Here is a 72089-nt window from a genome sequence, read left to right as displayed (position 1 = left end):
GCTGGACACCTAGGAGACAGTCTTTGGGCCACTGGGGGAGATAATTGATAGCGAGGGCTTCAAACTGATGGAAGGTGTCAAGGTTGTAGAGCCTGACACCTTCCATCAGTTTGAAGCCCTCACTATCAATTAACTCCCCTGGAGGTCCTGGCGCTCCAATTTCTGTATTCTCGTATAGAAGCCTTAAGTGAACAATTGGGCCAAATCTGGGGTGTCGGCGGTCGAAGGGGCCCTTTTTTTGGCAAAAAAGCATTTTATGATTCTTCTTCTTCCTCGTGTCCGGCCGTCCTCTATATCAAGTCTTTCCAGTGGTTGGCGCAGGCGAGTGCAGCGGCATTTGGCTTGGCCAGGTCATCTCCAGTGCATTTTGGAGCATAGCTACATCTCATGATGTGTTCCATTGTTTGTGGTTCGCCGCACACACATGCATCAGAACATGTTATTGTCCATTTTTCCATGGCTGCCTTGCAGCGTCCTTCGCCGACCCGCAGACGGTTCAGTGTTTTCCAGACGGCCCAAGGTTGGTCATGGCCGGTCGCTAGGCATTCGTCTGGGGTGATGCCTCTCTCTGTCCATTGGGTTGTCTGGCTGCCCAGGCTGTTCCACTGGTTATGCCACTCTGTAGTCCTGGCAGCAGATGGTGTGGTCTCCAGTTCTACAGTGGCATCCAGGAAGCTGCTTCTGGACCTGAGCCGTTTCTGGGGGGCAGAGTGTTGGTGGAGTGAGTGCCGGTTGTCATGGGCCTGCTTTTTGCGCTCGGCTTTGGCGGTGACTGCTCTGCGGATGTCAGGGGGGGCGATGCCAGAGAGGGCGTAAAGGCAGGGTACGGGGGTTGTTTTAATGCACCCAGTCACTATCCTGCAGGTCTCGTTGAGGATAGGGTCTATTTTGCGTGCATGGCTTGATTTATACCATGCTGGGCAGGCATATTCGGCGGTGGAAAAGCACAGGGCTAATGCCGTTGTGCGCAGCGTACTTGGGTGAGCTCCCCACTTTGAGTTGGTAAGTTGACGCAGAAGGCTGTTCCTGGTGGACACCTTAGCTCTCGTCTTCTGGATGTGTTCCTTGTAGCTGAGGGTACGGTCTAAGGTTACTCCCAGGTAGACTGGGTGCTGGTGGTTTTCAAGCCTTATTCCGTCCCAGGTTACGTTGAGCTCCCGTTTAGCCTCCTTGTTTTTGAGGTGGAAGCTACAGATTTGGGTCTTCCCAGGGTTTGGACGTAGGTGGTTTTCCAGATAGTATGAGGACATATCTGTCAGTCCTTGTTCCAGGGTTGACTCGACTTCTGGGAAGGTATGCTGCTGCGTTGTCATGGCTAGGTCATCTGCGTAGATAAACCTGCTGCATCCTTCTGGTAGGGGCTGGTCGTTGGTATAGACATTGAAGAGGAGAGGTGCCAAGACACTGCCCTGCGGCAGCCCGTTGTTCTGGTGGAACCATCTGCTTTTTTTATTGTTGAGTGTGACATAGAACATCCGGTTGCTCAGAAGACATCTTATTATGTTGCACAGTTTGGCATCCGCTGTCATGTCGAAAAGTTTTTTGGTCAGCAGCCTGTGTTGGACGGTGTCATAAGCTGCCGAAAGATCTACAAAGGCAACGCCTGTTATCAGCTTCTTCTGGTAGCCGTCCTCGATGTACTGGGTGAGGTTTAGCAGTTGGCCTGTGCATGATTTTCCCTGTGCATTTTATGATGATGAGATTCCTCACGAAAGTGCTTTCTCACTATTATACAGGCTCCTGAAGGCACAACGACCCCAGATTTTGCACAGTTGATCAGTAAGCATGCCTGAACTACTGTGCAAAATCTGGGTTCATTCCGTCGAGCGAGGCCAATATAGGGGCCAAAAAGCTGTTTTGGCCTCACTTTGTCTAAAGACAAAACATTGCTTTTTTAAGATAATACGGGCCAGCAAAGGCGAAAAGAGCCCAATTTTTGCACATGTGATTGGAATGCAGGTCTAAACTAGTGTGTAAAGGCTGGGGTCATTCCGTCCAGTGGGGGCAATGCTATCACTGAAAAGCTCTTTTTGGGCCTCGCTCGATCACAAAAAAATGCTTTTTGGGGATAATACGGCCCCGTGAAGACAGAAAGACCCCAGGTTTTGCACAGGCGATGGGAGGCCATCATTGAACTAGTGTGCAAAGTCTGGCGTCATTCCGTCTAGCGGGGCCAGTTTAGGGGCCAAAAAGCTGTTTTTCATCAAGTTTTGGCAGAATTGACCACATTTAATGGGCGTGCGGACCAACTTCCTGTAAGCATAACTTCACCAGATGTGGCTCACAGCTAGCGCACATTCCAAAGCCTACTGTCAGCAAATTCTAGCCAAATCGAAGCTACGCTCAGAGAGATAGCCCCCGGCACAGCTGACCAAGTCACAGAATCTATGTGAAATCCTGAGTTTTACAAAAACTTTACGCTGCTGGGTACCTAAGACGGCTCTGGACACAATTCACAGGATCCATTCTCGCTACAGGCTAACTACAGCACCTACTCTAGACTCTCAAACAGTGTTTTCGGCCGTCGCTTCAACGATGGATTTTTCCAGAATTTCCTTATACGACACACATGCCAAATCCAGTGCGCAAATGTAATGTTTATGGGCATGCAGACCGACTTCCTGTAAGCGTAACTTCACTAAATTTGGTGAATTCACAGCTAGGGCACCTTCCAAATCCTATGGCCCATTTCCACCGCAGGTAGTAGCGCGATCCCGCTCCGCTCGACTCGATATTTGGTCTCATTCCACCACTAAAAACTATCCCAGCCCGGGTTGTATTGGGGTCGAGTCGTGCTACTTTTAGTACCTGCCTCGTCGTGGTTCTATTCTGTGAACCCGGGTTCATACGGTGACGTGAAAACATTGTTGACGACTGATTGGTCAGGCAGAATCGTGTTTACTCTGTCTACTGACTGTCATATGCAATGCTGGCGGCTGCATACCAGTTTAGTGGGCTTACCTTCTCTTCTGTTATCTATATTTCCATCAGTCTTTTGTGTTGCTGCCTTCGCCTCCGGTGAAATAAAATCGTGGCGGGTGTTCAATTGTCTGAAAATTCCACTGAAATTTGGGGGCGTTTCCTCCATTCCCCTAGGAGTTATGAGCAACCCTAATTTCAACATTTTTAAACGATTACTCCTCCCCCTTGCCTAGGGGGAGGGGACCCCCGGTCCCATTTTCACAGGGTGTACTCTCCTATAGGGGGGCTACAAGCTCCAACCGAAATTGGAGCGCCAGGACCTCCAGGGGAGTTAATTGTCAGGCTCTACAACCTTGACACCTTCCATCAGTTTGAAGCCCTCGCTATCAATTAACTCCCCTGGAGGTCCTGGCGCTCCAATTTCTGTATTCTCGTATAGAAGCCTTAAGTGAACAATTGGGCCAAATCTGGGGTGTCGGCGGTCGAAGGGGCCCTTTTTTTGGCAAAAAAGCATTTTATGATGATGAGATTCCTCACGAAAGTGCTTTCTCACTATTATACAGGCTCCTGAAGGCACAACGACCCCAGATTTTGCACAGTTGATCAGTAAGCATACCTGAACTACTGTGCAAAATCTGGGTTCATTCCGTCGAGCGAGGCCAATATAGGGGCCAAAAAGCTGTTTTGGCCTCACTTTGTCTAAAGACAAAACATTGCTTTTTTAAGATAATACGGGCCAGCAAAGGCGAAAAGAGCCCAATTTTTGCACATGTGATTGGAATGCAGGTCTAAACTAGTGTGTAAAGGCTGGGGTCATTCCGTCCAGTGGGGGCAATGCTATCACTGAAAAGCTCTTTTTGGGCCTCGCTCGATCACAAAAAAATGCTTTTTGGGGATAATACGGCCCCGTGAAGACAGAAAGACCCCAGGTTTTGCACAGGCGATGGGAGGCCATCATTGAACTAGTGTGCAAAGTCTGGCGTCATTCCGTCTAGCGGGGCCAGTTTAGGGGCCAAAAAGCTGTTTTTCATCAAGTTTTGGCAGAATTGACCACATTTAATGGGCGTGCGGACCAACTTCCTGTAAGCATAACTTCACCAGATGTGGCTCACAGCTAGCGCACATTCCAAAGCCTACTGTCAGCAAATTCTAGCCAAATCGAAGCTACGCTCAGAGAGATAGCCCCCGGCAAAGCTGACCAAGTCACAGAATCTATGTGAAATCCTGAGTTTTACAAAAACTTTACGCTGCTGGGTGCCTAAGACGGCTCTGGACACAATTCACAGGATCCATTCTCGCTACAGGCTAACTACAGCACCTACTCTAGACTCTCAAACAGTGTTTTCGGCCGTCGCTTCAACGATGGATTTTTCCAGAATTTCCTTATACGACACACATGCCAAATCCAGTGCGCAAATGTAATGTTTATGGGCATGCAGACCGACTTCCTGTAAGCGTAACTTCACTAAATTTGGTGAATTCACAGCTAGGGCACCTTCCAAATCCTATGGCCCATTTCCACCGCAGGTAGTAGCGCGATCCCGCTCCGCTCGACTCGATATTTGGTCTCATTCCACCACTAAAAACTATCCCAGCCCGGGTTGTATTGGGGTCGAGTCGTGCTACTTTTAGTACCTGCCTCGTCGTGGTTCTATTCTGTGAACCCGGGTTCATACGGTGACGTGAAAACATTGTTGACGACTGATTGGTCAGGCAGAATCGTGTTTACTCTGTCTACTGACTGTCATATGCAATGCTGGCGGCTGCATACCAGTTTAGTGGGCTTACCTTCTCTTCTGTTATCTATATTTCCATCAGTCTTTTGTGTTGCTGCCTTCGCCTCCGGTGAAATAAAATCGTGGCGGGTGTTCAATTGTCTGAAAATTCCGCTGCTCAGGAAGCTCTGTAGCTGAGTGCAGGCTGCAGCGCTCCGCTAGGCCGCAGCGAGTGTTTGGTGAAGCCGCGGTCTTGCCTGGTGAAGTGGTTAGGGTTAGGTATTGCATAATCTGATTGTATAAATTTGCATATTTATGTAACATTGATTTATATTACCAACCTCTATCAATGTTTTTAGAAATAATAACATTGAGACTTTATCAACTTTTATGAAAAATATAAAACGTGGGGAATAGTAGCCTACTTACTATTGGGGGATGGAGGGGTGGAGCCAATTACAAATACAGTATTCGAAAAGCACAAATAGTGGGTTCTTCAGAATAAAAATATTAATATTTTAACAAAAAAAAGGGGAAGAAAAACAACATATTAAATAACTGCAGTTCGGGATTCGTAGTATAGCGTGGTTACATCTTTGTCTCTGTCTCTCTCCTCTGCACTGCTGTCATGGATGTAATGGCTGCAGTCTGTCTGGTGGAGCTGATCTTTGGTGGTCAGTGTAGTCATCCATAGTCTAGGAGGGAATCCTCCATTGTGAAATAGTTTATTGAATGACACATCATAAAATTAGAAGTATGAAAAGGATCATTATGCCTATTTCAACTTTTATTGGAAAATATCCCAATTACACATTGAAATGTACAATACTACACTGGCTACTGTGTTTTTATACAGTAGTCTCTTTCTACTATGATTTTTCACAGTAGTGATTTGACTATACTGTGATTTTCCACACTGTTGAAATGGCTACTGTGATTTTACACAGTAGTGCTTAAGCTACTGTGATTTTCCACAGTAATGCTTGGACTACTGTGATTTTCTACAGTAGCCCTTTACTAATGTGATGGTCTACAGTAGTGATTGGACTACTGTGATTTTACACAGTAGTGTTTAAACTACTGTGATTTTCTACAGTGATGCTTTAACTACTGTGATTTTCTACAGTAATGCTTTAACTACTGTGCTTTTCTCCATTAATGCTTTGACTACTGTGACGTTCTACAGTAGTGATTGGACTACTGTGATTATACACAGTAGTGGTTAGACTGCTGTAATTTTCTACAGTAATGCTTTAACTACTGTGGTGTTCTACAGTAGTGATTGGACTACTGTGAGTTTACACAGTAGTGGTTAGACTGCTGTGATTTTCTACACTAATGCTTTAACTACTGTGATTGTCTACAGTAATGCTTTAACTACTGTGATTTTCTACAGTAATGCTTTGACTACTGTAATGTTCTACAGTAGTGATTGGACTACTGTGATTTTATACAGTAGTGGTTAGACTGCTGTGATGTTATACAGTAATGCTTTAACTACTGTGATTTTCTACAGTAGTCCTTTACTATTGTAATTTTACACAGTAGTTATTGGACTACTGTGATGTTACACAGTAGTGCTTAAAACTACTGTGATTTTCTACAGTAATGCTTTGACTACTGTGACTTTCTACAGTATCCATTTACTACTGTGATGTTCTACAGTAGTGATTGGACTACTGTGATTTCACACAGTAGTGCTTACACTGCTGTGATTTTCTACAGTAATGCTTACACTACTGTGATTTTCTACAGTAGTCCTTTACTACTGTGATTTTACACAGTAGTGATTGGATTGCTGTGATTTTACACAGTAGTGTTTAAATTACTGTGATTTCCTACAGTAAGGATTGGACTACTGTGATTTTCTACAGTAGTCCTTTACTACTGTGATTTTCTACAGTAAAATATTTTTTACTGTTGAATATACAGTATACTACTGTACAAACTATGTACAGTAATAAACTGTGCATAACACAGTAAATTACTGTGGATTTCACAGTGATTTTTTACAGTGCGCATAGAACTTGCTCTCTCTCTCTCTCTCTCTCTCTCTCTCTCTCACACACACACACACACACACACACACACACACACACATTCGCACACACACACTCGCACACGCACACGCACACACACACACACACACACACACACAAAGGCAGTAAAGCTACACTATCAGTCATTGTCATTGTTTTAGTAACATGGCTTAAGTGATCAAATTAACTCATTACTACAAAGAAAGGTCCACCAGAAACCAAACAGTAACACACAAATAAATAGCTGGTGTCTATAATGTCTGATTGAATTGTAAAAACATTTAAAGAAACTATTGGAAACGGTGTTTCCTCTCCAAAGGATTAAGCTTGAAGAGAAAAACAAAGACATTTGAGTCCTGAAACCTGCACTGCCTGGATCTCACCAGCGCTGGATTTTAAGGCAGCAACTACATCCCTCACCTTTAGAAAAGATGGTGAAGTGTCAGAGGGTTCTGAGGGTTCACCAGCCAGCCAGCATAGCCACTCACAAACACTTACCAATACTCAGGGCTGGCTCTAGGCACAGGCCATAAATAGACCACATATAGACCATATAGGCATGGCCATTTTCAAAGAGGTCCCTACTCCCTTGGCCTCTCAGCTCAAGATATCTGAATGAGAATGGGTTACAGACATGCCCACTTTATGCTAATTTTATGCAGTGTTTGGCCCCCAAAAAATGCACACAGTCCAAATATGTTATTTTCGCCTATTCTATTGTAATATTTCTACTTACTGGGGTCCCTAAACAGTGCATGAATTGGATCTCACTGGAAAGCTGAGTCTCTTGTTGATTCAATGAGCCCAGTGTATACATGTGTGATGCTCATAGACTGTATATAGTAGGGGGAGGGGGGGGGGGGGGGGGGATCGATACACCATAGTATCGCGATATTTTGCCTGACGATATTGTATCGATATTTGGACGCCAAGTATCGATATTGCAAAAAATAATAATAATATTTGCAGGCCATGCCAGGCCACCGGGCTACTATACACTTTAGTTCCAAGGCCAGCAGTAAACAAACAGTAGCATATTTTCATTTTGTTTTAACAGTAACAGTTTTGTCATAACAATAATTTACAAATTCTCCAGTTACTGAATGGGCTGCACAAGATCTTTTGTGCAAGTGAAGTGAAGTTGCATTGTTCAAAAACTACCTACAGTAGTCCACACACACATCCAGTCTGTAAGTGGACTGTAAGTAGACTGTAACAACCAGTTCAGTTTGTCAGGTGCATGCAACTATGACATGACTTTATGAAAGTTGTTGGTCTGTCTACTTGACAATGTTGCTGCAATAAAATGGTTGAAGTCAGATGTACAGACTGGAAAATTGTTCTTAAACCAGATGTTGACAAAGTTTTCCTTTGGGGACATCATTTGCAGTTGAAAAAGTAAGAAATCGCAAAATATATCAAAATATTGTAATATTCAATATATCGCAATATTCAATATATCGCAATATCGGCGATATCGCAATACTATCGTATCGTGACTCAAGTATCGTTTTAGTATCGTATTGTAGGCATCTGGGGCAGTGGTGGCCCAATGGTTAGAGAAGCGAGCTTGTCACCAGAAGGTCGTCGGTTCAATCCCCGGGACCGGCAGGATAAATCTGGGTGGGGAAAGTGAAAAGGCAGCGCTTGCCCCACCCTTGAGCAAGGCCCTTAACCCCAAATGCTCCAGTGGAGCTGCTCAGTGGCCAGCAGATCAGACTGTGGTTGTACTGGTCAGCTTCCAGGTATGAATGTGTGTGTGAATGTGAACAGGGCGCTCCTGAAAAAGAGAGCGTTGCTCTCAGTGACACTCCCCCTGTATAGATAAAGGTTAAAAAAAAATCTGGTGATTCCCACCCCTAGTATATAGTGATGTTAGTGAGACAATTATCCGAAAGTTGACCTCACTGTATAAAATGACCTATTGTGACCTCTAGGATATTCACAGCCTCATGAAACTTTAGAATCACATATGGCTTTCCTATGTATATTGGCAATAAGGGGGTTTCTGAGCAATTTCCAGAAGAGAAGTGCTTGATAACAATCGCTGAAAAATGAAATTCTTACAGAAATCTCCAAATGTCATTCTTTTTAATACCAAATCACTGCATGCATTTTTTTTATTGTGTTTCTCGAGGTCTTGTGTCTTAAAGTGGTATTTTGGAGAGATTTTGCAAAAAAAAAAAAAAAAAAAAAAACCCACCCACCATTTTCTTTTATCAATTCTTGAGTTGTCAAAAATGCTTAAATCTTGCAGCAAATCTGTGTAACAACAAAAGGTATCAACTCAAACATCGCTGCAAAAAGTGATGAGACAATTGATCATGGGGATGACATAAGTTCTATCACAATGTTCTAAGCTCAAAACACTGGAAACGTTCAACATTTGAATAGACGCCAAACCAACACAATGTTTATTACACATTTATGACTCGAAGAACTTGACACGTGTGCTGAGCTGCAACTCAAATGAGGTCTTCAGGTTCCCAGCTTTTAGATGAAGTGTACCACTTCCATGTGGCATAAAGTATTGAGCTGCTATCTGACCCTAAACATCTCCTGCCCCCCTAAAAGAGACAAACAGTCTGGTAGGCAGGGGATAAAGAGAGGGAGGGGGAGGTGGTGGCGCCAAATCAAATCTCGCCTATAGGCCATCAAACTGGCTAGAGCCATTTGCCAATACTGCCAATACTGTTGACTATTACTGTTTCAGTGCACTGATGTCATTTTGGACAATAAAGTTTGTTGTTAAACTGTAAAATATCCTGCCTACATTACATATCTCAAGTCACGTCAAATCATATCTTTGTGTTTGATTTGAGGGATAATTGAAATTTAAAAAAAATATGTGTATATGAGAATATCGCTGATATATCGATATCAGTCTTTTTTTTGCTCCCTAATATTGGTATCGGCATCGGGCTCAAAAATCCAGTAAGCACTGTGGTGCATCGGCAAGAATGCAGGGAGGCGGGGATATCTCCAATAGTGTTTATTACACAACAGGTGTACAGATCCTTTCCAAAAAATTTGAATATCATGGTAAGTTCGTTTTTTTCTATAATTCCTTTCAAAAAGTGAAACTTTCATAGATTATAGATTCATTCACAAAGCACCTTTTTTATAACTTTATTTTTTTCAAAATGTGAAATAGTCAAAGATAATAACAAAGATAATAATAATGACAATGATAATAATAATAATAATAACAGCAAAAACTACAACAATAATAGTACAGTAATTAAGACCTGACAAATATCAAAAAGAAAAGGATATCAACACTTGGGTAGGGAGAGAACACACACCCATGCATACTGTCACCCCTCCCTCCCTCACACAACCTCACACATACATTCACTCGCTCAGCCTCCCTCCCTCCCACCCACCCAAAACACACCCACACCCACCCACCCACCCAAACACACACACACACACACACACACACACACACACACACACACACACACACACACACACACACACACACACAACCCCCCCCCCCTGTTTCAAGAAAAGAAAAAGAAAAAAAACGTTAAAAAAAATATACTAATCAAATAAGATTCCCACCCCCTCCCTTTCCTCCTTTAAGAAAACAAAGACTAAAACAAACAAACGAAAGTGCTCCCCTATTGGTTGTTGACTAATCTGTTTATCCAATAGCCATCCATTGACAATCTATTGAATTCTGAATGTTAGATATCTTTTATTAATTTTGGTTTCTAATTTATCATAGTATCAAGTAATTTTATACATTTTATATATTCTTGTGTATTTCTATTCCTATATATTTTATTTTTTCCCTGTCCCATTTCCATGGATAATCCTTTTTTTTTTTTTTTTTAACTCTATTGGGATGGGTCCCCTATACTGATCGATTCACATTTTTGTGTATTCAACCCTGATATGGTGCTATATTCTTTGATATTGTTCATTAATAATTAATTAATAATTCCTTTCAAAAAGTGACTTTCATAGATTATAGATTCATTACACACAAAGTGAAATATTTCTAGCCTTTATTTGTTTCATTTTTCATAAGTTTGGCCTACAGCTCCAGAAAACCCCCAAAACAGTATTTCAAGAAATTATTATAGTGTGAAGAAAATCAGCAGTTACCTCTCAGTTATGACTGACTCCAGCCTCAGTCCACTCCCTCTGAATCTCCGCCAAATTTTTGAATCGTCTTTGCTTGTCAATCCACTGAAGCTGCACGGTCATCCATGCTATTTCCATGATTTTTTTTTTGGAAAGGATCTGTATGTGTGTGTGGTTCTGTAAGCACAGAAAATAAAAGACAATGAATATCGATAATATGGATGGAGTAGGCCTACCCTATATACATATAGCTATTTACACACCGCTACACAGCCTACAATATAATATAATATAGCGTTAATAGTAGCAGCACTACATACATACTTTCCACATAAGAATGATATTACTAAATTTAGGTAGCCTACAGAATATCCTGCATCCCACCGTCTAGTCCAAATCACGCAGCAAAGTGATTTAAATCAAATGGGGGTCTGGGGACCCCCAGGGGTCCGTGGCACTTTGCCAGGGGGTCCGCGAAAAGTTTTCAGGAAAAAAGATATATATATATATATATATATATATATATTTAGAACACGGCTCTCTCGAATACTCGATTCTGATTGGTCAATCAACAATATTCACCGGTCATTATTTCTCGACAACCGACCGCTGCTCTGCCACACCTGGATCAATCAGTTGGTAAGAGCATTTTGTCCGCAGACGCTACTAATTAGGCCAACCAGTTGCAGCTGTGGTGTCTTGTGTGCCAATTACGAATGAAACCGCTTTGTGTTGAAAACGCTATTAAAAAATCTATTTGAATAATTATTTTTGTCAGATTATTGAATGATTTAGTTGTAGGCCGTGTTCTAAGCGGGATAATGTATACTGAGCCGGTGATTACTGTGGAAATAATGACCGACAGGTGAATGATTTAGCCCGACTCGCAGCGGAGGGCTTAATATTCACCTGAAGGTCCCACATTGGCCCCTATCGTTGCATCGGCGCAGTTTCTAGGCCGAGCGGCAGGCGCAGATCAAAGCAGTGGGCGTGGACAGGCGCACTTGATATCGTCGTGCTGGCGCTAGATGCAGCCCAAAGCATTACAACCACGCCTTTTAGGCGTAAAATTATGCACCGTCATGCTCATTGGATAAGTGCAATAAACGAATCGCACGCTTGCCTTTTTAGCTCCAATTCCAGTGATCCCGCAAAACCAGACGAAAGCCAAACGCTCTGCCCCCCCCCCCCCTCCCTTCATCCAGCCTGTCTGTCTGCATTATAGGCTATTATTCCATATTATTATGCTTCTCAAACCAATCTAACTGCAGTTTCAATACTGCAAGCATGTAAATACGCTACACTATAGCAAGATCAAAGTGAAAATAATGTTCTATGCATCAGCTAGAAAAATATAGCCTATTAGATTGGTGAAAGTTTGTCCAGAAAGATATCATTTTCTCTCGCCTGCTGCAGGAAGGATGATGCACATAAATATACCCTACATTATGTCAAGTCATTGCATAAATGTGTTTTTATTGTAAAACTAAATGTGAAATAGGGCCAAGTTATTGGAGGGACATCACAGTATAGCAGATGCCATTAGAAGCGCATTCCGAAGCGCGTTCCGCTGTTACTTCTCTAAATCACGTTAACTCGACAAGGGGTATATATAGGCCCAGGAGGACATATATGTTTCACATAGGGTGGTGTTTTCATTTCGATGTTTTATTTGGTCCAATATTGAAATGTTGACAATGGCAGGCTGTGTTACCATTACACATTAATTTAGAACTACCTTTTATATCTATTTTGGCTCATTTGGTGGCTATTTAGTAGCGAAATGAAGAAACACAATGCATGCTGGGAACTCAGAGAGAGAGAGAGAGAAGGGTGACAGAGAAGAAGCAGTGAAGGCAGAGAATAGGCCTGCTTTTCAAAAGCGCAAAGCGCTAAATGTAGGCCAGGTCCCAAGATATCACTAGGCTGGTATTTAGCGCCGACACGCCCACTTTGGGACTGCGCCACGCCCATTCGGCCTAAAGCGCATTTGGCAGCCTAAAGCCTATTGCTATCTTGCCGAAACAGGCGCAAGGCACGTTTTTTTGCGGTTAAGGCCCGTAATAGCGCCGATGGCCTGTGGGAGAATAGAGCCCGTAGGCCCCTATCTTTGCATCGGCGCAGTTTCTAGGCCGAGCGGCAGGCGCAGATCAAAGCAGTGGGCGTGGACAGGCGCACTTGATATCGTCGTGCTGGCGCTAGATGCAGCCCAAAGCATTACAACCACGCCTTTTAGGCGTAAAATTATGCACCGTCATGCTCATTGGATAAGTGCAATAAACGAATCGCACGCTTGCCTTTTTAGCTCCAATTCCAGTGATCCCGCAAAACCAGACGAAAGCCAAACGCTCTGCCCCCCCCCCCCCCCCCCTCCCTTCATCCAGCCTGTCTGTCTGCATTATAGGCTATTATTCCATATTATTATGCTTCTCAAACCAATCTAACTGCAGTTTCAATACTGCAAGCATGTAAATACGCTACACTATAGCAAGATCAAAGTGAAAATAATGTTCTATGCATCAGCTAGAAAAATATAGCCTATTAGATTGGTGAAAGTTTGTCCAGAAATATATCATTTTCTCTCGCCTGCTGCAGGAAGGATGATGCACATAAATATACCCTACATTATGTCAAGTCATTGCATAAATGTGTTTTTATTGTAAAACTAAATGTGAAATAGGGCCAAGTTATTGGAGGGACATCACAGTATAGCAGATGCCATTAGAAGCGCGTTCCGAAGCGCGTTCCGCTGTTACTTCTCTAAATCACGTTAACTCGACAAGGGGTATATATAGGCCCAGGAGGACATATATGTTTCACATAGGGTGGTGTTTTCATTTCAATGTTTTATTTGGTCCAATATTGAAATGTTGACAATGGCAGGCTGTGTTACCATTACACATTAATTTAGAACTACCTTTTATATCTATTTTGGCTCATTTGGTGGCTATTTAGTAGCGAAATGAAGAAACACAATGCATGCTGGGAACTCAGAGAGAGAGAGAGAGAAGGGTGACAGAGAAGAAGCAGTGAAGGCAGAGAATAGGCCTGCTTTTCAAAAGCGCAAAGCGCTAAATGTAGGCCAGGTCCCAAGATATCACTAGGCTGGTATTTAGCGCCGACACGCCCACTTTGGGACTGCGCCACGCCCATTCGGCCTAAAGCGCATTTGGCAGCCTAAAGCCTATTGCTATCTTGCCGAAACAGGCGCAAGGCACGTTTTTTTTCGGTTAAGGCCCGTAATAGCGCCGATGGCCTGTGGGAGAATAGAGCCCATTATCCCTTACATACATATATATATATATATATATATATATATATATATATATATATATATATATATATATATATATATATATATATATATATATATTTTACAAAAGCTTCATAGTTCAACAGGAATATTTTATGCTTTAAATCTAAAATGGTTCATGGATTACATTCTAATCTAACAAACCTATCAATTTAAAAGTCAAGCACGTTACCGGGGAAACAATTAAGCTTAGCCCAAAATCACAAATCAGAATGAGGGGGTCCCCAGTATATTTTCTATCTTGTAAGCCTTACAATGTAAGGGGTCCTTGGCTGAAAAACATTTGAGAACCTCTGTTCTAGCAGACTCGACAGACTGTCTGCATGAAGCTCCCTGCAGCAACTGATGCCTGCACGGATTGACAGTCTAGAGAACATTCTTAACCAATAGAAAACCAGAGGAGGCGGGACTTAGCATTAGACGGGCAAATGAATAGAACTAAAATAAATAGATACTCAACCAATATAAAACTGAGGTAGACGATATGATCTTTATATCGCCACAAGCATGGCCTGCCAAGTCCTTCATCACAGTAGCAGTATTGATGAACGGAAGTTGGCAGACAGCTAACATAATGAAAAAAAGAATCAACACAGCGATGACAAGGCACGGATGTAATTATGGCATATAACTTGTTTTTATTTCAAACGTGGGTGTCAAGTCTTTGTGGATTGGGCATTACTGTGACATCTAAACAAACTTGTATGTAGGTTTACCAAGTTATGGACCATAATGCGAAATGGTCTGTTATAGCACCACCGATATGGGTCATTTTTGTTTCTGAGTAGTGAGCTATTTATACAGTCTAAGGTAGTGAGACACATTTCCAACCTATGTGCCAAGTCTAGCTACTCACGCACCCACACCACTAAAATGACCATAACATGTATTTATGTATTTTAGTGGACCACTAAAATGACCATAACATGTATTTAAGTATTTTAGTGGACCACTAAAATGACCATAACATGTATTTATGTCTTTTAGTGTGTAGGCTACCACTAAAATTACCATAACATGTATTTAAGTATTTTAGTGGACCACTAAAATGACCATAACATGTATTTATGTATTTTAGTGGTAGGCTACCACTAAAATGACCATAACATGTATTTATGTATTTTAGTGTATAGGCTACCACTAAAATGACCATAACATGTATTTATGTATTTTAGTGTATAGGCTACCACTAAAATGACCATAACATGTATTTATGTATTTTAGTGTATAGGCTACCACTAAAATGACCGTAACATGTATTTATGTATTTTAGTGTATAGGCTACCACTAAAATGACCATAACATGTATTTATGTATTTTAGTGTATAGGCTACCACTAAAATGACCATAACATGTATTTATGTATTTTAGTGTGTAGGCTACCACTAAAATGACCATAACATGTATTTAAGTATTTTAGTGGACCACTAAAATGACCATAACATGTATTTAAGTATTTTAGTGGACCACTAAAATGACCATAACATGTATTTATGTATTTTAGTGTATAGGCTACCACTAAAATGACCATAACATGTATTTAAGTATTTTAGTGGACCACTAAAATGACCATAACATGTATTTATGTATTTTAGTGTATAGGCTACCACTAAAATGACCATAACATGTATTTATGTATTGTAGTGTATAGGCTACCACTAAAATGACCATAACATGTATTTATGTATTTTAGTGTATAGGCTACCACTAAAATGACCATAACATGTATTTATGTATTTTAGTGTATAGGCTACCACTAAAATTACCATAACATGTATTTATGTATTTTAGTGGTAGGCTACCACTAAAATGACCATAACATGTATTTATGTATTTTAGGGTATAGGCTACCACTAAAATGACCATAACATGTATTTATGTATTTTAGTGGTAGGCTACTAAAATGACCATAACATGTATTTATGTATTTTAGTGGTAGCCTACCACTAAAATGACCATAACATGTATTTATAATAAGCATTAACATCTGTCGTTTATCCAAATTGTATTTTCAACAAGTAAACATTCCATTTGGGTTTTCACTGCTGGTTTGCACATAGTTGACACTTGGATTTGAGTCATGGCAGGCAGCACGTGAGCCAGCAAGCAACAGGTTGTGAGGTCTCTAGACCATATTTCAAGCAGAAGGCCATTCGTGCATAATCTAATCCGATCACCCCTGACGTCAATCAAGTTCTAGCATGACGTGGTCAGTCAAAGTCTTAGTATGACGTCCGTAATGACGTCAGATATGACGTCAGTTAATTCTCATATATATAGCAAGGGTTCTACGTCTCTCTCTCTGGCCGATCATAACAGCAGCAGCTTCGCGGCAGTCCATCTCCCTTGAGCCGTCCTCCGGAGCGTTGTTTTGCCCCACCCACCTCCCCAGTCCGCCACCAACGAGTCGTGACTCCTGATCCCCCACGGGGGGGGGGGGATCTCCTAGCCTAAGCAGATGCCCTCCTCTTGCCTCAAGAGCAGCGCCACTGGCTAATGGAGTCATGCGCCAAAGTATTTGCCATGCATGCCGATTGCTAAATAAAGTTTGTTAAATCCTACCAACTGGCCTCTCATGATTGAAATGGTTTTGTTCATTTTAAATTAGATTCAATTCGATTTTGGGCCTTGATTATGCCATATAGGCCCGCATATCAATTGATGAAAGGAGTGTCAAGTGAATAGCCTATAAACTATAACTCCTTTGATGTCCAATGCGGTGCACAGCGAGATGAAAGCATCTGCCTATCACCAGCACAATTTTGATATATAGGCCTATTGAAATAGGAATTAAATGTTCACACATCTCCATCTATTAAATTAGCGAATATTATTTTGTGATGTGTAGGCTAGCCTATAGGCTACGTGATGAATGAATGAATTTGCAATTAGGAAGCGCAGATGCATGCGCCTCTCGTCACCTCACAACAACATGGGAATAACATTTGCTTTTATGGAAGAAAAATGTAAGAAATAGCGTATTGTGTACGTCAATCACGATATTATGGCAATTTAAACTAATTAAATGCATCAAGAATTGAAGAGAGGAATTTGAAACATGCACGGATGTCTGCCAATGCTGCCAATCTGGCATGCAGTGCACCATGCAGTCGGCAATAAATATATATATTTTTAATTCTATTTTTTTCCATCTGACAATAGGCTATATAGGCCTAAAACTGTAGGACATTCATTGTGTTTATAGGTGTTGCCCCCATATGCACGTGAGTCTAATTTATTATAGAGTTAATATAATGTAGGCTATAACTAGTCTACTTAACTTTTCAATAAAAATAAAAATAAATAGCTTAAACCTATTCCTTGTGTTATTTAGCCTATTTAGGCTATAGCTGTTTTCAGGGGAGCTGTGTGGACAAAGGGAAGGATTAGTGCTTAAGGATTAGAACACTTCAATTAATATATTCTGCCCGTTTTCTGGAAAACGACGACTAACCCCGGACTCTATAGCTCAAAGACGTCAGACTTGACTTGGACTTGCAAAAAATGACTTGTGAGCATCTCTGGTATAGGTCTTGACTCTTGAGACACTTACAATTAGGGGAGGAACAACATCCCTCAAAGTGTTACACAAGTCAAGTGCCTCTAAGCCACTTGTTGGAAACCTCAAACCTCTCTCTTCCATTATGATCGAACATAAATCAAAAACATCAGTGTCAATTAGATTTAGGAAGTCACAGCCTTCTTTGCAGGTAGACAAGTCAGCCTCATTCACAGGAACAAGCAGGTCTTCAGATCCCCACAAGTGAGGTGCCACATAGGCCTATAAGTATTCCGGTACATTTGTGTTCGGGGCGAATGCGATGGGCGTTCCAGGTATTGCTGATATCATTTAAATCCTCCTAAAAAGGGGATATATTGGAGAAAAAAGGACACAGAAAAGAAAGGAAATATTAATATTCACCATGCCTAAAGTAGTCCATTGCATTTGCTAAGTACATTGTGACAGTTGTCATGTATAACAGTAGACTACAGTAGCACTCTACTAAAATATATTAAAAAGTATTTTCATCGTTATGGCTTGGGCTCAGCCCAGAAAATATAAATTGTTTATTTTGCTTTTTGCCTATACTGTTTTTATTAAAAAAAATAAAAAAAAATAAAGTTGATATTATCTTGTTTCTCAACATTGGTTTGCGTTTGTTTCTTATTGTGCACATGAACCTTTTGCTTGGAGCAGGTGTGTTTCTCATGTCGGACAGCTGAAGCCAACGGCCCCTATCGTTGCATCGGCGCAGTTTCTAGGCCGAGCGGCAGGCGCAGATCAAAGCAGTGGGCGTGGAAAGGCGCACTTGATATCGTCGTGCTGGCGCTAGATGCAGCCCAAAGCATTACAACCACGCCTTTTAGGCGTAAAATTATGCACCGTCATGCTCATTGGATAAGTGCAATAAACGAATCGCACGCTTGCCTTTTTAGCTCCAATTCCAGTGATCCCGCAAAACCAGACGAAAGCCAAACGCTCTGCCCCCCCCCCCCTCTCTTCATCCAGCCTGTCTGTCTGCATTATAGGCTATTATTCCATATTATTATGCTTCTCAAACCAATCTAACTGCAGTTTCAATACTGCAAGCATGTAAATACGCTACACTATAGCAAGATCAAAGTGAAAATAATGTACTAAACGCATCAGCTAGAAAAATATAGCCTATTAGATTGGTGAAAGTTTGTCCAGAAAGATATCGTTTTCTCTCCCCTGCTGCAGGTAGAATGATGCACATAAATATACCCTACATTATGTAAAGTCATTGCATAAATGTGTTTTTATTGTAAAACTAAATGTGGAGTAGGGCGAAGTTATTGGAGCGCACATCACAGTATAGCAGATGACAGTAGAAGCTTCCGAAGCGCGTTCCGCTGTCACTTACCTAAATCACGTTAAATCCACACAGGGTATATATAGGCTCAAGAGGACATATATGTTTCACATAGGGTGGTGTTTCATTTCATGTTTTATTTGGTCCAATATTGAAATGTTCGACAATTGCAGGTTGTCTTACCATTACACATTATTTTAGATCTACCTTTTATATCTATTTCGGCTCTATTTAGTAGCGAAATGGAGGACCCAATTGCATGCTGGGAGTGGACATTCACAGGCAGTAAACTTACAACTGCTATTTCCTATGGGAAGCTGGGTGCTGCGTGGCTGCTATGTGTTGTGTCTGTTTGAGCGAGGGAGTCAGAGAGAGAGAGAGAAGGGTGACTCAGAGGCAGAAGAGCACTGGCGCACTGAATACGCCTGGTTTCAGAGAGAGACAGAGAAGGGTGACAGGGGAGAGGCACAAGTGCACTGGCGCAGTGAATAGGCCTGGTTTTCAAAGGCGCAAAGCGCTAAATTTAAGGCAGGTGCCAAGATATCAGTACGCCGAGATTTAAGGCCGACACGCCCACTTTGGCCCATTCTGGGGCTGCGCCACGCCCATTCGGCCTAAAGCGCATTTGGCAGCCTAAAGCCATATTGATATCGTCCCAAAACAGGCGCAAGGCACGTTTTTTTGCGTTTAAGGCCCGTTTTAGCGCCGAAGGCTTGTGGGAGAATAGGGCCCAACAGCTATATAGGCGGCCTAGCCTATAGGCTATATGAATTAGTTCACATTTGAGCATTTTTTATGACATAAGTGGACTTTTCCTTCATTTTATTTGTTAAGTTAATTTAGCCAAGTGTTTGGACCATTTGAGTTTTATAGGCTACATTGTTTTGTTGAAAGAGAAAAAAGACTCACTTCAGCTTGTTGAGCCAGTGGTTTGAGCATGAATTAACAGGTCTGTCTGAACACAATTTTGTAATGGACCTATTATTTATTACGAACTTAGTTTGCATATTGTTTAGATTTTAGTGGAGCTTGAGGCAATGAATGAATGAATGAATGAATGAATGAATGAATGAGAGTGTATTTCGGACATTAAAAAAAGGAAATATACATGTATACACGTTAGCCTATAGCATAATTGCCTAAGTCATTTTTTAAGGTTTTCGGGAAACAAGAAAAAACACATTATTTCAGCAAGCACATAAAAACTTTTTATTTTTACTGTAACAGTAACTTAACACAGATGTGTGAACACGTATTCCACAAAAAGAAAGACAAAAAACGATTGCATCATAACCAAAAGTGACAGGCAAATATTGCATTGACTTAGGCAATTTATGCCTTACAGTGACGGAAGCATGTGTCTTTATGTGCGCGCCAAGGGGAAAATGCCGGGCTAAATTGGCGGGATTCGATGTTAATAGAACCAAATAGAAAATAGCCGATTAATAAAATGTGTGCTGGTGGAACGAAATTCAACTTCAAATAGAGCAGCATCACTCATCGCCGGCTCTCAGTACCTGCGCAATTACACATGCAGCTGAGATGCAAGAGAGCCCCAAAAGGAGAGGTTTGGGCAGCAGCCCTTTTTCAGCATGTGAAATGGCAATAATACACAGGTGATTCACAGGTGGGCATGAGCACGTTATTTGATTTCTATGACAGCCTCACATCTCTCTCTCTCTCCCCATCTAGGCTATATTTTCTCTGTCCCTCTTTCTCTCTCTCACTCTCCCTCTGAGTGAGGAGGAAGCTGCTGACGTGACGCTGTGGTTTTATGGGCAGGACCACACCTCCACAATGCTTTTGGGCATAAACACACCTATACAGAGATTTGCGCCAAGATGACGTGAAGCGCAGCGGGCTGAAACGCCCACAATTAGGGCTTTGCACGGCGCGATTCCAGCGCAAAACGGGCGCTAAAGCAAGTCGGGAAGATAGAGCCCTTAATATTTTTCACGTGAGAACGTAACATATATGTCACCAGTTTATCAGAATAACGCCTATTTGGAAATATTTAACGAGCAGCGAGAGCTGGCTGTGCTGACACTGGTCGGACTAGCTATCTGTCAAAACCTACTGTACAGCCAGTACGGTACAGCCATCGGCTCCTCGCAGCAGTAACGCTATGAACATGTAACTGAAGTTGGCCGCAGTGTAGCTTAATTCTGAATGTTGCCAAACTTCATTCATTATTATAGTGACGTTTTGTTTTGAAATTGGCCGCCAACTAGCGCTGAACCGGAAGAACAAATACAATTGCGTGTAACGCAGAAGAGAGAAAAAGTGGGCGTGGTAAATAAGGCGAATACCAAGGCCCAAACAATGAATAGCATAGAATACATGTTTGAGGGGTGTGTGTGTGTGTGTGTGTGTGTGTGTGTGTGTGTGACACTCCCCCTGTATAAATAAAGGTAAAGAAAGGGAGGGAGTCTGAGCTTTGTTTCTCCTCTAAAGCCAGGAGAGAGAGAGGGAGGGGAGGAGATGAAGTGGGAGGAGAAACAGGTAGAGCACACACACATACACACGCGCGCAAAGTGGGAAGCGAAACTGGTAGAGCACACACACACACACACACACACACACACACACACACACACACACACACACACACACACATGCAAAGTGGGAGGAGAAACAGGTAGAGCAGGCTGGTGTGTGTGGGTGAGCGGGGGGAGAGTACATCCACACCCTGTAGGTCTCTCCTCCAGTCTGCTGTCAGGAGGGCTCATCAGCACTCAGAGGGTTAACATTAGGGTTAGTCAGCACTGAGGGGGTTAACATCACTCAGCACAGAGAGAGAAGGCTCCCAGTCTGTCAGCACAGAGAGGGTTAGAGACAAGAGTCAGAAGAACCAGAGGAAAAGAAAAGAAAAGATGGCTGTGAACAAATGCATCAAATACCTTCTCTTCTTCTTCAACTTCCTTTTCTGGGTGAGTAGGTGATGTGTCGTGTTTACACTAACCCTAAAGGCGCTAAGATGTTACAGAGGCTATCCACCATTTTATTTTATTCACGTTTTTTTAGGAATAGTTTTTCGTCAAGCAGGTGTATAGCATTAGGTTACACTCCATTACTTAACATTACATTATATCACATTCCATTATATCCTATTATAATACATTATATCACATTACAATACATTAAGTCATTTATCAGAGGCTTGTGTCCAAAGCAACTTAGATATGTGACACACAGTATATGTGAATGTTTTCAGCAGTGCCACCATGACAAACCTTTCCCACTTTGGCACTTTTAGTGATGATTTAAACCTTGTAAGTGATGAAGTGATAACTAAAACCTTGTAAGTGATGAAGTGATTAGAACTCAAACCTTGTAAGTGATAAGTGATTAAAACCAAAACCTTATAAGTGATAAAGTCATTCGAACTAAAACCTTGTAAGTGATGAAGTGATTAGAACTAAAACATCTCGAAAAATACATCAACTGCCGTCTCATCAAACTTCAGCATGAAGCCCCGGGCTTTACCTACATCGACCCTATGTGCAGTCTGTTGCTCCACATCCACAGCCTTTTTCCGGTCCATCTCGGCTAACTCTTTCTGAAGCACCCGGTCCTTCTCGGCTTCAACGCGGTCCGGTCCCTATCTTCTTTCTCCCTCTGCCATTTTCTATCTCTATCCTCCCTCTCTTGCTGCCAGCGTTCTATCCCGCTCCTCTGTTTCACGCTTTCAGGCAGCTTCCCGCACCTCCTTTTCACTATCAATTTTATGCAGCTTCATACCGAAGCTCCTTTAAATCTAACTCTGCTGCTATCCGAATTTGTATTTCCTTCTTCGACAGTCCAGGCTCCAGGGCAACTTCCTCTAGCCCAGCCACAGCTTTCAACTCCTCCAGTTACGAACTACTGAACTGGTCCTTCGTCATCTCACGCACATCCTCCATGCTGGCAGCCACTTGAAGTGTGTTTTGTGTGCAATGGAAGCGCTTTCGACATGATTTCCAAAGTGTTCAGACATGTCCTGTATGAACGCAGCCTTAGGCTGATCATCATTGAAGACAGCATGCGACTGATGATATGCTGCTCTGGTAGTCAGCTCTCCTCAGGGCTGGCAGGTGAGGCCCCGTTCCTGGGCCAGCTCAGACAGTGAATGTGAGAGAGAGTGCACGGTTCCCACACTGGTCAATGGGTAACATTAACATGGGACATTATCATACATAAAATATAAAAAGTATCCAAAAAGGGGCACAAACAGATCCCTGCTGTTGGCTACATTGTGTTCATGGCAGCCATGTTCTCCGGACTGGGAGAGTGAGCGCCCGGTGGCGCGCTTCCATATATGGACATATCAGCCGCCTCCACACAAACACAGCGGCTGCACACAGATACATAGGCTTCATGCAATGATAAACCAGCCAGAAAACATATAAATAAACATCATCATATCTGAGCTAAATAATGCCCACTCTCCTCTAAGAGACCGTGACACTGCGTTTAGATATTGACTACCAGTCAAGTTAAACGGTGGTCTGTGGGACGTCCTGATGTCACCGTGTTAGGACCTTCCTCCGATTTTTTTTAATACGCCATTTCCTACATATACTTCCACTTATCCTTACATATAGTTTATAGTATATAGTATAGCATTTGGTTTGTATAGTAAAGTTAGTATACTGTAGTAACGTTGTAACCTTTGATGCTAGCATCCGATGCTACTGTATAAGAACCCAGTTCATTTAAAGAGATGCTGTAACACAAGAGAGCTGTCTGCAAAGGTGTCATTTATCTTTTGGAAACTAAGATAATTCACAGTCTACGCTGCACAAAACGACAAATGAGCAAGTTTCATGAAAACTAAATTATTTTTAATATCATATTATTATCATATATCATCATTATCAATATCATTTTATATTCTCTATCCTACAGGCGGAGCCTCAAACTTTGTGTCAATCAGTCTTTAAACCATTTTATTATTACACTTCCCACCCAATTCACCCATCTTGTGTCTAAAAGGCAGGAAGTAAACGAGGTCCAAGGAGAACACTACTGAGGGTTTTCAACTTCCAATTTAGGTGTTTGAGTGCTGCAGGGGCTTTATCAATGTCTTGCTTCCACCTGTTTTACTTCCTAACTTTTAGAAAATTGGTGAATTGGGTGGGAACGGCTAATACGAGTTAAATGTTGTTGCTTAACAATATGAGCCAAAAGTCTCTTTGTTTTGTTAGACAGACCCCAGGCTAAAGATAACTATCTTTGATGTTATTTATTCCTTTGTTTTGAGTATGTATAACTGAGGCCGAGAGAGCTCCAAATACTTAATAATAAGTGAAGGCACTGGAAAACTCTTCTTCAGCAGTTTGAGTGTCCTGCTCAAGGGCAACCCAGAGGTCATTTTCGAGTCAGGCCAGAACATTACTCATCTCAATTTACAGCCAATCCAGAGATGTCTCGCATCCAGGCAAGCAATTTTTTCGGGCTGTTCTCATTCACTGTTCCTACTAAAAAGTGAAGGACTTAAATGTGTCAACCCGTAATATGCTAGTCCAATAGACGTCCAGAGAACTTCCACAACATCTAAAATCAACCCCACCGTAGTTTGACATTCAAATCAGTCGAGGAGCGCTAAGGCTACGTTCACGCAGGGCACCCAAGCCTTGCCTACGCCTTGCCTTTACCCACGCTTTTAAATAGGTGTCCTTTTTAGTCAATGAGGCTGTGTACACAGGGCGCCTCAACGTGAACCTTGCATGTACCCACGCTTTGCCTGAGCTGCGCCGATTTTCTCGTTTAGGCGTGAGTTCTATTTTCAAGCCGACTAGGCGCGTGAAGGCAGACTTCTTCTGTCAAGCCATGAAGGAAAAACGTGACAATATCTGTTGGAAATGGCAAAGTCAACTGAATTTCAAAATAAAATGGTGTTACTACAACAGTGTTGAGCAGAGAGAGAGAGAGAGAGAGAGAGAGAGAGAGAGTGATTGGCGGGTAGCTATCACGTGGGGCTTTCTCCCCGTTGTTAAACAAATCTTCAGGAGAGAGAATAGCGACCGAAGAAGCAAGATGGACAATGAAAAGTTAATCCACGTTGTACAACAGCATCCAGTTCTCTATGACAGCAGTCACCCAAGAAGGAGACCTGGTTATACATATCCAGCATCAATAGCACATTAAATATATCTGATTTATTTTACCTACCCATGATAATTCGGGACCACACGTGACAAAAAAAAACACTCGGGAGAGAGGAGAGGCGCTTGTAACTCGGCTCAGGTTCAGCGTGGAATAGGCGTGCAGTGTGATCGCAAAAGCGTGTGATAGGTTCACACGCAGCTCAAGGTCTGTAGGCATACGCGTGGGTTGAGGCAAGGCAAGGCGTAGGTGCCCTGTGTGAATGTAGCGTAAGGGTGACTTTGCCGGGGTGGTGGATACGTAAAACGCTTGCCTTTCACAGACCCAAGTTCGGGTCCCGGTGTGTTCAAAGTCTACATTTGATGTTTTATTGTACTTGGCTAAACATACCCATTACAAACAACTTTTGGGACGTTTTTGAATTGGTCGTGTTGTAGGTGTGTGTGTGTGTGTCTGTGTGTGTGTGTGTGTGTGTGTGTGTGTGTGTGTGTGTGTGTGTGTGTGTGTGTGCGTGTGTGTGTGTGTGTGTGTGTGTGTGTACTGACCAGATTAATCGTTTCATGAGAACACATTGATTTTTTTAGACTGGTGCCCAATCTAAATGCATTGTTGTGTCTTTAACTGTGTTGGGATCTGTTTCCCACATGTAAATAGGGCAAACACAACGGTAAATATATATTCCAAACATATTCCACATTCTGGCTCTGGAGCTAAATAAATATCCACACTGCAGTGAGCTAAAGTCAGCAGTCTGGGTCTCCTCTCTATCTCTCATGCATGCTGTCAACTATCAAGTCATCTAAATAAATAAAAACACCAACTTTAGCTCCCCATGCCCAACACATTTGATTGTAACATGAAATCCGAGCAGCATCTCTGCTTGCTCTTATTTCTATCTTCCATATTCCAGGCAGTAAGTGATGGTAAATCAATGTTAAGTTAATTCAAACCACTCAGTGTTGACCTCATGTTGAGGGAGGATTTATCTGGAAAGCCTCCAGTTTCTCCCTCCGACCCTCAGTGTTAAATGCTATGCTAGCTGTAATGCTATGCTAGCTGTAACTACAGGGATGAGCAAGTACACTTATATCTGTATCAACTAAACTATATGTATCTTACTCAAAAGGGGCGTGACTTAAATCCAAAGTTGGCGGTGTTTAGCCTGAAAGTGAGTGTGGCTTAAGTTTTTATGTGGCTGCTGTTGGCAGTTCAGCATGCCGAGATGCCACTAAAACGTTCAAAGTATGGCCAAAAAGGTATCTGTACCGGATACTCGTTTCATCCGAGTACTAGGGTCGTCCCTTCTAACAGTTTTTAGTGTTTAAGCACCTTTTAGTTAAAAAAAAATTAAATAATTGTTTTTTTATTATGAACAACAACAACAATAATAATAATAATAATAATAATAATAATAATAATAAAGGTAATAATAATAATAATAATAATAATAATAATAATAAATATAGCCGCAAGCGGCGATGACGGGGTCCAAGCATGGTCAGTAAGTGTGTAGTGGTCAGTAAGGGTGATGGGGTCAGTCAGGGTGTTGTGGTCACATAAGTAAGTAAGTAAGTACTTGTGTAAGTACTTGTGACTTGAAGTAGTACTTGGATAGAAAGCAGTTTTTGTGTACAATATCCCTTTAAGTATCTGGACAGAAAGTGGTATTTGGGTAGAACATATTGTCAATACGACAAGTAGTTCTCTGGCTCTGCAGATACATATAAAATGGTCTACAAAATTAAATACAACAGTCTGGATAGCTCACTTGGTAAAGCTCATGACTTATGCTAACTAAAGACCATTGCGGCTCAAAGTTCAAACCCCACGTGGGATGAGCAACTTTCAACTTCAGACAGTTAAGTCAGTAACATTAATTAAAACCCCACATGTTGCCTCCTTATTTTGCGGTGTTTCATGAACTTTTTCAATATCTTGGAAATGTTAGCTGGAGATTGCGTGGCTGTGTTCAAGAACGTGTTTTGCAACAGGAGAGGTTAGTTCTTGTCTCATGATGGAGCTTTTGTGTTCTGAAATCAGAATTTTCAGTTGTCATTGTGTCTTTCCCACACACACATCAAACCATAGGGCGTAGTGGCGTCCACTACAGAAGGTTGATGGGTTTTATCCCTGAAATTGCTTTTGGTGACTATAGCCAGCACCCTGCATGGCAGCTTGTTATGCAGTCCATTTACCATTAAGGACATTTTTGTATTACACACATAATGCACCACTTTACATTAAAAGTCTGCCCTGAATGGAGGTGTTTGAACTAATTGGTGTGGGTTGTGCTGTTACAATGAGCACATGAGTGACAAGGATAATTCAGATTGAATTCTCTTTTTGGACCTTTCCCATCTGAAGACACAATAATGTATTGGAATGTTTTTCCTCTCATATATCTGAAAGAAGGCTCCCAGCAAACACAATTACATCATGATGATGTTCTGATATCATCTTTCAGTGACGTCCAGGACTAGGCCAAATCACAGCCGATTTGGGGATCATTTAGACATCTACACAGGAATGTCAAGATGACGTCGAAATATGACGTTACCATGAATAGGCATATTCAGTTTTTTCTGCTATGTACACAGTGTGTATTCAGCAGCGTTATACATACAGTAGTAGTAGTAGTGTTGGTAGTAGTGGGAGTGGTAGCAGTAGTAGCAGCAGTAGTTGTAATTGACCGGTTAATGAGTTGTGGGCAATTTAGGGTTGGCGTGTGTTTCATTAAAAGTTTCGAGATTTATCATTTAAAAATGGTTTCACGTATCCAAAATCCTTTAATAACTTCAGGTCGGGGTAGTCCATAGATGACCCAGAAAAAGTTTTGTGTGATTTGGACAAACGGTCTAGGAGGAGCTCGCAAAAGTAGGTTTTTGATCAAATTCAAAATGGCGGAAAATCTACCAGACAGAAATGGGCGTGGCCTAGTAGGTTAGATGCATGATGCTCCAGGGAAACCAGTAGATGTGGAATTTTGATTCTACAGCTCGTGGTTCAGAAGTTATGGACTGACAAACGTGAAATTGGCTGTTATAGCACCACCATCTGGTGGATTGGTGTAATTTTTTTACTCTGAGTAGTGGGTGATGTCGTGAACCTGTGTGGAAAGTTTGGGTGATGGGGGGTGTATGGTTTCTGAGATCCACACACTTTTAGGGCAGGAAAAGAACAAAAGTAAATACACAAAAGTTTAGACATTTATAATTTCAAAACGGTTACACGTATCCAAAATCCTTTAATAACTTTAGGTCGGGTTAGTCCATAGATGTCCCAGAAGAATTTCCGTGTGATTTGGCCAAACGGTCTAGGAGGAGTTCGCAAAAGTAGGTTTTTGATAAAATTCAAAATGGCGGAAAATCTAGGCACACGCAAATGGGCGTGGCCTATATGGATAGATGCGTATTGATCCAGGAAATACAGCCGAAGTAGAATTTTGATTCTACGCCTCACGGTTCAGAAGATATGGACCATAACGCGAAATGGTCTGTTATAGCGCCACCATCTGGCCGATATGGGTAATTTTTTTTTTCTGAGTAGTGAGGCACATTTACAATCTATGTGCCCAGTCTGGCTACACTGAGCATTACAGTTTCTGCTGTACATACAGTTTTACCGGAGAAGAAGAATAAAAAAATAAAATAAAAAAATAATCAGAACAGATACAATAGGGATCCACGCACTTCATGCTTGGACCCCTAAATATAGCCGCAAGCGGCGATGCAGGGTTCAAGCTTCCGGTGACTTGGGGGGTATATGTCAGATAATATAGACACTGAATAGTGCACATTTATTCAGAGTTGGTATGTGCACAAGTAAACAAAGTTTGGTTGATATCCGGTGACCTGATGGTTTCCAAGCAGTAGTAGTAGTACTAGTAGTAGCAGTAGTAGTAGTAGTAGTAGTGTTGGTAGTAGTGGGAGTGGTAGCAGTAGTAGCAGCGCTAGTTGTAATTGACCGGTTAATGAGTTGTGGGCAATTTAGTGTCGGGGTGTGTTTCATTAAAAGTTTAGAGATTTATCATTTCAAAACCGTTTCACGTATCCAAAATCCTTTGATAAGTTTAGGTCAGGGTAGTCCGTAGATGACCCAGAACATTTTTTGTGTGATTTGGCCAAACGGTCTAGGAGGAGTTCGCAAAAGTAGGTTTTTGATCAAATTCAAAATGGCGAAAAATCTACCAGACAGAAATGGGCATGGCCTAGTAGGTTAGATGCATGATGCTCCAGGGAAACCAGTAGATGTGGAATTTTTATTCTACGCCTTGTGGTTCAGAAGTTATGGACCGAAAAATGTGAAATTGGCTGTTATAGCGCCACCATCTGGTGGATTGGTGTAATCTTTTTTACTCTGAGTAGTGGGTGATGTCGTGAACCTGTGTGGAAAGTTTTGGTGATGGGGGGTGTAAGGTTTCTGAGATCCACACACTTTTAGGGCAGGAAAAGAACAAAAGCAAATACACAAAAGTTTAGACATTTATAATTTCAAAACGGTTTCATGTATCCAAAATCCTTTAATAACTTTAGGTCGGGGTAGTCCATAGATGACCCAGAAGAATTTCCGTGTGATTTGGCCAAACGGTCTAGGAGGAGTTCGCAAAAGTAGGTTTTTGATAAAATTCAAAATGGCGGAAAATCTAGGCACACGCAAATGGGCGTGGCCTATATGGACAGATGCGTATTGATCCAAGGAATCCAGGAGAAGTGACATTTTGAGTATAGGACACACGGTTCAGAAGATATGGACCATAACGCGAAATTGTCTGTTATAGCGCCACCATCTGGCCGATATGGGTATTTTTTTGTTTCTGAGTAGTGAGGCACATTTACAATGTGCCCAGTCTGGCTACGCTGAGCATTACAGTTTCTGCTGTACATACAGTTTTACCGGAGAAGAAGAAAAACAATAATCGGAACAATTTCAATAGGGATCCACGCACTTCGTGCTTGGACCCCTAATAATAATAATTTAATAATAGTAATAATAATTTAATAATAATAATGATAATGATAATGATGATAAAAAATATTTGGTCATCTTCCAACAACAGAAGGAGCCAAACCCAACTTCTCCTGCGAGCTTCTCTCTGTGTTGGATCAAACTGCAGATTGGTAGAAACAATCTGATGGTATAATCAAATAACGCTCTGAAGAGAACTTGATCTTAACTTTAATTCACAGTATTTAGTTACATCACTAGGCAGTCATCTTGTAAAACAGCAGTCATTTAGAACCACTGATGAGAAATGATCAATGAGCCCATCAGCTGTACTGTGGTTATGGCTGAACACTTTAGGCCAATATAGCAAGAAGTGGTCCTGTGTGAATAATAGATGGCCTGCATGGTCAGGAACAAGTGTGTGTGTGTGTGTGTGTGTGTGTGTGTGCGTGTGTGTGTGTGTGTGTGTGTGTGTGTGTGTGTGTGTGTGTGTGTGTGTGTGTGTGCGTGCGCGCGCGCGTTTGTGCGTGTGTGTGTGTTCGTGCATGCGTGCATGCGTGCGTGTGTTAGCATCACACAGAGTGACACGAGTCGTGATGCATCACTGAGGAATCCACCCAAACCACTACAACTGGTTTACGTATGTGCACACACACACACACACACACACACACACACACACACACACACACACACACACACACACACACACACACACACACACACACACACACAACTCACTTCCCTTCTTGCTTCTATGGAACCACACCTGTGACACACCTTTAGATAACTCTTGTTAGGATTTGGGTTAGGGTATAGTGTTAGTATATAACTATAAGATTGAGTTATAGTGTTATTAGTATATAAATATAAGGAGCCTATTTAAGATTTGGGTTAGTGTGTTAGTATATAAATATAAGTGTATTAGTATACCATAAAACTTATAATAATAGCCGAGTCCCCAATTACCGCCGTGTCTCATTTAACCACTGGAGGGGTCTGAGTCAATTTAGCATAATAAGCAATGGTCTCCAATCAATTCTGGGGTGGTTTATTAGAAGAAATACAGTATTTATTTATTTTTTCATTACGGTATGTTTTTGTGTTGACTGAATTCAGTCACCTACGGTAATGACGTGTGTTTTGGTGGAAGTCAGGCACCTTGTTACTTTCTACCCCGTCAGACAATTGTATGCTTTGTTTATACATAATGGACATGTTTCAAGTATGCATACATGGCCGTAGCATTGTTTGATGCTACGGATTGTACGGCGGGAGTACAGAAATAGTCAACGTCTTATACTGGAGACGCTGTCTGGACACTTGAGCGGTGGGCAAGTTATGTTAACGTTAATATGAGGGATCAGCCGAGCAGCATTTTGGTAAACAAACCGCGTCACTGGGTGGAAATGGCAATGGGACCCTATGGAGCATGAGCTCGAGTGTCTGATTCTAGCTGGCTGACCCTGTTTACATTTTAAAAACTGCGACAGTTCACACAACTTTAACACGAGATGCATATATTATACATCAAACTATTGAGCTAATTCTGCTGTCACTCAGAATGTCAAAATATAAGCGATGTGATGTATAGTTTTTGAGATATTAATGTGTGTTTGGCACAACTCATACTAGTTAACTGCCACGGGGTTCTGCTTTTCTGAGTCTTTTATTTCAATGCTATTGTTGTGGGAAATATCTTACTGCTTTGATTGATTTATTAGTGTGAAGCAAGATGCACTCTGATTTCTATCCTGGTTGATTGTACTCACCTGACTTGTTTTCGCTCTGCCAATTGGTGGAGAGATGTGACCTATTTATATGAGTGCTCTGGCAATTCCTGCTTCATTCTTAAAGGGACACTGCCGATTTTCAATGCTGATTTATGTTGCACATAATCTCACACATAATACGAAAACTGTAAACCGTTTTGCAGACATTACTTTAGTTTGACAGTTGTTGAGAGTTGATTTGGGTTAAGTTGTGGACCAGTGATGTAATTTGTGCATGAATCTCATATCACTGGTCCACAACTTAACTCAAATCATCTCTCAATAACTGTCAAACTAAATGAATGTCTGCAAAACTGTTTACAAATTTCCTGTGTGTGTGAGATTATGTGCAAAATCAGCATTGTTTTTCAGTGGAGTGTCCCTTTAAGAAGGTCGTGAGACCGAAACATAAATAAATCTACTACTGGGAGATATATCTAAGCAGTGTGCGGACTCTACTTTATATTTGTGATTGCTGTGTTGAGTGCATGTGCGCGCTCTACTTTGTATCTGCCCAAAGAGTATTGAAGGCAAGAGGCAAAGCTCTTGTGTTTTTAGATAACAGCGCTGCAGCCATGATGGTGCAGTAGAACAACCTATTAGCCTTTGGTTCTTATCAATGTGAGTTATTTGGCTCAGAATCGTCAAAGTTCTCCTGCTACTGTGATTGGTCAAAGCGTTTGATGATTGACAACAGACAGCAACCAATCAGTTGGGGTGGAAAAATAGGTATACGTCACCGAATCAGTGGCGGGCAGCCTTGCGTCCAGCCTTCGATACCAGGCTACAGATTCTTTGCTCTACACTGTGTAGATCATACTGTATCATACTGTAGAGCAGAGGAGGTTTTTCCAGTGAGGCATAGGAGGATGGTCCTCCTCTATTAGATTGGGGATTTTATATAAAATATATATATATATATATTTTTTTTTTCATTTTTCATATTTTTTTTATAATAAAATATCAATCAAATGTGTTTTTCTTATGTGCAGACGCTCATTTTTTCATTCATTATAGCTCCATGCAGACGAGTGACTCTGGCCCTGGTCCCACCTTGGAGTAGGAGATTAAAAAAACATTCGCCCTGTGGGCGTTTATTTATTTGGGAATTTATCTAATGAAAAAATAAGATTGGTTGAAAAAGACAGACAGACACAGAGAACACGTGAGATTGATGTGTTTTTACTGTTTTCCCACCAATCAGGTTGAGCTGGGAGGCAGCCCTCCCTTACCCTGGTTAAACCAGGTGAAACCTAATTGGTTGTGTGTTGGATAGATTGCTTGACATTGATTGACATTCTGTATTGTCCAATGCTGAATACGTCTGAAAATCGGCAACGTTGTTCCACTGCCTGGTCTGTGGTCTCTCACGCTGAATCAAGGAGGTGAAATCCACTGCTTGACCTGACAGGAAGGATTTACTGAGACAGTAGCAGCATATCATATTTCCCTCTTATTTTTATTTACTTTTTTATCAATCAGTAAGTGTTCACAAGCCAGACAGTCGTTGATATTGGATTACCACCAAAACGAGTTTCGAGTTGCGGGGAGACTTGAGCTGCGCGATACGGGCTTTTTGCAATGTCAGAAAACTGGAATATTTGCAACGTCTCGACTGCAGCGTTTCCCCTACAGACAGCACGGATATTCAAGTAAGTCAATTGATTTCAAGTTATCCGAACCTTCTATTAAATTCGGCGTGGAAATGGTTCACCGAGCAGCGCTATTTTTGTCGTATTGAAGTTTCATCCTGTAATTTCTTATACTAAAACCCGCGAACCTTAAATTCACACATTTTTTAACTGAATTTGGCCTGTAAATCGATAGCTGACAGCGGGCTCAATTTTAAAGCTTGAGTGGTGATCTTTATATCATATGAAAGTAGAAGAAATAAGGAATCGATTGGGATGAAGCATGTCAACCTAGGATGTCGGGAAGGGGGGGGTAAATAACACTCCAAAGTTGATAACTAAATCAGTAGTGCAGCACTGTGCACAGGAAGACACACTCTCGTTCCAGACGCAATTAAGTGTAATTTAACGCTATTTGACAACAGTTTCGGCCATAGACTTTGTCAAGTATCATACAAACAGTGCAAGACAGCCATTATAAAGACAGGTTAGCTGATTGAATGGACAACACCTGTCTTGTGAAAGCACACCTGAGTGTGAGACATCATAGGATGAATCAAAACATTGATGTCACAGGTAGGCTGTATACCATAATATATCATGAATCTATGTGAATAAATAGATTTATATAAATAGTAATCACAGCCTAATGCATAGAGATAAATCCTGAAACCTTCTCGCAACAGTTCTAGCCTAAGCCAGTGGTTTTCAAAGTGGGGTCCCCAGCAAAAAGGGGGGATAATCTATTTTCACTATAATTCCATGCCATCCATAAGTAACACAATCTAAGATAGTGTAGAAGTGAGTAACTAGGCTAATTATAACCATAACAGCACAAATAATTGACAAAAATCTCGAAATAAATATACAGTATTTACTCTGAGAAATGAAATAATGAGAAAAGGAACAATTATTGATGGTTAAAACTGAATAATGACATCACAACAGTCTAATCCTAATGCTAATTTAAAATGAGATTTGGGCGTTTTGGGCAAAAACTGCTTGTGGGTGAGAGTATCAGCAGCAGAGCACGCGTCATATTTTCCCTGGGACCGCCTCAGGTGCCAGGTGCTGTTCCGTCCTGTAGTCCTCTCACTGGGTGCTAATGCAATGCTCCTCACTGGGTGGAAAGCTAAGAGGCTTGACAGCATGGGAAACATGGCAAATACACACACACACATGCGCACGCGCGCGCACACACGTGAAAAAAAAAAGCCCTTCGGTCGCCGCACTAGCTTCCTCCCCTGTTTCCAAGCTCACCAGCCACCACTGCTGTAGAGTCTAGACTCTACAGTATGATACTGTTATTGTTACTATTGTTCTTTAATGTGTCCACACACTCTATACTTTGGTAAAGTTGACAGTCTCTCTTTCCTCAGTAATCTCGTGGCTTTCCACTGAATGAGTGGATCAATGGATCTTCTCTCTTCAGACACTCTCCCTCTGACTCACTCTGTCTCTCTCCCTCTCTCCCTCGCTGTCTCTCTCTCTCTCTCTCTCTCTCTCTCTCTCTCTCTTTCTCTCTCTCTGTTCAGTTCTGTTCTGTTTATAGCCCTTTAGTACACAAGCATGTCTCAAAGGGCTTTACATAGCATCAGTCATATACTACATCATATACACACAACATAGGTTATATACATACTACACATTTTACTATTATGATACTACACACAACATAGGTTACACACATCATATGCATAGTACATTTTACTAGATTACATTACGATACTACACACAACATTACACAGATCATATACATACTACACATTTTACTAGATTACTTTAGGATAATACACACAGCATAGGTATTAGGATACTACACACAACATAGATTACAGTGTAATCTATGTTTACTCTATGTTGTGTGTAGTATCCTAATACACACATCATATACAGTGCCAGTGTTGGGGAAGCTACTTTGAAAGCATAACATAGGAAGCTACCAACTACTTCACCATGGAAGTAGTTTGAACTACGGCAAAGCTACCATGGGTGAAATGTAGCTTAGGAAACTACAAGCTACCCAGAAAGAGTAGTTCAAACTACTTAAAAAAGCAGTACACTGCAGTAGTGTGATTTATGAAATAAAATATAATACCCTACAAAAAAGTCACATGCCAGCCAAAAATATGCTTCTCAATTGGGTTTATTGCAATAGTTGACACCCAATATATTCCATGTTATATGTTTGTTGTTGTAAACAAATCTGGGTTCTTGTGGGTTTTGTTTTATCAGACAAATAAACAGTAAATACTTGAGCATGTTGTAAAAGAGGGATCTGTTGTCTTACTCATCAGTTTTGTATCATCTGATGTCAATCTTCACAAAAAAATCCCAACTAAAACAGACTATTCTTCAAACATTTGTTCTTATTTAGACAGTACAGTATGAAGAGCTTGTCGAGCTTAGCTTGGTCTACACGGAACTGCCTTCGGCTTGCATAGCTCACATGTAGGAGCAAAGCTTCTGCACAGCTGCAAATGACAGGTGTGTCGGAGGAGGGAAAACCGACTAAATCCAAAGAAAATAACTCCCGCACACTGTCTCCAAATGCAAAAGGTTTATTAACAGAAAGAATAACGTTTCGGTCCAAAGACATTCATCAGATTCTTGTAGGTCACATGTACAGTAAACTTTTGTCTGTAGAGCTAGTCAATGCCATGTATTTACTTAAATATGGCCATGGTGCATCATCGGGAGGTTTGTCCATGGTGACGCTGTCACGTGTGGTCGTGTTTATGGTTAAGGTTAGGGTAAGAATCTCAGGGTAAGCCAAACAGAGGCAGCATAGGCTGTGTCTTGCCCTATGGTTTGGTTAGGGTAAGAATATCAAGGCAAGCCAAACAGGGGCAGCGTAGGCTGTCTTCGGTTTATGCTGCCTTCAAAGCGATCAGGATGGAAGAAAAAGGGGCAGTCTTGTCAAAGGGGGTTCTGGTTCAACAGTAATGGTAAAATAAAATAAAATAAATATATATTAATTTCATTTTATTGCCCAAAATTGTAGTTTGTCGCTTGAGTCGTTAAACTACAAAAAAATGCCCAAAAAGTTGAACTCCTTTTTTCCCCCCAGATTTTTAATCCCATTTTTATCCCCCATGAGTGCTAATGCCGATCTGGGGAGAGCCGAAACTGGCTCCATGCTTCCTCCGAGACATGGGCAGTAGCCAGCTGCTTCTTTTTACCTGACAGGGGACATAGCACGTTGGAGGATCACACTATTCCAACGAGTTCCCCTCCCTCTGAACAGGCACCCCTAACGACCAGAGGAGGCACCACTTCAGCAAACAGGATATTGCATGTTTTGGTGTGGGGTTCCTATATGAAGGAAACCCCCAGGGGGCACGGGGAGAACATGCAAACTCCACACAGAAAGGCCCTTTTTGACGACCCCACGCGGGCGATGGGCACTCGAGGACATGCGGACGGGCACGCACTCCTTCAGCGCTCACAGCGTCCCAGGTGCGAATCGAACCCAGGACCTTCTAGCTGTGAAGCGACAGCGCTTACCACTGTGCCACCATGCCCCCTAAAAAGTTTAACTCCTTGACTCAGCACGTGAATATAAATGTAGTTGAACTAGTACAGTATATCTGTATTATATACTTTGTCTGCCCTTTGGTCTGGACCGAGGTTTTCCTTTGTGCGTTAATACAATGATACATTGTAGCTCTTTCTTGTGATATAAATGTGCTGCTGAGAGTGAAGGCAGTCACTCGCCACACTGCACTTTGCTACTATGCACTTTATATCTCTACTGTGCACTTTAGATCGTTGCTACTGTTGTCATTTGCACTTTAACTGTTGTGTTGCACTTTAAACTGCTGCTCTAGACTGTTTTTATAATGTCTTTATTGTCTTATTTGTTTTTATGTATGTACTTTGTACTACGCTTTTTGCAACCCAATTTGCCCTTTTGGGACACACAATAAATCTTGAATCTTGAATCTACCAGCAAGCGACTGCAAAATAGGTAAACTACATAGTTCAGATTACATTAGGACACTACACAAACAGCATGTCTTTCGACTGTGGGAGGAAACCCAGGCAAACAGGGGGAGAACATGCAAACTCCACACAGAAACAACTGGCATGGAGATTCAAGGTAACACTTTACAATAACGTACACAAATACTATAGTAGTTACTAGTAAACTAACCATTAACTAATAGCCAGTTAATGAGTAGCTAATGAAAAATTTGGCATTAGTCAATGAGTCAATGATACTTAGTCTCTGACTCTACAGACCTATAGTATGGCTCTACCAAACAACAGGCTGGTTAGCTCAGATGGTAGAGAACCAGATTTACAATTTAACAATCTTGGGGTTCAGGGTTCGAATCTCACCTGGAAGGGAGAGTTTATTTGATAAGGATATCTTTCACTTTATATTAGGGTGCGAAAAGAGTAACAAATGGACAGGTAATGATTCAGTACTCATAAACTACAGAGTATGATGCACCACTTTACAATAGGGTACACAAAAAGAGTAACTAATGGACAGGTAATAATTAAGTAATTAAGTAATGAATAACTAATAATTAACTATATACTCCCAAACTGACCATTGACTAACCATTAAATAATGAGTAATTACTCTACTAAGGAACTAACAACTAATCATGAACTAATGATTAACTACTATACTCACAATGTATGATTAACTAATGATTAACTAATACATTCACACACTGACATTTTGGAATCATTAAGTAATGATTAACTACTCTATTAACGAGCTGACATTTAGTAATCATTAGGTAATGATTAACTACTCTACTCAGGAAATTAGATACTAATCATTAACTAATGACTACCTACTCATTAACTATGATTAACTAGTGATTGACTAATGCCAAATTAATCATTAGCTACTCATTAACTGGCTATTAGTTAATGGTTAGTTTACTAGTAACTACTATAGTATTTGTGTACGTTATTGTAAAGTGTTACCAGATTCAAACCCACAACTTGCTGTGAGCAGACAGTGCTAACCACTGAGCTCTCTCTCTCGGGGTCGCTGTCCCCCTCTCTGTGTCTCTCTCTCTCGCCCCCTCTCTAGTTTGATTTCCATCCAAATGTATCACACATTTTTCCACTCAGGTTTTTTAATGTGCAAATTGAAAATGTGCGCATTGAACAGGTGGATTCTCTCTCTCCCTCTCACTTTCTCCCCTCTGTCTCCCTGTCTCTCTGTCTCTCGGTCCCTCTCTCGTCTCTCACTCTGTCTCTCCCTCACTCTCTCCCTCTGACTCAGTGGCTGGGAATGTTGTGCTTGCCTTGCTCAACTTCAACAAATGTGTTAAAGCCTCTATAACATTAACAGATCCACACTCCAGGTCATTTACCAACACCCATACCAATTCTCTCTCAACCCAACTCAACATAACCCCTAACCCATTTAGTGCATGTCCAGACGACTGAGCAGGCACACTGGTATGGAAACCAGCTACTCAGGTTGATGGTTAGATTCCTTGAGGTGGTTGTTGGTGTCCTGAGACCAAAATCCCTCCCCTCTCCCTCCCCCTATCTCTCATGTAAAGTGCTATAACCCTAAAGTCAAACTCAGTCCCTGCTCTGTGCAGTTGGTTAATGTGAGTCCGTAGCTCTCTGTCTGTCTCCAGCATGTTGAGGGTTAACCAGAGTCATCCTGTATTTGTTCTGCACTCCCATTCTTTACCTCAACGTCTCTTCCTGCTTCAGCGGTGCTGTAATCTGATTGGTTCAGCGCCGCTGTAATCTGATCTCACGGTTTATTCTATATGGTTTTATTATCTCTGCTTTTCAATTAAACTGAATGAGATAAGGCCTATGTTTCTCTCCCCTCTCTGGTCTTTGAGCGGAATAGGAGCCCAAAGCCTCCAAGAGAATAATATCACCCTAACCAAGTGAATCTATTTGAACAGGAATGTTGGGTTAAATCACGTAGAGACGTCCGCCTCCCTCCTTTGTCAAATAATGAGTGTTTCACCCTGGATCATGACAGCCTATCAGCTAACACTCAGCTAACTACAGCTATTTGTAACTGTTTTGTAATGGATTACTGTGATCCTGAGGTGTCATTCTTAACAACACAACAGTAACTAAGTTACTGTAACTAAGTTATTGCCCAACACTGATGAGTAATCACTTCCCTGAGCATGGAGAGGGCGTGTCCCTCTTCACAGGCATGTCCCTCTTCACAGGCGCCGGCTGTCCAGTGCTATGTTGTTCTACAGGTCTGGGGTGTGTGTGTGTGTGTGTGTGGGTGTGTGTGTGTGTGTGTGTGTGTGTGTGTGTGTGTGTGCGCGCGCGCATGCGTGCGTGCATGCGTGTCACTGTGTTGGGAGAGTCTTAAAGGTACAGTGACACAGATTTGACTCCCTGAGTTTCTGTTGGGAAGTTTCCACAGATAATGGCTGGGTTTCCCAAAAGCTTCTTTGCGCTAAGAAGCTAATTTAACCCTTCTTAAGGCCCCCTTAAGAAGCAAACGCATTTCCCAATTGCTTCTTTACGAAGGCATGCGTTTCCCAAAAGCTTCTTAGCGCTAAGAAGCTTCTTTGACCCTTCTTAAGGCTCCCGTAAGAAGCCAACGAAGCCAACGTGTTTCCCGATTGCTTCTTAGCCTAAAATTATCTTCCAATTATCTTCCGTTAAGAAGGCTGCGTTTCCCAAAATTGGGGAACACTAGAAAATCTCTCCTCTATGTAATATGGTTACTTGTGTTTTAAATGTTTTACCGTAGGCTATATTCCTCTAATCAGAATGGATTCCTTTCATAATAAGAATGTTGTGGATTTATATAGCACCTTTCACAGAACCCAAGGTCGCTTAAATTTTAATTTAGGTAGGTAGGCTATTATTTCTAGCCTACCTGTCACAGGGTCTCACATTGTCCCCTGCATCAGTGAGCTGTTATATTTGGTGGGCATGGTTTCAACTAGCCTACTGTTATCCTTCCATATCTATTTTCCCCATTCACGGCACCAAGTTAGAGTATGTTATAGAGAGGCAAGTGACTGCCTACTTCCATCTTCAGCACTGTACCAGAGATTTCCCATAGACAATTTGTAAAATGCTTATGAATAATGTTTTTACTTCGTCAAACCAAATGGTTCAGCTATAATTAGAATCGGGAGAGACCATAGAACATTTCACTCAACATTTGGTCTGAGTGAACATTTCACTCAGACCAAAACTTAAAGTCCCTGGAAACCAAAATCCACAAAAATGTTCTAACTATGTTATTTAGGGTCTTATGTTAGTAATTTTGTGCCTCCGAAATTATTATACATTACTTTCAACCCAAAGCCTTAAAATCGACACTTTTCTACAAGATTCTTCAAAGTACTTCCTCATTGAAGACAGCAGTGCGCGAGGTGCTAAAACGCAGGAGCTTATGATGTCATAAGCTCTATATAACCTTTGTACACGCGCGCAATCCGCACCCACCCTCCTTTTGTCCGTTCTTTGCCCCCAGTGACAGCGCTCCCTCGCTGTCCGTCTCCCTCCCACTCTGTGTGCCGTCGTGCCAAGCGCTATGCTTTTCTCTCTCTCTCTCTCTCTCTCTCTCTCTCTCTCTCTCTCTCTCTCGGGACTAGTGAGAGAGAGAGCACAGAGAGAGACACACAGGCTGGTGACGCAAGGTTACTCTCTCTCACACACACACACACACACACACACACACACACACACACACAAACAGACACTCCACAGCACGAGTGCTGTGTCACTCGATCTCTTTCTCCGTTTCCCTCCCCCCCTCTGTCTCGCGCTCTCTCTCTCTCGGAAAACCTGCTGCAGACGGGACACGCCCACACATTCCGCGGGAGAAAATACACTCTAAAAAATAATTGATTCTGATGAGTTTTGCCACGACTGTCAAACCTAAATTTATATACTTTGCGACGTTCATCATCGTTCAAATTTGGCTGGTGGCTTATTAACATAGGGTCCTGTGATGTGATGAACTCAAAATGCTAAATAATAAAGAAATATTTCTGGTTTCCAGGGACTTAAAAAAAAATTATTTATTTAAATCCGCAACTTTTGTACGTTTTGGTCCAAGTGAAATGTTATGTGGTCTCTCCTGTTTCTGAATATATGTGAACCGTTTGGTTTGAACAAGTACAACTATTTTTATAAGCATTTTATGAAATGTCTATGGAGGGAAAAAAGCTTTTGCACACCTAGGCTCAACAGGTGCGTCGGAGAAGGGCAAAACCTGACACAGTACCAGAATAAACTCCCGCACACTGTCTCCACATGCAATAAAAAGTTTAATCAGAATAACGTTTCGGTCGTGAGACCTTCATCAGATTCTCTTACAGAAGAGGAGGAGGGACCCAGTTAAATAGGCTGGCAAACCTACGTGGACCAATCGGGTCGCACTGCACCCTGGCATCATAATTGAACACAATTACCTAGATAGAGAATGGCAGGTATGGGTCAGAGGTCTGATAGTGCACAGCAATACCCAAAACAGTGATAAACATACACCCTTCATAATACAATATACATACAGTAGGTGATAACAAATGTTATACACAATATAGGAAGGATAACATATCAGAATAAGGATCACACAGGCCAGGTTTACACATGAAAAAGACATAGGAGAATGACCAGCAGAATTCCACAAGATAAATATGGATTCTGGTGGGCATATAGAGAAAAATCCTCGTAGAATCGGTCCCTAAAAGAGAAGAGAGGAAACAGTATTTTAAAATAGGCTATTATGGTAGCAGAAATATACCATGATCAAAATGGTTGCTACAAGAAAGTTTTAAAACACATACAACAAAATCATTATAGCATCACTTGGAAGAGGAACTCATCATTCAAGCCCTTAGGTGACAATGTCTGTAAGGTGAAAATCCAAAAAGCTTCTCGTCTCTTTAAAAGAGCATCATGGTCACCCCCTCTAAGCGGTAGGCTGACATGTTCGATTCCACAGAAGCGTAAAGCTGAAACGTCATGTTTGGCATCATTAAAATGCACAGCTACGGGATAGTCCCGGTCGTTCCTGCGTATAGAGCTTTTGGTTTTACCTATAAACCAGACCACATGGACAACGTAGCAGGTATATGACAAAGGTGGAAGCACAAATGTGAATTCTGAGTTACAGTATTTCATTTATATGCTTTGTCCAATCCAAATTGCTGGTGCTGTTCAATGGCGACCCGGTTTTGCTCTCCGACTCTGAGAGCGAACCAAGCAGAATTTCGCTTGTGATACTTGTACCATGAAGTGACAATAAAGTTTATCTCTCTATCTCTCTAAGTAATGACACTTTTGATTGGAAACTTTTTGTTGGAGTGAGGATGACAAAAGCTGCTCGTTTTATACGTGTTGTTGCACTGGGCACAACTGCCACAACGGTAGTTGCCATTGGGCAGTGGACTGACTAGTCTCTGCTGAGGTTGTGGGGGTTTATGGCGTGCAAAATCAGCATTAATGAGCAGGTCTCTTAGGTTTTTGCCCCGCGTGTGTACAAAAAGAGGCAGTTCTTTAAAAATTGGGGCTAAATCGGGATCTGATTTTAAAATATGCCAATATTTTCTAAAAATTGGTTTTATGACATGAGAGTGGGGGGAGTAGGTGATACATGTTACAGAAAGATTATTTTTCTTTTTGTCACTCGTTTTTAAAAGGTCTGAACGGGGCTTATTAAGTGCCGTTTCATAAGCCTTTTTAATCCATTCAATGGGGTATCCGCGTTGGACAAACCTAGCTCTCATGTCATCGGCTTTCACGATAAAATCCTCAGTTGACTCACACACCCTTCTGAGTCTGAAAAATTGACTCTTGGGGAGGCCTCTTTTTAATGGGGTAGGGTGGAAGCTGTTCGCCAATAATAAAGTGTTTCTATCAGTTTCTTTGCGATAGAGGGTAGTGGACAGTGTGCCGTTGTGTTTTATGACCCACATATCCAAAAAATGAACTTGTTCCTCACTGTGCTCCATAGTAAATTTAAGATTGCTGTTAAAACTGTTGAGAAGAATAAAAAACTGGTTCAGCTCATTCAGGTCACGTTGGTACAGACAAAATATGTTATCAATATATCTAAACCATTGTAAAAATTTTGGTAAGTGTGTGTTGATTTCCTGGTTAAACACACAATTGTTTTCAAACAGGCCAACATACAGGTTTGCATAGTTAGGCGCACAAATCGAACCCATACACGTTCCAGATACTTGTAGTCTCCATTAAAGGTAAAATAATTATTTTTCATGACAAGGGCAGTTAGATCCAAAATAAACTGATTAGGCGGAACAGATGTCTCATTCCGATTTTGGAGATATAATTGTAAAGACTCCAAGCCGCCATCATGTGGTATATTAGTATAAAGACTTGCAATATCCAAAGTGACTAACAGGACATCATCAGGTAAGTCGGTGAGAGAAACAGTCTTGTTAATAAAATCAGTGGAGTCTCGAATATAAGCTGGTAAAGCTTTAACATATGGCTTAATAAAGAAGTCAACATACTCTGACAAAGGAGACAATAAAGAATCAGTCTGGGCTACTATGGGATGTCCTGGTGGATTAGACAAGGATTTGTGCACTTTTGGCAAGGTGTAGAATACAGGACGAATAGGGTGCTGACAATACAAAAAATCATGTTCAGCTTTAGTAATCCAACCTTTTTGTCTAGCACCTTCTAAATAAACACACACCTCCTGTTGAAAGGAAGCAGTGGGGTCAGTATTAAGTAATTTGTAAAAATTTGTATCAGACAATTGAGAAAGTATTTCTAGTTTATATTTGTCTGCATCTTGGACACAAATCCCACCGCCTTTATCAGCTGGTTTGATGACAATATCTTTATCCCCCATCAGTTCCCTTAGGGCAGCCCTTTCCGTTTCGGGTAAGTTGCTAGACATATGAAAAGGTTGATTGTTCATCTGCATAATATCTTGTTCAACTATTCTACAAAAGGTGTTAATAGATGCATTGGTGTTGTTAGGGCAAAATGTGCTCTTGGGTCTGAATGGGGTGGGGGGAGTATTTACAACAGTGTCCGTATTTTTAGAAAAGAAATGTCTTGACAGTTCCTTGGTGGAGATGTTGATTACCGTGTCTCTTTAAAGCTGCGCGTCCAATATCGGCCTGTCCCTTGAGCGCTTGCCTCTCCTGCATTTTTTTTCCTTTTCTGGGGGGGTACTTGCGGCGCTCCTCCAAAAAAGGAGCAGTGTGCGAGGGACCACTGGAGTCACTGTCAAAAGTGAAGTCACTCTCCCTCGAAGAATGTCCTCTGTCAGGAAAGCCGCGTCTTTTTTGATTTAAGGTAGGTCGTGCCGCTCGCCTCTGTATTGGCGGCCGCGCTTCCATGCCAAATTGCGCACTATGCGCAGCAGCAAGTTGAGGCTGGGAGGAAGATGATGTGCGTTCCTTTATTTCCCAGTCATAAATCTCATTCCTCTGATAGTCTTCAGTGTCACGTTTTAGAGATGCTGCGATCGAGATTTTTCAATTCCGATCCGATTTCGATATTTTAGCTCAAAACCGATCCGATTCCGATCAAATTTCGATACCCGATTCGATACCGATTTCGATCCGATACCGATACAGCACATATTTAAGTCTCTCTATGCTGTCTGATAGCTAGCAGGCAACACACATTTTTAGGGTTAGGTATGTATGTGTGTGCTTTGGTAATATAGTATGTAAACGATTTAGTTCATCTAATTCATTTGATGTAAAACTAAAACATAACAATCAAATTAGGGCTGGGCGAGATGGATGATTTAATATTCCATAGCTCTGACCTAAGCAAATCTGACATCACTATTGTGATATAATATTTTTTTTAGTAAAGTGTATCACTCAAGTCAATACAAAAAATAATGGCTTTTATAGAACCGAAAGCCTAGCTGCTTAGTCTGCAGATAAAACATAAAAAATTACATTTAGACTCTTATTGGCATGACGGCAACATATAAGCGGTCTGAATTTTGCATGGGGCCAGTTCTATAGTGAGGCATGGAAAGCCTCACTATACGCCATCATATCTGTGTCGTTTCACTTTTGACTGAAAAATGATGCCTGTAGTCTAGATTAAAGAAAATACATGTATGTGATGTTGACAATTATGTAGGCTATGTGCGCATTCGTTTTCCTTATAGATCATGAGTGCTCCGCAGCTAGCTACGTTAGCTTGCATGTAACGTTTAGCGTTAGTTGATTTTGGAGACACAAACCCTGGACGTTTCATTTTGAGTAGGCTAATGCATGAGGTTCTCTATGGTTTACGCCAGCTCTGGGAGTATGAAATGCTTTAAATGCGGGGGTTTTGGTCACAACAAGCTTGTGGAGCGCTGCCTTGCAACTAGATAGCCTAACCAGCTAGCTAACGTTAGCCATCATCACAACAGCTAACGTTACGTTAACGCCAAAACAAATCCGCTGCCTCATCCCCACGTTTGGTTTAGAGTAACGGCAGCTCAGACTTTCCCCTAATCTCAGAAACCTTGCGGGACATGTATTGCAAATTGCAATAGTGGTTGTTTTGTTATAATTTGAAACTGTCAAACTGGTGCGGACGCGTGATTTCGAATCGCACATAGGTTAAGGACGGGTGTGTCTGACGTTTTGGCCCTGGCCATCCTAGGCTCAACGCGGCCTCTTTGCTGCTGCTGCTGCATGCTGGATAGAAATCCTGGAGCGGAGTCATGGAATGGAGTGCTTATATCGGAGCCTTGGATCGGTCATTTTCGCTGGAATCCGATCCGATCCGATCCATGTTTTTTGGCTGATATCGCACCGATATCCGATCACATGATCGGATCGCAGCATCTCTATCACGTTTGTATTTCTTGAGCTTGGTGGCTTGAAGTGTGTCCTTATATTTATTCACAGAGTCTTTAATAGCCTGGTCGATGGCTGAAAAATCAGCTCCAAACTGCTGTTTAAGACTCTCTTCTTGTGTTAGAATTTCGGTCTTTACTTCACGTGCTTCAGTAGATACTTGTTCCACAATCAGAAGCATCAGGTCCAGGGAACATGAAATGTCTATGGGAAAATAAAAGGTGTATGCAAATCTATGGTACAGTGCTGAAGCAGGAAGTAGGCGGTCACTTAGCCTCTATATGCTTTCATTTTATGTTTTCATTGTCTTATTTGTCTGATTTTATCCAGGTCATTGGTCATTATTTGCGTCAGTTGACGTTTTCAGATGTTCTTCTGCGTGTGCTACTTTTGTGGGGGAACCTGGTGTTTCATATTTGTAATGGACAATGACGAGCAAGGCTATTTAATTTGTTTAGCACATTACATACACATTGCAAATGAATGGTACATAACGTTATCCTACATGGAATAGGCAGGCAGAACAGCAGGGGAATGGGATTCAGCCCATATTATCATCGCATTTGGGTGCCTCGTTTCCCCGCTTGTTCGTTTTTAGCATTATTTATTGATGGGGATGAGTAGGACGCCACTTGTTACATTAAAACTTAATTTGGGAGCAAGTAATTATGTGGAACAATCGATTAGCCTGGCATCGATTGATTTGTTTTCAGCACCGAGATGGTGGACAGCTCCAGTTAAGATGCTTCTTAACACGTTCACTGCCGTGGACGAGTTAACTCGTCAAGCAGAAACCAACGATTGACTGCCGTGGACGAGTTAACTCGTCAAAAAAAAAAAAAAAAAAATTGACGGTGGGACGTGGATCTAAGCCCCCTACATCTCCTATAAAAATATGGGAGCCACCGAACGTGTACAACCCATTCCACCACCCACTAAGTGGCGACAGTGCTCTCCAGACTAGAGAAAGCCGAGCAAAAACAGCAGAAAAAAGGAAGGAGGAAAACGGAGGAAGGAGGAGGAAAACGTGGCGAAAACGCTTTCGCTTTTGCGCTGGAGCTGGCGCACAACATGGGGGATTCCTAAAATACACTCTGGGTGCAACACACGCAGCAGAAAGCTCAAAAGCCCAGAATCGCACGCAGCTTCATCCCAGCTCACAACTGAAACCCCAGAAACGAACGAGCCCGATCCAGACTCGCCCGAGAGTGGCCGCCAGGCAGCACAGACAGGCAGCAGAGACTCGCTTGTGACACACGGAGCCACGGAGCCACGGAGGGAGGAGGAGAACACCCACGGAGGGAGGAGTTTGAAGGAGAGGGGGGTGGGGGTGCTGTTATGGAGGAAATTACTGTTCCCGATCCAGACTCGCCCGACGAGCAGCCGCCAGGCAGCACAGACAGGCAGCAGAGACTCGCTTGTGACACACGGAGCCACGGACGGAGGAGAAGACGCACGGAGGGAGGAGTTTGAAGGAGAGGGGGGTGGGGGTGCTGTTATGGAGGAAATTACTGTTCAGAACTAATTGTTTAGATGTCTGATGTCTCACTGATGCCAAAAATAAATGGTTAAAGTGACTGTTCTGCCTGTTCTATCGAATTTCACAAAAATGCAATTATCTCAGCTTTCCTTCTCAGATGCTGAAACCATGCTGTATTCAACTGCTAATGCCTACATATAGTCAGGGATCCAGTCACCCAAAATTTGAGAGGACCTGACATGGCATGCTATACTTTTTGTTTGTGTTTTATCTATTCATTTGGACATTAAGGTCCACTGAATGAGAGGTCTGCTCTGCCGGAAACCTCGCGAAAAAAAGTTGTGGCCATTTTTGGATATGAAGCCTTTATTTTTTGACCGAAAAATGTGAAAGAGGTTTTTTTCCTCAAAGTCCTCTGTGGGTTGCGTAGGCTGTCAATAAATTAATCCCAGGTACACAGAACATGTGTGTTGACAACACAAAGTTAAGAAATACACTTACAAAACCTTTCCAAATGATTTATAGCCATTTTCTATTACAAAAAAGCACTAGTTTTTTTAATTTTCTCCATTATTTTCATCTTTACTTTGTTAGTAAACAATTATATCCTGAAATATGACATCAGCCAATGTGTCATTCTGTTCAGCAGATATTATAGTCGTTCCACACTAAAGATTATTAAAATCAACCCAAAATCAATGGATCTGTGGTGATTTCATTACCTTTATGCTCGAAATTCCTTGAGACATGTTTTTAGTTTTAACAAAACCCTGTACCCCAAAGACAATAGAAAACAACAAAATGATTTTAATCACAAAATGTACACTGGATGACAAGCCAACAAAACAATTATTATACAGCTTAATTTGGATAGATTGTGACCAGTATCTAGAAAACATTAAATTAAACATTAGCTGAACAAAATTATTGAACACAACACATTAAAAAAAGAAAGAAAAAAGACTGGCAACAAGGTCTATAATATAACAAAATTAACTTTGCAATGAACAAAATAACTCAATCACTGTCACTGTCTTCAAGTGTGAGAAATAACTCAATCTGTCACTGTCTTCAAGTGTGAGTTCAATCGTTGAACATTTGTTGGGGTCCCCAGTGCAGAGACATGCGATGACACACTTGACATTGGCTCTCACACAAGAGCATCCTCGGGCACACATGCTTTTCTTGCAGTGACAGTATTTGGTGTGTTTGAATTCTGCAGGTTTTGCCTCCTTCAGCATCACGGTTGCCATCAGCTTACCACTGACAAGCTCTCTGCCAAAGTCAATGGCAACAGGGTAGGTTGGTTGAGACATGTGTGCTCGCTTGCATACAGCCAACTGATGCAAGGCTCGGCGAAGGTGTAACTGGAACGAAGGCATCTTCGGTAGGTGGAAGGCAACGCATGTCTCCTTTGATATTGCCAAAGAGATGGGCTCGCAGTGCATCCAAATTACCACTGAAGTCACTCCTCTCATACAGTGACACCATGTACCGCCTAGCCGCTGTCACAACATCTTCTTTAACATCCAGGCTTTCCCCAGGGTTACCGTATCTGCACAGGGGCAGAAGGTCTTCCAGGTGATCAACGGCAGTTTTGTAGGCGTGCTTTTTTCCTCTTCTGTAGAGCTAGCTGTAGAGATAGCTCACTGTGTCACAGCACAAGCTCAAGGTCCTGGGACTAAACACAGCAATGTGACCGCCGCCAGGTGGTGAGAGTGGGCAACCTCACCTCCTCCCCACTGACCATCAGCATAGGAGTGCCCCAGGGATGCGTCTCCAGCCCCTTCTGGTACGACCTCTACACCCACGACTGCGTGGCGACTCAAACCTCGAACACCATCGTGAAGTTTGCAGACGACACAGCAGTCGTGGGGCTGATCTCCAGGAGCGACGAGACGGCCTACAGAAAGGAGATGGAGGGAACAATGGTGCCAGGACAACCACCTCTCTCTAAATGTATCCAAGACCAAGGAGATCATTGTAGACTACAGGAGGGGGGGGGGGGGGGGGGGCGCACACCCCCCAATCACCATCAATGGCACAGTGGTGGAAAAGGTGGACAGCTTCACTGTCCACTATATTATCCCCATCTTCACTGTTGTCAAAAAGGCCCAACAGCGACTACACAGACTCAGACGCCTGAAGAAATTTGGGCTAAGGCCAAAATCCTCAGGGACTTCTACAGAGGCATCATTGAAAGCCTGCTGACTGGCTGCTTCACCACCTGGTACGGGAACTGTACCACCATGGACCGCAGGGCACTGAGAAGAGTGAGGCGCGCGGCCCAGCACGTAACAGGATGTGAGCTACCAGAACTGCAGGAGCTGTACAATCAGCGGTGCCTCAGGAGGTCCCTGAAGATCATCAAGGACACATACCACCCCCACAACAGCCTGTTCTCCCTGTTACCCTCAGGGAGGAGATACAGGGTCCCAAAAGCACGAACAAATCGCCTGAGGGACAGTTTCTTCCCGCAGGCCACGAGACTCCTTAACACACACAAATAAACAATCATGTAGCAGCTGCTACCATTACATATGATAATTATGCCTATGTTATTTGCACCTGTGCAAACAGAATGTTTATTTATGTTTTAAGGTGTCTACGCTAGAAAAGAAAAGGAAAAGTTTACTGTTATTGCTTGCATCTATATGCCCTGTTTTTGCACTGTTATACTGCACTATGTTGTAACGGAGCCTACAGCACAAGAATTTCACACGTGATACTTGTACTACGGAGTGACAATAAAAATCTTGAATCTTGAATCTTGAATCCAGTCAGTATGTAGGTGCTGAGGAGCATGGAGGAAAGATCTGCAGCTTGAACATCATAGTTCACTGCCAGGGCGTCTGCGATTGCATCTTCTTTACCCACAGCTCCTGCAGGCCATCCATGTAATTTTCCGTGATCCTGGTCGCACTGTTCTGTTAAAAGCAGATTGTCAGGTTGAGCTTCCAGAACTATCCTGTGAGAAGCATGAGGAGGCAGATACCAGGATATTTGCCCACATTGCATACTCATTACAACATCTGCACCACAAACGGGCTGTAGTGGTGGCTACTGACACAGACGTGATCATGATGTGCATATACTACATTGCACACATGGATGGCGTGCAGGAGCTGTGGGTAAAGAAGATGGATATCTACCTGCTCATGCAATCGCAAACGCCCTGGCAGTGAACAATGATGTTCAAGCTGCAGATCTTTCCTCCATGCTCCTCAGCACCTACTGACTGGATGTGACACAGTGAGCTATCTCTACAGAAGAGGAAAAAAGCACGGCTACAAAACTGACGTTGATCACCTGGAAGACCCAGGTAACCCTGGGGAAAGCCTGGATGTTAAAGAAGATGTTGTGACAGCGGCTAGGCGGTACATGGTCACTGTATGAGAGGAGTGACTTCAGTGGTAATTTGGATGCACTGCGAGCCCATCTCTTAGGCAATATCAAAGGAGACATGCGTTGCCTTCCACCTACCGAAGATGCCTTCGTTCCAGTTACACCTTCGCCGAGCCCTGCATCAGTTGGCTGTATGCAAGCGAGCACACATGTCTCAACCAACCTACCCTGTTGCCATTGACTTCGGCAGAGAGCTTGTCAGTGGTAAGCTGATGGCAACCATGATGCTGAAGGAGGCAAAACCTGCAGAATTCAAACACACCAAATACTGTCACTGCAAGAAAAGCATGTGTGCCCAAGGATGCTCTTGTGTGAGAGCCAATGTCAAGTGTGTCATCGCATGTCTCTGCACTGGGGACCCCAACAAATGTTCAATGATTGAACTCACACTTGAAGACAGTGACAGTGATTGAGTTATTTCTCACACTTGAAGACAGTGACAGTGATTGAGTTATTTTGTTCATTGCAAAGTTAATTTTGTTATATTATAGACCTTGTTGCCAGTCTTTTTTCTTTCTTTTGTTAATGTGTTGTCTTCAATAATTTTGTTCAGCTAATGTTTAATTTAATGTTTTCTAGATACTGGTCACAATCTATCCAAAGCTGTATAACAATAATTGTTTTCTTGGCTTGTCATGCAGTGTACATTTTGTGATTAAAATCATTTTGTTGTTTTGAATTTCTTGTGTTACAAGTATTGTCTTTGGGGTACAGGGTTTTGTTAAAACTAAAAATATGTCTCGAGGAATTTCGAGCATAAAGGTAATAAAATCACCACAGATCCATTGATTTTGGGTTGATTTTAATCATCTTTAGTGTGGAATGACTATAATATCTGCTGAAAAGAATGACACATTGGCTGATGTCATATTTCAGGATATAATTGCTTATTAACAAAGTAAAGATGAAAATAATGGAGAAAATTAAAAAAACGAGTGCTTTTTTGTAATAGAAAATGGCTATAAATCATTTGGAAAGGTTTTGTAAGTGTATTTCTTAACTTGGTGTTGTCAACACACATGTTCTGTGTACCTGGGATGAATTTATTGACAGCCTACGCAACCCACTGAGGACTTTGAGGAAAAAAAACTCTTTCACATTTTTCGGTCAAAAAATAAAGGCTTCATATCCAAAAATGGCCACAACTTTTTTTCGCGAGGTTTCCGGCAGAGCAGACCTCTCATTCAGTGGACCTTAATGTCCAAATGAATAGATAAAACACAAAAAAAAAGTATAGCATGCCATGTCAGGTTCAACCCATTTTCTTGAGCTTTTGGGCCTGTGGATCCCTGACTAATAACAGAACATGATAAAAACGAACTATTTTAGACAGAGAAAGCACACATTCTATTAGTTCTTTTGAGATGTTGTGTTCACAAAGTCCTAGCAGAAAGGCTAGGACTAGGCTCTTGAAAGATGAGCCAGAATCCTCAAAAAAACCCTTGGCAGAAGCTACCTACTGATTGGATAAACTGCTGGCAGTGAATGTGATAAGATCCTTCTTTCGGGCTGTCTTAAGAAGGCCACTAAGAACACTCTTTTCTCAAGGCTCCGTCTTAACTGACCTCTTCTTTGGAGCCTTCTTAAGGAGTTAAGAAGGTTCTTATTTGGGAAACGCAGCCAATGTCTTGATAAACAAACCAAAATATCAAAATATTCAATAAATGTTAACTTAAATATTTGGCTCCAACATAACTATTGTTTTTTATTGAAGTTGATCAAAATAGTCTGAAATTCACTGACAGCAGCGGAAACCGCTGGGTGCCAGAAAAGAAAACCAAAAAAATTGAGGTTATGAGTCAGATCATCTTTGGAGGCTTTTGCTGCATTGGTGTATTTGCAGCAGGTGGCAAGTGGCAAACATATAATCTCTGACCTATGTGCGTTTGAGCTTCAATGTTTCAAATCGCAAAACCATGATACCAATAGCATCGGCTATTCCAGCTAACAGCTAATGGCTGGGTTTCCCAAAAGCTTCTTAGCGCTAAGAAGCTTCTTTAACCCTTCTTAAGGCCCCCTTAAGAAGCAAACGCGTTTCCCAATTGCTTCTTAGCCTAAGATGATCTTTTGTTACGAAGGCATGCGTTTCCCAAAAGCTTCTTAGCGCTAAGAAGCTTCTTTGACCCTTTTTAAGGCTCCCGTAAGAAGCCAACGAAGCCAACGCGTTTCCCGATTGCTTCTTAGACTAAAATTATCTTCCGTTAAGAAGGTTTTGTAAGAAGGGTCTGGGGCATTCTTAACACCTTCTTAAACACGTTCACTGCCAACGACGTATTACTCCGTCAAAAAAAATCCAACGGTTCACTGCCAATGACGTATTACTCCGTCAAAAAAATGTTTTTTTTTTTTTTTGACCGTGGGATGTGCATCTAACCCTTTTACATCTCTTATATAATTATTGGAACCACCGAACGTTTACAACCCATTCCACCGACCCACTAAGTGGCGACAGTGCTCTCCTGACTAGAGGAAGGCAAGCATTTTCATGAGAATGGCTTCCTCGAAGCCATTCTCATGAAAATGGATTGGCGAAAACGCTTTCGTTTTCGCGCTGATTGCTGGCGGTGCGAGATTGCAAATTTGCATAATAGATTACGGGTGGAACACACTTTGAAACACGCAGCATAAATATGACCAGAATCGCAAAAGCTTCATCAAAGCTCTCAACCAAAACTCCAAGAAACGAGCAAGTCCATCCAGACTTCCTCAAAGAGCGGCCGCGCAGACAGGCACAGCAGCAGCAGCAGCAGCAGCAGCAGCAACGAGCTTGTGACACGGCCGCTGCAGCCAAGAAGAACGCCCACGGAGGGAGGAGTTGGAAGCAGAGGGGGGTTTCCTGCTGTTATGGAGGAAATTACTGTTCAAAACTATTGTTTAGATGTCTGACGTCTTACTGATGCCAAAAATGAATGGTTAAAGTGACTGTTCTATCGAATTTCACAAAAAGCCGTTTATCTCTGAATAATTTTTCAGACGCTGAAACCATGCTGTATTCAACTGCTAATGCTTACATAACTACTAACTCTACAAACTAACTCTTTTAGACAGAGAAAGCACACATTCTATTAGTTCTTTTGAGATATTGTGTGTTCACAAAATCTTAGCAGAAAAGAATCCTCGGGTCTTGAAAGATGAGCCAGAATCCTCAAAAAAACCCTCTGGCAGAACCTACCTACAGTAAAAAAAAATGGCTGGCAGTGAATGTGTTAATGACGAAACACTGGCAGATCCAGCCGCGTCAGGCAAAAGGAGATACTTGTGTCCACTGTTCCTCTTGTGTTTTTCCCTTTTTCCTTTCTTTCATGCACCCTTTAGTGTTTAAAATTGGGGAACACTTGAACATCATGTATGGTTACTTGTGTTTTAAATGTTTTACCGTAGGCCATATTCCTCTAATCAGAATGGATTCCTTTTATAATAAGAATGTTGTGGATTTATATAGCACCTTTCACAGAACCCAAGGTCGCTTAAATTCTGTAGTGTTTCTCGCAATTTTGTTGTATGCTGTGTATATAAAGCAATTTGAACTGCAGTCCATGTCTGAAATAAATAATGTTTGATAGAAGAAGTTCTTGTTTAACATGACCACGATTAGGTTATTCTACAACAGTGTTTCTCAACCACTGGGTCGTGGCCCACTGGTGGGCTCAGAGTGCCATCTAGTGGGCTGCAGAGGACCTCTCACATAGAGATGGTGGACAGCTCCAGTTAAGATGCTTCTTAACACGTTCACTGCCAAGGACGTGTTAACACGTTTTCAGAATCCAGCTGTTGACTGCCAACGACGTGTTAACACGTTTTCAGAATCGATTTTTTTTTTTTGACGGTGGGACGTTGATCTAACCCTTTTACGTCTCCTACACCAGAATTGGAGGTATTGAATGTGTATAATCTATTTTACCGACCCACTGAGTGTCGACATGTCTCTCCACAGTAGAAAGAGGCGACCCAAAACTGGAGGGAAAAGCGCGAGGAAGCCGTTCTCATACTGTAAAATTGATGGCGAAAACGCTTTCACTTTCGCGCTGATGCACAGCGGTGGCAACGGTGGGGGGTTCCAAGAATAGATTGGATGCACACTTTGAAACACGCAGCATAAATATGACCAGAATCGCATCAAAGCTCTCAACCAAAACTCCACGAAACGAGCGAGTCCACCCAGACTTCCTCAAACAGCGGCCGCGCAAACAGGCAGCAGCCAGGCAGCAGCAACTTCGTTGTGACACGCCCGCTGGAGAGCCAGGGAGGCAGGAGGAGAACACACACAGAGGGAGGAGTTGGAAGCAGAGGGGGGTTTCCTGCTGTTATGGAGGAAATTACTGTTCAAAACTATTGTTTAGATGTCTGACTCTTACTGATGCCAAAAATGAATGGTTAAAGTGACTGTTCTATCCAATTTCACAAAAAGCCGTTTATCTCTGAATAATTTTTCTGACGCTGAAACCATGCTGTATTCAACTGCTAATGCTTACATAACTACTAACTCTACAAACTAACTCTTTTAGACAGAGAAAGCACACATTCTATTAGTTCTTTTGAGATATTGTGTGTTCACAAAATCTTAGCAGAAAATAATCCTCGGGTCTTGAAAGATGAGCCAGAATCCTCAAAAAAACCCTCTGGCAGAAGCTAACTACAGTAAAAAAAAAACGTCTGGCAGTGAATGTGTTAAGAGCCTTCTTTAGTGATGTGTTAAGAAGGCTGTTAAGAAGGCGTTTGGGAAACACTTCTTTGGAGCCTTCTTAACTCCTTAAGAAGCTTCTTAACTCCTTAAGAAGCTTCTTTGTTGGGAAACTCAGCCAATAACATTTACATGTATAAAGGAAATATTTTGTGGAGGGCAGTGGGGGCAAATATTCAACATTAAACATGAAAAATAAAATAAAAATGTAATTCTTTAATTTTTCTCAAAAACAATGAAGCTGCTGCCACAGGAGTTCCCCTCTAGATGCTACCAGAGTTTCACCAATGCTGTCCATACCTCTAACCTCTATTATGATGCTTCTCATTTCATTTTGTCTTATTACTTTCAAATTAATTGATTTATAATTTAAAATCATGTCTCTCTTCCCAGGTGAGTGGTTGTATCATCCTGGGAGTTTCCATCTACCTGAAAGTGGAAAAGGATGGAAACAAGGTATGAAGGATATTTCTCTCTGCTGTCCGCAGACATGAAGGGGAAGTAGGATGAGAGAGATGTGTGGATATCGCCCCTCCATCCAGATATTGAGCAAAGTGCTATATAAATAGCATGTATCATGTATCATGTATTATTATTATTATTATAGATAACGAGCAAAGCGATTCCCGGCATCGATCTGATGATCGCCATCGGTGTCATCATCATGGTCCTCGGCTTCCTGGGCTGCTGTGGAGCCATTAGGGAGAACCGCTGCCTGCTGCTAATGGTACATACACACACGCACGCATGCACGAGCACACACACACCACAGGTTATTATTTAAGATAAAACCATGAATCTGGCTCCTCTCTTCCTCAGTTCTTCATCGGTCTGCTCGTCATCTTCATCCTCCTGGTGGCAGCAGGCATTGTGGGAGCTGTGGACGAGAACAAGGTAAGACTTCCCATAACCCAGACCACAAACAGATTCATTTCAATTACATACACAGAACTTATCTCACTCCACGCAAACTACACGCTATGAAAGTGATAAATGATCCCTCTTGCAGTCTGTGTACTTTGAATGCTCCTGGCACTTTTATTCAATGGTGTGAGAATGTCCACCGTTTGTACAGTTTTAGACCAAGGTGGCTGCGAAATGATCTGACTTAATATATCTAACTGTTCCAGTGACTGTATACCCACCCGCCTTACTGCTGAATGACTTGGGGTCAATATGTCAAAGGCTACTAGGCATATTGTACTAACTGGTATTCCAGCTGCTAAAAAGATGGTTGTGTTACGATGGAAGCCCCTCACTCTCTCACCATCAGACATTGGGTCCTCACTTTTTTGGATGTCGTTTACTTGGAGATGTCAACTGCCAGAATCAATGGCGCAAGTATTAATTGTAATTGACAGAATAGCGCCAATTCATTCAAAAAGACTGATCTTAGACTGATCCTCTCTATCCCGCTTTTTTCATCTCAATTTGGGTCATTTCTCTGCTGATTCGTGTTTAGGATGATGGTATAATGTAAGTCTCAGTGATACGGGACAATTTGAATAGTTGAAGCAGGAAATGATTCAAGGCATTCCAGGCTCCCAGGAAAGTTAAAATTATGGTTTTGCAGTTTGGATTGTTGCCTCGTCGATGTGGCCCCTGACAGTGTATGACATTCCCCTTTCAAAGGTGTACAGTAGCCTGATGTCATATGGTGTTGCATCTGATGGTGGTTATATCACTCATTTGTTTGCTTGTTTTTAATCTGGATTGGGCTGCTACATGTGTTTTACCTTGGATTTTTGCACATCTTGCCTTGTGTATTAATAAAAGAAAAGATTCAAGATTCAAGATTCAAGATTCAAGATTCAAGATTCAAGATTCAAGATTCAAGATTTTTATTGTCACTCCATGGTACAAGTATCACGTGTGAAATTCTTGTGCTGTGGACTCTGTTTACGACATAGTACAAATAGGCAACAAGCAATGAGCAATAGGCAATAAGAAATAGGCATCAATAAGCAATACTAAGCAGCAATAGGCAATAAGGCAGAATAGCGATAAGACAAGTCAGTGGCATATTCATTGCACATAGGTGCACATGTCATGTGCATACGTTAGACGTGTTCAGACATTTTAAATTCGACGTATTTGACATACAGTGCAAATAGCATGTACCTTATTAAACATACAATTAAACATTAGGCATGTGCATACGTTAAGACGTGTTCAGACATTTTAAATTCGACGTATTTGACATACAGGTGCAAATAGCATGTACCTTGTTAAACATACAATTACACTTTAGGCATACATAATGGTAGCAGCTGCAGTACGGTACGGTACGACTACTACACTATTTGTGTATGTTAAGGAGTCTCGTGGCCTGCGGGAAGAAACTGTTCCTCAAGCGATTTGTGCATGCTTTTGGAACCCTGTATCTCCTCCCTGAGGGTAGCAGGGAGAACAGGCTGTTGTGGGGATGGTTTGTGTCTTTGATGATCTTCAGGGACCTCCTGAGGCACCGCTGGTTATACAGTTCATGCAGTTCTGGCAACTCGTCTCCTGTTACGTGCTGGGCCGCGCGCCTCACCCTCCGTAGCGCCCTGCGGTCCATGGTGGTACAGTTCCCGTACCAGGCGGTGAAGCAGCCAGTCAGCAGGCTTTCAATGGTGCCTCTGTAGAAGTCCCTGAGGATTTCTTTCCTTAGCCCAAATTTCTTCAGGCGCCTGAGTCCGTGTATTCGCTGTTGGGCCTTTTTGACCACAGTGGCGGTGTGGCCGGCCCAGGTCAGGTCCTGGTGGATGTTGACTCCCAGGTACTTGAAGCTGTCCACCCTTTCCACCACTGTGCCGTTGATGGTGATTGGGGGGTGATTGGTGCGCCCCCCCCTCTCCTGTAGTCCACAATGATCTCCTTGGTCTTGGAGACGTTCAGAGAGAGGTGGTTGTCCTGGCACCATTGTTCCAGGACCCTCACCTCCTCTCTGTAGGCAAAACAATGTGTCCATGGTTTCCGCAGCTGTCCGTAAACGTTGTCCTCCTGGGAGTATAACCAACGCTTAACCCATGTAACCCATGTATGCAATGTAGTAAAGTAATGTAATGTAACCCATGTATGGCAATGTAATGTAATATAATATAATGTAATGTAATCTATAATGTAACCCATGTAAACTCATATGCAATGTAATGTAAAGTTATGTAAGGTAAGGTAATCCAACCCATGTAACTCATTTATGCAATGTAATGTAATGACATGTAACCCATGTAACTCATAGCATGGTATCCAGCCCCATATGAATCGCAGTTGTCACACTCTTATGGGTCTGGACCCATAGGACTCTTATGGGTCTGGACCCATAAGAGTCCACTGTGGTTATTAAGGACAGATACTGTCCAGGACACCTGATTGGCTGGTCGTAGTAAGCGGCGGGACCTAATCTAACGTTACCGATGACACATTACAGAGTGCTGCAACTACACACATGCTAGGCTAGCTAGCTGTTAGCTACGTTAGCTCAGCCCACTACTGCTGCTGTAAACCACTTTACTGACACCAGGCTCAAAACGCTAGTCTGAGTGACCAAAGGTTTCACTTGTTAACCAGTCAGAGTCACGCTCTTTCCAGTAACATATCAGCTTTAAGTTAAGTTAAGTTAAGTTAAGTTATCCTTTATTTATCCCCATGGGGAAATTCATCCTCTGCATTTGACCCATCCTCTACTAGGAACCTTCCTAGAACTAGGAGCAGTGGGCAGCTTTGAAATCTGTTGAGCTGCTTGTGGCTTGCAGCTGAAGTTAACGTTAAACGCATTCCGGTTGCCGGGGTGGCTGTAGCTCAGGAGGTAGAGCGGGTCGTCCACTAATTGCTTTGGGTAAAAGAGGTCGGTGGTTCGATTCCCGGCTCCTCCAGTCTGCATGTCGATGTGTCCTTGGGCAAGACACTGAACCCCAAATTGCTCCAGTTGGTGTGCCAGCAGAACTTATGTATGCGTGGTAACCTGCCGCCATCGGTGTGTGAATGGGTGAATGTACCTACTGACTGTAAAGCGCTTTGGATAAAAGCGCTATATAAATGCTGGCCATTTACCATTTACCGGTGTAGTAGGTACCATGATGTAGCAGACAGTATTGAAGGCAAGAGACAAAGCCTGTTTTTTTGACACAGCGCTCCTGCATCAAGATGTTACAGTTCTGAGGGGAACAACCCATTAGCCGTCAGTTCTTATCAATTTAAGTTATTTGGCACAGAATAGTCAAAGTTGTCCTGCTTTGCTACTGTGATTGGTCAAATAGTTCGATGATTGACACAGGCAGCAAACAATCAGTTGGGGCTGAAAATTACATCACAGAATCAGTGGTGTATTGGCTTGCGTCCAGACCCTAATGAAGGATTCATTGGGGCCATTGACCAGGCTATGTAACTCATGTATGCAATGTAATATAATGTAATGTAATATATCTCATGTACCCCATGCAGGCTAAAGACCTGGTGAAGGAGCACCTGGCCAAACTGGTGCCACTAAAAGACCAACCAGCTGACGTCCAGACAGACCTGCAAAAGCTAGAGGAGGAGGTACACACGCACATGCACGCACATGCACATGCACATGCACGCGCACTCACACGCACACGCACACGCGCACACACACACACACACACACACACACCAGTTGACCTCTTGTCTCTGTTCCAGTTGAAGTGTTGTGGTGTGGTCGATGGACCAGCTGACTGGGGCAGCACTGTCCCCTCCTCCTGTGACTGTAAGGACACGAGTCAAACCTGCAAGAATGTTGGAGGACGCCAGGTCTACACCACGGTGGGGCTAATAAAAATAAGAATTATTATTATTATTAAGTTTTAAGTTTTAAGTTTACATCAGTGCCTATGACATCATCAGTGGGACAAAAATTTAAACAAACAGAGATTGTCTTAGTCCAGCAGATAGGTGAATGAATTGTGCCTTTGACGATACAAGCATGAGCTTTTGCACACTGTTAGAGCATGCCCTAAGGACGATTTTTTACTATAGGGCCATCGCATAGGTGGCCGTTTTCCAAGATGGCCACCACGGTTGTTATTTTACCAGTATCTCAGGTTCTAAATCACCTAGAAGCTTGATTCCGGTGGCTAATCCTACATTTTCAAGGATGAGGAATGCAGTGGGCCTATTTACAACATGGTAGTGCCTACCTAACTATATCATCGCTGCCGCGGCAGGACCTCGAATCTCCAAAACAGCAACTTTTCAGGAAGTTAAAGAAAACCTGTTTGCTCCTAAAATACTGAACCAAACGTCGTCAAAGTTGGCACATGTCTTAATTATAGTTAGTTTCCTGCTGAATGTGTCATTACTTTATTAATATCTTACCTGGATAAGCTCAAATTATGTTGTTTATATTATCAGTCTGACTTGGAAGCACTCTCTCCTGGCCAGTCAGGCGCTGATGGCCGCCTCCCCTCTGGTATGATCATGCACGAGCCCCAAGCTCAGGGCCGCGGGGGCGCGCGCAGCAGCAGCAGCAGCAGTGCTCTGAGCCTCTCATGGCCGAGGCAAGGGCTTTGGCATGGGGATGAGAACAGTCTGACATAACGTAGCGTTAACGTTACTTTATTCTCGTCAGAAACCACTCCGATTTGCATGTTAAAACAAGTTTGCAGCCTAGGAATAACTGGAAAACATTTTATTGATCTATTAACGTCAGAGGAAGCCAGGATTAGTCAAAACGGTATCAGAAATACACAGCACGTCTGCCGTTTGACTTTCCCTGCATGGGGGGGGGGGGGGGGGGGGGGGTACAGACGGAGGTAGGGGACGAATTTCGAGGTTTGACTGACAAATTGAGGGCGAATGGCGTTACGAGATTTACTCACAAGCTCGTTTTAATGCTTTTCCATTGGTTGCATTTGGTAAAAGCCACACAGAGACATGAAGGGTGACCAATGGCACTGATTTATGACAAAAAGTAAAAATCAGACGATATGCATCTCACATTCAGGGAACTAAATAATAGTAAAACCATCAACATATTTAATGTTTTCAATGAAATGCAATGTTATTGTTGTTTTTTTACTTTATTTTCTTTTTTATAACAATAAACAAGAGGTCACTCAGTTACATTGAATGGTGAGATACAATGTTAGTTCTGAAAACAGTCCACCACAGTGGAGTACAGTACACTGAAGTGCTGCCTTGACACATTTGCACTGTCCACTGCATTCCTCTTCCACCCCCAGTCACCTGGCGTTGGTAGTTCAGGGGCTGCAACCATCATCTGTCCCCAGCAGTTACAGCAAGCAAAGTGACTTACCAGCTATTTCCAATATGTCTGGTATAATCCATACTGCCTTTATGATTGCTGTTGGAACGTAAATCCACGTTGGGATGAGACCCCTCCACTTTCACACTATCCATCCATGACATGTTGTTGCCTGTTGCTATGAAAACAGCCAGTGTGTATGGTTGTCTGTAGTGGAGGCTAACGTTAGCCTACTATATTATCTGTCCGACTTGTATTGTCTCCAATCAATCACATTGACCCCCCGTCCATATAGCGTCACACAATGCACAGTATGCGCATACTTGAAACGATGCCGGTTATGTAAACAAAGCTGAAAACGTGCGTCAGAAACTTTTCTCCTCTTCCAGTCAGACCAGCTGCCAGACACACCCCCTGCCAGACACACCCCCTGCCTCAGTCTGAGTGCAACAGAAAAACATACATGGCTCATACGTTGTCGTTGTTCCACCCGCCCTCTGTCCGCATTTAGTTCATTTTTACCCGCGGCCCGACCCACCAATTTACAGAAGTGTATTTTTTACCCGCACCCTGCGTTCTTTTGCGGGTACCCGGCGGGGCCCCGCGGAACCCCGACCCGGTGCAGGACTCTGCCTCACACTACAGTGCTGGCTAGCTCAAGCTAGCTATCAAAGTGTATTGAAGACAAGAGTCGACAACTGTATGCTTTAGACAATAACGCTACCACCATTTTGGTGCAAAAACGTCTCCTGGCCAATGAGAGCCACAACAGGCCAAAATGGCTTCTCTGTGCGCTTACAACGGATTAAATCTCACTTCTTATTTTAAGTCATTTGCTAACGTTAGCCAGAGAGCCATCCACAAACTTTGTTTGGCGATAAACACACAACACAGACAGACAAACAGACGGACGGACGGACGGACACACACACACGCGCGCACAGACATGTTGTTAGATAAACTCACTCCAACAAGATCATCTCACGGGGAAACAGTAACGTTACAGTTGGCATTCCTTGTGAATTCTGCCCATCCTCCACGTTGTGTCAGGAAAGTGGCCCGGCAGTACTCGCAAATAAAGTTTAAGAAAGTTAATCCGCACAGACGCCTTTCAGCATTCGTGTTGTCCTGGGTTAATCAGGGAGCTAGTTGCATTAACTAAAGCACTCAGACCATGCCAGAGAGACAACAGTCCCTGGCAGTGGGAGGGGGAAACTCGTTGCTACTCCGATGTAAACAAAAGCCGAATAGCCAATCGAATCTCTGTATGCAAATACAAGAGTGAGCCTTTGTTCGCCACTAGTTTCCAGGTACTAAAACAGTTTCACTAAAAGAGTTTTATTTTCCAAGATTAATGTATTTAATGACCCCAAAACGTCTTCATTTAACAATTTTTTTCAAGAAATAGACTTTAGATCCCCTTAGTGGAACACTGAAACACCCGAGTTGCGGTCCCTACCGACAGGAAGTGTCGCATATAACAATACCACAAATCACTCCAGAGGCTCCATCCAGTAGTCTATGGCGTCTGGGGTGGCAGCTAAGTCACAGAAGGCTCTAGTGATGTCATCAAAGGTCCTCCATGTATCCCACGCAATGAGCAACATGACAACGTGATTCATCTAATGTGTATCAGTTATAGTTACTTTGTTTATAAACTGACATACACACACAATCCGACGCTCGCATTGGGCACCCCGCGGTACATGGGTATTAACATTACTGACAGGTTCTGGCTAACATAACGTTACGTGTTATTACTCACCGGCTATGTTGTGTTTACTATTAAACATGAAGTCAGACTTGCTCGGTAAAGCCAGCCTGACTGAATGAAACAAAAACAATGTGTAATGGAAGATCACAAAGAGTCACTTTTACAAACCATCTGTTTGCTAGCTCTTTGAAGTTTTAATTTTGCGGTTAGCGTGTTGCTAGCGCGCTAACTAGCAGCATCTCTTCTTCTGGCTTCGTCATGCATCAGCTAAGTAGTTGGCAAAAGTATACACGCAGCCTGGCTAGCTATGCTAGACTACTTTTTACCAACTCTGTGATGTACACGGACCTTGGGAATACACAGCTCTTATTCCTGGAATATCGCTACTTCATCTTGACATGAGGCATTGTTCCAGACTTCTTCCACCATGGGCGGATTCGGTACAGGAACTTTAATAGCATAGCAACGGACCACAACTCGGCTGCTACCGCTCTTAGCTAGCCATCACAACCTATCCATGCGACCGATGCCTTCCTCTGCCTTGGGCAGATTCAGACTAAAGGCAGGCTGTGTGCAGAGGGAAATCCTCCACTAGTTTCACCCTAAGAGGGACCACTGCCTGTGACCAGCTCTTCTTCTTATCAAGTGGGCCCACTGAACACTAATGCTATTCGCTTTGTTTGTTCTGTTTGCTCATATTCCACACACACTATCACACGACTGAAGAGCTGCCAAAGTTAGGAGTGAGATTTCGGGGGAAGGGAAGGGGGGAATATTTACATTTGAAGCAACATTTAGCAAGGAATAGGCATTTTTAAATTAACAGGATTAAACTGTTGTGATGTTGGTCTTAACCATCAATATTTGCTCAATTTCTTATAATTTCCTCATGATTATCATAATGATTTCAACCATATCACCCAACCCTACTTTTGGTAGCCCCCTGGACAAAAATTCCCCGGGCGGCCCCTGGAGGTCCGTCTACAAATTTATGCTAAACAACAAACAACATAATTGGTAGAATATGTCAGTAAGAAGTAATGTAGGAAATTACCTTTTTTTAACCAGGGCTTTTTTTGCCCTTGTGAAATATGTTTCGGGGGCATTTTTGATCAATTCCGGGGCTATTTTTAATCAAATGTTGGGAAATACCTTTCCATAGTTCTTCTATGTTGCATGACAGACCTATATTCAATAACTTGTATCTAATCTTATTTATTTTATTATTTTATTTCTAAAAGTAAGCAAAAATAGTAGACAGCTTTCATTGAAACAAGCTGAAACAAGATAAAACATGTGTTAGGCCTATATCCTTATTTCTCTACTCTTTCCGTTACATGAGCGCAACAGGGGTCACCACTGCATCAAGAGTTTTTAAGGGCTTAAGAGCCAAAAGGTTGAGAACCACCGGTCTAGTTAGTAGACGAATATGACCAAATTAAAATTAGGGATGCACCGATTGCAAAATTTTGGGTCAATACCAATTTGTTGTTGTTGTTACTTATTCCCCCTTTTGTGACAGGGAAACTAAAAAAATCTTCATTATAAACAAATAGGCCTAACTGATATCGTCTTTCAGCCCATCACACTATCTTTGGTTGAGCACAAATGCAATCATACAACCACATGCCAAAGATTCTTGTTTGAAAAATAACTTTCAAAGCCTTTTTAGCCTGCTATACAACTACCTGCTATACTCAACGTTGAATGTCTCAGATTACCAACAGCACTTAGCAATGGTGGGTTTTTATTTTGAAAATCCCGACCGGAGGTGTTGTCGTATAGTGCTTTTCTCTTTTTACAGTCTATAGTTTTCACACAGCGTTTTATTTTTAAAGTAACAGCCGGAGGTGTTGTGTCAGTGCAGCATGTTGACGCTGCAGCATGGGCGAGCCGAGTGCAGCCAGAACGCAGAATGAAATGGAAGAAACTGTCTATGTCTTCCTCCATCACGGACCAACTCCTGTTTTGTGTTCCTCCCCTTAGGAGGTATTTTGTCTCCTACCAGGCTGTCACACTGGATAAGAACTTGTTCTTACAGACTTGCCTGGCTAAATAAAGGTTGATGATGATGATGCCTATTGACGTGCGTGGATTGTGTTGTGATATGGAAATGGCCAATTTAACGTGCACATTCATCATTATCCCAACATGGAAACCTGTGCATGCATGCTGGATTGATTGACAAAATGCCAGCGGCCACGATAAAAAAAGGAAACTGCAGAGAGGGGAAGAGCGTGGTTTGGTTTTAACGTCGTTTTAACGTCTATTCAGATCGAATGATTCACATCACACCAGGATTTCAATTTTGGGGGACCGAAGTCATTTTGGATGCCTTTAGGCTCAAGTTAATAGCCTATGTTTGCCCTCCTTTGAGGTTTACTACTGCAACAGTTTGTATTATTACAAGTGGCACGCAGGTATATTGCTCAAATCATGCAAAAATAAAACAGTAGGCTATTTATCATGTTGGTTGTCATCTGTCATCTGGTTCAATGCACCAAAACTCTTAAAAATAATGATCAATAAACAAGACAAGTTTTCTCTCACAGTTGATCTTCAATTAATTGGATTAATTTAACTCTTAGATGTACTTTATTGTCCACAAGCTAAATTCACTTTGATCAAGCCAGTACAAGGAAAAGACAAGACACTGTCTAAAAAAGTGGATAAGATCGCACCGTACAAGGAGGGGGGAGGGGGAGGGGGGAGGGTTGGCAAAAGGGGTTCAGGGGGGTCTATGTTTGTTAAGGAGCCTCTTCATACTTTGTTTAGCCTATATGTCCATGCTGAGCAGAACGAGATCAAAGAAACCATGTCATTACACACGCATACTACTACTACTGCGCTCCACTCCATTTACCAGACTTTCACAACAAATTGCATAATAAAAGCCAATATTCCAAGACATTGCCCTTCCAGTCCATAATATAGCGATGTTCCAATTACAATGCCTCATTCATTTCCTCTCAGTACCTGCAAGCCGTCAGCTCCGTTCTGTTCTTGCGCATGATACGTCATATTTCCTTCTGTGAGGAACCCAATTATAACAGCGATTATGGCGATTGCCACTGAAGAAGAGTGAGGTCAAGTTCATGTGATGAAATGTGAGTTTGGAGACGGAGAGGAGAGCAGAGCAGGAGGGGTGACGCGCATAATGAGAGAGGGAGAGCGAGCGAGAGAGTGAGAAGGCAATGCGGTGCACGCCTGCATGAATGCAGAGAGAGAGAGAAGACAATTTGCGATTCTGGCATATGAAATAGCAAGTGTGGCGTGTGAGCATGTGAAGAGGTTAAATTGCATGACTCTCACGCTCAAAGGGTGAGATTTGGCAGTCTGCTTGTAGCTGGAAATCAGAAAGGCAAGAGCGCCGCGGCTGAGAGTAGGTATATATGGCCTAGGCTGGCCAATCAGCAAGCAGGCACTTGTAATTGCACCCAGGTGGTGCTAATTAAGTGTCTTAAAGCGCTGGATGGGGTAATCTCCTCATGAATGGAGTTAATGAGGGAGAGAAGTCAACCGATAGGAAACCCCCATTCCCTCCCCCCACACTTTACAAAACTCAAAAATTGTCTGTCTGTCTGCAGGCGTGTACGGAACACATCATATCGTTCATGGAGAAAAACATGGTGGTTGTGCTTGGAATCGCCTTCGCTATTGCAGTCCTCATGGTCAGTAAAGAGACACACACCACACACACACCATTGACTGTGTATATATATGGACGGAGCCTACTGTTGTTTTCAGTGTTGGGCAGTAGCTTGCTACAAGTAGCAAAGCTATTTAGCTTAAAGGGATACTCCACTTTTTTGGAAGTTTAGCTCATTTGCCACATCCCCCATAACCAAGATACACCATGCCTTACCGGCACTCTCTGCTCAGTTTACAGTGAGCTATCGTGAAGTTAGTAATTATCGCCATAGAATAATGGTACAGCTGTTAAAAATCTGCCAAAACACACATCTCACGGCGCCAAAATACATGTTGTGCTTCGGGTACTCACCACACGATGAAATGTTAATCCAAAATGCACATAATCTGTCTTTTTGGAAGGAAAAGAGATCGGCGGCCATGTTTGGAAAATAGTGCCGGCTACCTCTTTTCCTTCCAAAAAGACCAATTATGTGCATTTTGGATTAATATTTCATCGTGTGGTGAGTATGACTGACACAACACAACTTCCTGGTTCACTCCAATGGCCCTAAAATAGAAGGATAAGACATCACTCACGTCACAGCGTTCAGATTTTGCATTGGGCCAGACTTTGGTGCCAGTTCTATTGAAATGAATGGGGTGAACAAGGTCCCACTCTAAACCATAATATCTGTGTTGTTTCACCTTTGATTGAAAAATGCTTCCACCAGATTAAAGAAAAGACATTATGTTGTGATGACAGATGTTTTTTTATGTGAATGTGTGAGTACATTTGGTCTCCAAACAGATCATGGATCTCTCCAGCAGCTGCATATACGTAGCTCAATTCAAGGGCTATTTGGTCCAAAATAGAGCTAGATTAGCTAACTATGATACATGACCGAATGGGGCATCAGTCAACATCATGTCATTTTTTCTTTAATCTGGTGGAAGCATTTTCCAATCAAACGTGAAATGACACAGATGGTTTATAGTGGGACCCTTACCCTGCCCCGCCCCATTCTCTTCAATAGAACTGGCCTTAATGTAAAATGACGTGAGTGATGTTATCCTTCTTTTTCCAGGTCCTTGGTTTGTACTTTATATCAAACTGTTAACGTCCTGGTTGACACTTTCTATCAAACTAACTTCCTGGTTGTGCATTGTATGTGTTGTGTGTTGTGTGTTGCGTGTTGTGTTTGCTCTCTCTGCAGATCTTCGGCATGGCCTTTGCGATGGCTCTCTACTGCCAGATTGGCAGGAAGGATGGACCAACCACGGCCTAGAGCCTGAAGGATGGCCACACACCCTCTGCCTGGAAACAGCCAATCAGCAATGCCAGAATAACCCTGAACAGACACTTAACCTCAATGTTAGAATAATTTCACCTGAGACCCAACCTTACCTTACACACACACACATATATATATATATATATATATATATATATATATATATATATATATATATATATATATATATATATATATATATATATATATATCAGGACTTAAAATTCACTTTGCAAACTGGGGGGGAATTCCCCCCTTATGTTCTTCAGATATTGGGATTTATAGATTTTGGGGGGGATCTATAGACTTGGGGGGGGGGGTCAGCTGATACTATAACTGATCTGCTTCCCCTGTCTGATAAGCGATAATTTCACATTTTTGTAAAGGAAGTAGTTTATGCACACCTGAGTCAAAATTACTATGGTTCACTGTGTTTTATCTGCAGACTAGGAGCCATAGGCTTTTGGTTCTATCAGAGCCTTTGGGCCCTATCTTCCCAAAAGCGGTAATTTAGCATTTGCGCTCGTTTAACACCGTGCACAATGCAAATTGGGGGCGAGCACAAGCGCGTTCCTGTTATAATTGTACTGGGCATAGGTGTGCCACATGCCAAAGCAGGTGTTTCAGTGCTAAACTGTGTGTGTGTCATTATCCTATCGTCAGCAGCTCACAATTACTTTGCGCTAAGAGCTTTGAAAAGGACCTCTGTAACACTTTATAATAACGTTCAGTCGTAAGTCATTTATAAGCCTTTAGTTAATGATGAACTAATCACTTACAAAACATGAATATACATTTGTAGATGATTAATAAATGCTATGTTAACATATCACAAATGCATTGTAAGTCATCTATAAACTTTTAGTAAATGAAGTGTTCCTCACCTGTTATAAATGATGTGTGAATCATTTAATATTCATTTACAAGGCTTTCTGCATCCCCTAATCTAAAGTGTAAACCATTCATCACACATAAATGTGTTACATACAAGGTGGTAGCTCTGTCAAAATGGAAGCCAATGTGGAAGTGCACTTAAACCTGCATTCTTTCGAATGGCCTGCAGGGGGCGACCCATTGGTCTGTGGACTTGATTATTCGGTGAGGCAATCAACTATAATTAACTGAGAAACTTTTATCACATGCAAGGAGGGTTTATGGTAAATTAATTGAGATAACTGGTACCAATAGGCTATTCACCTTCACCTGCTATAACACGGAGGGTGGTTGGCATCACAGCTCAGTGTTTCACCAAGTTTTAATTGAGGCCACTGTAAATCCTCCAATCTTTTCTTTGGTCTCCACCGCTTACCCGCTGCAAACATGTTTCTCCCAGTCAACAAAAGAATCCGAATTGCATCAAAACACATATTCTTTAACAGGTATATGATGTGATGGTGTCATAGGGATAATAATTACAGTCAATAGGCCTACACCTATCCAAATTACGCATGGGGAGAATTACAGCATGCCTCATGCAAACTGTAATGCGAGACGGAAATCTGGTTTGATTGATGCCCAGGCATTGCCAGGCTACACCTGTGAATAATTCTGGTAGTTAACACCGCCCGAATCCTGTTTGCACCGTGCATAAATGATTTGGCACGCCTCTAATCTGTGCTTGTGCCCGTTGTTGTGACAAGTTATGCTCCCCCGCGAGTATTGCATCCTCACGATATGTTGGGGCTGTTTTAACTTAAAAACAGGGAGGTCACGTCTACCCAAACAATGATATAATTTTTAAACAGTTATGTTTCTGTATGAATCATTACAATTATGCTCCCGTGAGGTGGGGATGCATTTTTTTTGCTGCCGGGCGGGGGTGCAAAACTCAGCATAACAACTGGACAAATGCGCAAGGCGGACTGTTGTCTTGCCTGCCTTAAGCCAGGCGCAAACAGGTGCACAAGCGTAAATAGGGGATATCGCCTGTACGAAGATAGGGCCCTTTATTTTTTTTGTATTGAGTGATACACTTTAACAAAACACTCGTCATATTATATCATATTATATCAGACGTTTTCTTTGTTTTGTGTTCACAGTTAGATTTGGTCAGGTCAGAGCTATTAAATCATCCATCTCACTACTTTCTTATTGTCATGTTACTGGCAAAGCTTGCATTATCTGTCTGTTTCCACCTGATTAAAGAAAATACGTGATGTTATGTTGACTCAAGGTTTTATGTATTACAAAATATTACATGTTTTCTTTAATCAGGTGGAAGCAATCAAAGGCAAAACGAAACAGATAATTGGCCGGGTTTCCCAAAAGCTTCTTAGCGCTAAGAAGCTTCTTAGACCCCTCCAGTGGAGCCTTAAGAAAGGTCTAGGGTCTAAGAGGCTTCTTAGCGCTAAGAAGCTTTTGGGAAACCCAGCCATTAGCGTTATGGTTTATAAAGGGACTTACCCTACCCTCAATTTAACGTTAGCTCCGGTTAGCCACCATAGCATTAGCCGGCTGTTTTTGGAGCCACTGACCGACACAAAACCTGGACGTTTCATTTTGGGTAAAACATGAAGGCCTCTATCTTCCCAAAAGCGCTAATTTTGCATTTGCGCTCGTTTAACGCTGTGCGCAATGCAAATTGGGGGCGGACACAAGCGCATGCCTGTGATAATTGTATGGCATTGGCTGCCCCATGCCAAAGCAGGCGTTTCAGTGCTAAAATGTGGGATAGATGGCGTTACCCTATCGTCAGCAGCGCGCAATTACTTTGCGCTAAGAGCTTTGAAAAGGACCTCTTAAGCGCAAATACCTCTCTGCGCTGGGTGCTCTGCACGGAGATTACGGCTGCGCTCCCAGCACAGAGAGGTATTTGTGGAGTGGAAAGTGGAATTCCTTTTGGATATGTCATTAAGCACAGCCTTGCCATGCCAAGACATCAAATTATGCTGCTAAAATTGGGTATTAGCAGATAATTCAGTGAGGCAATCAACTATAACTCACTGAGAAACTTTTATCACATCGCAAAGAGGGAAATGAATTGAGAACACTTGTGGGACAATGGACATAGGCTATTTACCTTCATAACCCGAAGGGTCATTGGCACCACAGACGATCTGTCAATAAGCTCTCTCTGTCCTCGCACGAGTGAGTACACTCTATTACGCATGGAGAGAATTACAGCATATTGCAACCTCGCGCAAACAACCATTGCGAGACCGGAATCTGATTGGTTTTGATTGACGTAATGCCCAGCCTTGCCTGGCCATGCCTGTGAATAAATCTGGTAGTTAAGACCGCCCAAATCCCATTTGCACAGGCATTTTGGGGCGCAGATGATTTTTGGCAGAATTGGCACGGCTCTAATTTGCGCTTGCGACAGGTGCCGTGAACGTTTCCGCATGCCCGCCGAGAATTGCATCCCCAACATATTTCGGGGCTGTTTTAACTTAGAAATCAGGGAGGTCACGTCTACCAGACAATTATATCACTTTGAAACAGTTACATTTCTGTATAAATCATTACAAGTAGCTCCCGTGAGGTGGGGATGTTTTTTTTTGCTGCTCGGCGGGGGAGCAAAACTCGGCAGAACACCTGGCGG

The 72089-nt window shown here is 42.3% G+C and overlaps 1 protein-coding gene across 1 annotated transcript; it reads left to right on the top strand.

The window, feature by feature from the left end:
- Nucleotides 1-21641: 21641 nt before the first annotated feature.
- LOC310800811 (tetraspanin-8-like) lies at nt 21642-68667 on the top strand. Its single transcript, XM_083664727.1, has 8 exons — nt 21642-21849; nt 56098-56160; nt 56312-56431; nt 56524-56598; nt 60130-60225; nt 60346-60468; nt 67211-67294; nt 68471-68667. Exons 1-8 carry the CDS (start codon nt 21793-21795, stop codon nt 68540-68542), a joined length of 690 nt encoding a protein of 229 aa, XP_083520853.1. The 5' UTR covers nt 21642-21792; the 3' UTR covers nt 68543-68667.
- The last annotated feature ends 3422 nt before the right edge of the window (nt 68668-72089 follow it).

The sequence above is a fragment of the Poromitra crassiceps genome (genome assembly GCF_964638095.1).
Source record: "Poromitra crassiceps genome assembly, contig: HAP1_SCAFFOLD_89, whole genome shotgun sequence".
Taxonomy (NCBI): domain Eukaryota; kingdom Metazoa; phylum Chordata; class Actinopteri; order Beryciformes; family Melamphaidae; genus Poromitra; species Poromitra crassiceps.
This window is presented reverse-complemented; position numbering and strand designations above follow the sequence as displayed.

Bases quoted from the DNA above. Each gene is read 5' to 3' on its own strand.
- LOC310800811 (XM_083664727.1), top strand. From the start codon at position 21,793: ATGGCTGTGAACAAATGCATCAAATACCTTCTCTTCTTCTTCAACTTC. The intron at 60,226-60,345 runs GTACACACGCAC...TCTCTGTTCCAG, and splicing joins TGCAAAAGCTAGAGGAGGAG to TTGAAGTGTTGTGGTGTGGT. The intron at 60,469-67,210 runs GTGGGGCTAATA...GTCTGTCTGCAG, and splicing joins GACGCCAGGTCTACACCACG to GCGTGTACGGAACACATCAT.